The 72,089-nt window shown below is 42.7% G+C and overlaps 1 protein-coding gene across 8 annotated transcripts; it reads right to left on the bottom strand.

Moving 5' to 3' along the window:
• Positions 1 to 25,810: 25,810 nt before the first annotated feature.
• On the bottom strand, positions 25,811 to 70,011 carry phactr4a (phosphatase and actin regulator 4a). 8 transcript variants are annotated; one of them, XM_021560275.3, is made up of 15 exons: positions 69,717 to 70,011; positions 65,304 to 65,423; positions 56,796 to 56,840; positions 39,419 to 39,589; positions 39,198 to 39,278; positions 37,756 to 38,892; positions 36,850 to 37,266; positions 33,269 to 33,860; positions 32,804 to 33,063; positions 32,292 to 32,457; positions 32,116 to 32,171; positions 30,358 to 30,419; positions 30,022 to 30,159; positions 27,604 to 27,680; positions 25,811 to 27,361 (listed from the first exon to the last, which is right to left on the bottom strand). In XM_021560275.3, exons 3-15 carry the CDS (start codon positions 56,806 to 56,808, stop codon positions 27,346 to 27,348), a joined length of 3,186 nt encoding a protein of 1,061 aa, XP_021415950.3. In that variant the 5' UTR covers positions 56,809 to 56,840; positions 65,304 to 65,423; positions 69,717 to 70,011; the 3' UTR covers positions 25,811 to 27,345. The 8 variants fall into 8 exon arrangements, with proteins under 8 accessions (XP_021415950.3, XP_021415952.3, XP_021415954.3 ...); XM_021560277.3 differs by having other exon boundaries at positions 65,308 to 65,423; XM_021560279.3 differs by lacking the exon at positions 69,717 to 70,011 and adding an exon at positions 67,745 to 67,929.
• Between the last annotated feature and the right edge of the window lie 2,078 nt (positions 70,012 to 72,089).

Raw genomic sequence — 72,089 nt, 5'->3', positions numbered from 1 at the left:
AAGGAACATACATAACAGTTGAGGCAAAACATGTTGCTGTCTTTACCTTTGTTATAGCATGTAATCAGGTTCAATGACTTAGTTATAGTGTGTCTCCAAAAGAGAGATAATGCATAACAGTAGACTGAAATCCAGTTTTGTGCTAACATTCCATTCCTTGTACACATCATGTTTGACACAACAAGAACTGGAATGTTATCCCAAACAGAATGGTACCCAGGCTATACAGGAGGTTGGTGGCACCTTAATTGGGGAGGACGGGCTCCTGGTAATGGCTGGAGCGGAGTAGGTGGAATGGTATCAAATACATCAAACACATGTATTTAATACCTGTGTTTGATGCCATTCCATTCGCTCCATTCCAGCCATTATTATGACTGGTACCTACAAACACTATAACTACCTTCTACCAGAAATATAAACAGATAAACATGCAAATATAATCTCATTCTAGCTGTGTGGGTATAACAGGCATTACAATAGATTACGGGACATTGCAGTACATTCTGTTGCTGCTTCTAGAGTGTTTAGGTGCAGAAAATACTGTGGTTGCGTCTCAAAATGGCAACTATTCCCTATAAAAAGCACTACTTTTGACCAGGGACCATCTAGGGATGCAGACTACGCCATGGTGACCACTTCCTGGAGTAACTCAAAAGACATCTTGAACAACCACTTATAATTGTTTTTGCTCTCAACTCTTGTAGGGAGACAACATCTTTCATCTATTCCAGGAACACAAGAGTATACAGCATTTGTCCACTTTCAAATCCCCAAATCTTCTCTGGCCTCAACCACGAAGATCTCTCAGCAAAGAGTTGGAAATAACGATCAAGATATACCACAACAGCAATCGATGGTTGCTATCATTTACAGAAGGACAGATTGCCTGTTGATGTCCTATAACTTTGCCATGGCAGAACGCTTTGCATTAACAGATGGGTCACCTAGATAATGAGGCTATGTGCAAACACATCAGGGACATCTGTCCCTCCTCTTCCCAGCACAGATGGAGCTGAAGGTGATCAACTCATCTCATTGACATCTACTTCCGGATGGGGCTTTAAAACACTAGATCCGAAATGGCATTCTATTCCCTACATAGTGCACTACTTTTGACCACGGGTCTGTTCAAAAGCAGTGCAGTAGGTAATAGGGTGCCATTTCGGATGCAGCCAGAGACACTTAAACATGATTTTCAGTCTGGACCGGGCTGTTTTATGCAGTGTAGGACACATTTTATGACCCATTACATTCACTGACTCAACACTATAAAGGAAAAGGCTGGTGCCGTAATTTAGAACGGACAATATAGTTGAGGGACACACACGCACAGTTGAAGAAACTGAGACCTTGATTGCTCCTAGCTAACAGCCTGGGTTCGGTAATTGAAAGGTGTTGCTTGTGGTCCTTTAGTTTCTAGGGAAAGTACAGCGCATTCGGAAAGTATTCCGGCCCCTTAACTTTTTCTATATTTTGTTACGTTACAGCCTTATCCTGAAATGGATTCAATTGATTTTTTTTATCCCTCATCAATCTACACACAATACCCCATAATGTCAAAGCAAAAACAGGTTGTTAGACATTTTTGCAAAAGTAAGAAATATCACATTTACATAAGTATTCAAACACTTTACTCAGTACTTTGTTGAAGAACCTTTGGCAGCGATTACAGCCCAGAGTCTTCTTGGGTATGATGTTACAAGCTTGGCACACCTGTATTTGGGGAGTTTCACCCATTCTTCTCTGCAGATCCTCTCAAGTGCTGTCAGGTTGGATGGGGAGCATCGCTGCACAGCTATTTTCAGATCTCTCCAGAAATGTTCAAGTCTTGGCTCTGGCTGGTCCACTCAAGGACATTGAGACTTGACCCGAAGCCACTCCTGCGTTGTCTTGGCTGTGTGCTTAGGGTCGTTGTCCTGTTGGAAGGTGAACCTCTACCCCAGTCTGAGGTCCTGAGCGCTCTGGAGCATCTTTCATCAAGGACCTCTCTGTACTTTTCTCCGTTCATCTTTCCCTAGATCCTGACTAGTCTCCCAGTCCCTACCACTGATAGAACATCCCCACAGTATGATGCTGCAACCACCATGCTTCACCGTAGAGATGGTGCCAGGTTTTCTCCAGACATGATGCTTGGCATTCAATCTTGGTTTCATCAGACCAGAGAATCTTGTTTCTCTCGGTCGGAGAGTCCTTTAGGTGCCTTTTGGCAAACTCCAAGCGGGCTGTCATGTGCCTTTTACTGAGAAGTGGCTTCCGTCTGGACACTACCATAAAGGCCTGATTGGTGGAGTGCTGCAGAGATGGTTGTCCTTCTGAAAGGTTCACCCATCTCCACAGAGGAACTCTGGAGCTCTTTCAGAGTGACCATCGGGTTCTTGGTCACCACCCTGACCAAGGCCCTTCTCCCCCAATTGCTCAGTTTGGCCGGACGGCCAGCTCTATGAAGAGTCTTGGTGGTTCCAGACCACTTCTTCCATTTAAGAATGATGGAGGCCACTGTGTTCTTGGGGACCTTCAATGCTGCATACATTTTTTAGTACCCTTGTGCCTCGACACAATCCTATCTCGGAGCTCTACGTACAATTTCTTTGACCTCGTGGCTTGGTTTTTGCTCTGACATGCACTGTCAACTGAGGGACCAAATATAGACAGGTGTGTCCAATCAATTGAATTTACCACAGGTGGAATCCAATCAAGTTGTAGAAACATCTCATAGACATCCCTCAGCTCAAGTTCAAGTCTCATTGCAAAGGGTCTGAGTACTTACAGTTCCAGTCAAAAGTTTGGACACACCTACTTATTCAAGAGTTTTTCTTTATTTGTACTATTTTCTACATTATAGAATAATAGTGAAGACATCAACATTATGAAATAACACATATGGAATCACGTAGTAACCAAAAAGTGTTAAGCAAATCAAAATAGATGTTATATTTGAGATTCTTCAAAGTAGCCACCCTTTGCATTGATGACAGCTTTGTACACTTTTGGCATTCTCTCAACCAGCTTCATGAGGTAGTCACCTGGAATGCTTTTCCATTAACTTCTTATGGCTGCAGGGGCAGTATTGAGTAGCTTGGATGAAAGGTGCCCAGAGGTGCCCAGAGTAAACGGCCTGCTCCTCACTCCCAGTTGCTAATATATGCATATTATTATTAGTATCGCATAGAAAACACTCTGAAGTTTCTAAAACTGTTTGAATGATGTCTGTGAGTATAACAGAACTCACATGGCAGGCAAAAACCTGAGAAGAAATCCAATCAGGAAGTGGGAAATCTGAGGTTGGTCGATTTTCAACCCAGACCCTATTGAACACACAGTGGGATATGGATAAAGTTGCCCTTCCTAGGGCTTCCACTAGATGTCAACCGTCTTTAGAAACTTGAATGAGGCTTCTACTGTGTTGTGAAGACGGATGGGAGCTCTTTGAGTCAGTGGTCTGGCAGAGAGCCAGGTCCTGGTCATGCGCATTTCACATGATAGCGACCTGCGTTCCATGGCTTCTCTACAGACATAGGAATTCTCCGGTTGGAACTTTATTGAAGATTTATGATAACAACATCCTAAAGATTGATTCTATACTTAGTTTGACAAGTTTCTTCAACCTGTAATATAACTTTTTGAAGTTTTTGTCCGACGTTCAGCTGGACCTGCACGAGCGTTTGGATTTGTGTACTAAACACGCTAACAAAAGTAGCTACTTGGACATAAATAATGGACATTATCGAAAAATCAAGCATTTATTTTGGAACTGCGATTCCTGGGAGTGCATTCTGATGAAGATCGTCAAAGGTAAGGGAATATTTATAATGTGATTTCTGATTTCTGTTGACTCCAACATGGCGGATTATTTTATATATTTTCTGAGCGCCGTCTCAGATTATTGCGTGGTTTGCTTTTTCCGTAAAGTTTTTTTGAAATCTGACACAGTGGTTCCATTAAGGAGAGGTATATCTATATTTCCTTGTCTAACAATTGTATTTATCAACATTTATAATGAGTATTTCTGTAAAATGATGTAGCTCTCTGCAATATCACCGGATGTTTTTCGAACTAGTGAACGTAACGCGCCAATGTATACTGAGATTTTTTTATATAAATATGAACTTTATCAAACAAAACATACATGTATTGTGTAACATGAAGTCCTATGAGTGTCATCTGATGAAGTGATTCATTTTATCTCTATTTGTGCTTTTTGTGACTCCTGTCTTTGGCTGGAAAAAATGGCTGAAGTTTGGTGGTGACCTAACATAATCAATTGTGGTGCTTTCGCTGTAAAGCGTATTTGAAATCGGACACTGTGGTGGGATTAACAACAAAATGACCTTTAAAACTGTATATGTTTGAGGAATTGTAATTATGAGATTTCTGTTGTTTTGAATTTGGCACCCTGCACTTTCACTGGCTGTTGTCATATTGATCCCATTAACGGGATTGCAGCCCTAAGACGTTTTTAACAGGTGTGCCTTGATAAAAGTTAATTTGTGGAATTTCTTTCCTTCTTTATGCTTTTGAGCCAATCATCCAATCAGAGCCAATCAAGGTAGGGGTGTCATACAGAATATACCCCTATTTGGTAAAAGACTAAGTCCATATTATGGCAAGAACACCTCAAATAAGCAAAGAGAAATGACAGTCTATCAGTCAATCTATCAGAAGATCAGTCAATCAAAAAATGTTTCTTCAATTGTTGTCGCAAAAACCATCAAGCTCTATGATGAAACTAGCTCTCATGAGGACCGCCACAGGAAAGGAAGACCCAGAGTTACCTCTACTGCAGAGGATAAGTTCATTAGAGCTACCTGCCTCAGAAATTGCAGCCCAAATAAATGCTTCACAGAGTTCAAGTAACAGATACATTTCAACGTCAACTGTTTAGAGGAGACTGTGTGAATTGATTTCTGCAAAGAAACCACTACTAAAGGGCACCAACTAGAAGAAGAGATTTGTTGGACCAAGAGACATTGAGATTTTTGGCTCCAATCGCTGTGTCTTTGTGAGACGCAGAACAGGTGAATGGATGATCTCTGCACGTGTAGTTCCCAACATGAAGCACAGAGGCGGAGGTGTGATAGTGTGGGGGTGCTTTGCTGGTGTCAGTGATTTATTCAGAATTCAAGGCACACTTAACCAGCATGGCTACCACATCATTCTGCAGTGATACGCATCCCATCTGGTTTGCACTTAGTGGGACTATAATTCGTTTTTCAACAGTACAATGACCCAACACACCTCCAGGCTGTGTAAGAGCTATTTAACCAAGAAGGAGAGTGATTGAGTACTGCATCAGATGATCTGGCCTCCACAATCACCCTACCTCAACCCAATTGAAATGGTTTACTATGAGTTGGGCCGCAGAGTGACGGAAAAGCATCCAACAAGCGCTCAGCATATGTGGGAACTGCTAAAAGACTGTTGGGGGGGGGGGGGGTCAATGTAAATAGTCTGGGTGGCCATTTGATTAATTGTTCAGCAGTCTTATGGCTTGGGAGTAGAGGCTGTTAAGGAGCCTTTTGTACCTAGACTTGGAGCTCCGGTACCGCTTGCCATGCGGTAGCAGAGAGAACAGAAAATGGAGTTGACAGAAGGAAGGGCAAATGGCAAAGTGACCTGGCTCTCTGCCTAATAAACACATATTTCTCACTCTATCTCTGGCTTAATTTCAATACCCCCCGCCTTTTTTCCCCAGCCCAAATTGCCCTCAGGACAGAGCAAATCGACAAGCATACTTAAAATCGAGTGGTACCCAGGGTGCCTCTCTCTCTCTCTCTCGCTCTCTCCCCCCCTCCCTCCTCTGGACGGTCAATATTCTGCCTCAGCAATAACTGCCAACAGCAGCTAACACATTGTCATTTAGCCAGAGGAGATAAAGAATGAGAAAGAAATGTGTCTTCCCACAGTCCTCATTATACTGAACAGAAGTTATAGAGAGAGGGCTTCTCCTGTAACATAAGGATTCATATGGCTAATGGATTCTTGTCTGTCATTTATATATTTTAGAGGCCCACTATGTGATATTTAAAGGCATTTATGATTGTTTCTATAAAATGTTTATAATGTACCCACTGATTCTTAAAGACTATCACTTCTAAATGGCCTAGAAGCTTAGTTGAATTAACTGTCTTAATATTTGGGTCTCCCATGGCTGATGTATTCTTGTCAGCCAGTTCTATACTTTCATGGACCAATGCAGTCAAATGTCTGTTTAAAAGTGTGAAAAAAATATATCAGTGTTATTTCCTGATAGACGCTTGTTGAAAATGTTAACTTCACAGGACCTTCTAATCACAGGACCTAAGGTTTTGCATGGGTGGAGTTTTGGTGGTAAATCAACCAATATCAAAGAGAGTTCTAAATCTCTCAATTAGTTTTAAGGTGCCCTCTCCCTCCCCACTCAAACCACTCTCAGACAGTCTTAGCAAAGTTCCTGCTTGAGAAAAAGTTTCTTGCTAAAAAGCTATATTTGCTTCTTTTTGACCATTTAAATGGAAAACAATTGCAATGAAGTACTTAATTGTTCCCCAGACATGATTTGATATTGATATAAAAATTGCTGCATTGGGCCCTTAATAAGCTTGAACCTGTCAGATGTCTGGCGTTGGGCTGTCTAGCCCCGGTGACGTCTCCTGCTAGAGAGACTGTGTGATAGAAGAGGATTGATAATAAGGATTGACAGGCCGAGTGGCATATTGTGTGGTCGAGCCAAAGCATCAATCGATTTATGGGTGCTGAGATAACACTGTGTGTGCTTGCGCTCCGCTGTGACCGAGACAAACATGCACACCATGCCTCCACCTGTTCATGTCAGTCCCGCCAGTCCCCCGCCTCCACAGTCTGTGAGGGATGTCACGCTGTGTCCCAACAGCCGTCTACACACCAAGTCTCCCCATCAACTCACAGAGAAGTCTACACAACAGCACATTTTACGAATCAATGCTTTGTAGAATGTGGTTATTCATGTCTTTCAATGTGAGTTATTTAGCTATGCAAGATGAGCTCAGAAGTGAACATGTTATAGACTGTAAAAGAACACAAAACTGAAAACACAAAGCTCACACAAGAACAGCCCAAAGTATCATACAGAATTATTCATGGCCACCCACAAACCCAGACACCAACCCAAACACCAACCCAGACAAAAAGCAAGGCCAAACCAGTTCTAGTCACGATTCAAACCCACTGGCTGCTTCGTAAACACACTACTATACAAAGAGCTGATGGCCATCTGCATGGCCATTCTCTGAGTAGCAGAAGTTATTGATAACCTTGCTGCATCGTAAATACACTGTACCATACAAAGACCTGATGGACTTCTCTGCATGATAGAGGAAGCAATAAACCTAGAAACGTCTTAACAGTAGCTTTGGTGCCTTCTTTTACATTCCAAGGGTACTGGGTAAAAAAATAGATTTCATCTGATTACAAAAAAACTGTAACTGTGATCAGTTTTATTACTAGCAAAAGTATTGTAATCAGATTACAGATACTTTTGAAAAAGTGGATTATTACTTCTTGGATTACTTTTAAATTCAGAAAGGATGTTTATGAAAAAATACATTGACACCTTTCTGTTTTTCTCAATGACATTCAATTCATCATTGACAAAAAGCACAAGTTTAAATTTGTTCCACCTGAGCAAGTATGACCACAAGTCAGAGACCACTATTATGACACACCAAATGCATTTGATGGGTCATTTTTGTCTTCTATTAATGCCTCTTAAAGGGAAAGTAATCCAAGAGTTACTGAAAGTAATCAGATTACGTTACTGAGTTTGGGTAATCCAAAAGTTACATTACTGATTATAAATTTTGATAACCTTGCTGCATCGTAAATACACTTTACTACACAAAGACCTGATGGACTTCTCAAGTAACTGTAACTGATTACATTTAGAAAGTAACCTGAACGTTTTTTCTTCAGTCAATTTTTCGGGTGGCAATGAAGGCCTCTTTCTCTTACTGCTTGAGTGCTCATAAGTGGTGACTCTTCTCCCTGCTACCGTTTAACTTCAAGTCATCTTAAGCATCTTAAGCTATGTAACAAAATGCACACTATTCCCGATATATTACACTAATTTTGACCAGGCTCTGGTCAAAAGTAGTACGTTATATAGGTAATAGGATACCATCTGGGACGCACTGTTCCCATTCTGAACTAGGGGTTAAAAGAGGGGAAATAAATAGATAATAACATATTGTAATAACGCATTAAGTAATAACCAATTATGCTTTTATCATTGAATGTCCACTTTGTGTAGGCCCAAGTCTGCTACACCTGTAGAAAATTACTCAGATATAAAGGGCTCATCTTGACAGTTTTGTCTGCTCTGATAACATAATCACTGTGGATGATTGAGCTAAATATATGTTAACATATCTGAATGATATGTTAACATATTTCATAGACTCCAGATATAATCATAAACAAACCATCTTCATAGTCCTTGGTTCTCAGAGGTCCTTCCAAAACCAGCAGTGGCCCGTTCTGCATGACGCAGATACATTCCCTCTTAAATAATTAACCGCATATCTCCTTAAATAGCTTTAGCATGATCCATTCCCAATTTCGTTTTCAGCATGAGGTGACAAAATAAAGATTGAATCATGTTTTGAGGACTAAAAATACATAGCTATACACACATTAGATCGGTCTTGTTAAATTATTGATGAAAAGGTGTTAATGGATTGATTGTTGATGTGTGTCAAAGGTCAGGTTAGGTATCAGAAGCCTACTGACGTCACCAAAGCAGTGTCATGATGGACAACAGGAAGAGGGCATATAATCACCTTTAAACCACAAAGAAGATAAGCTATGATATGAGAAAACAAAATTATTAGTATTTCCTCAGAATGGGTCTAAATTCTATTCTGTTGTTTTAATAATATGTTTGAGTTTTATTTATTCATTTGTTTCATTATAAACTCCTAGTGGAATGGATAAGGAACTCAACAAAGCTCTACTAGTTAATTAGCCTTAGACTGCCAAGCAGCATTGAGTTAATTACAGCCACATTCACAGTGGAGGCTGCTAGAGGAGGAGGAGGGTAGCGCTCCTCTGAAGATCCACTTACAAACCAGAAGGGAGAGCCGGTGGACCCAGGGGATTGAGGGAGCTGTCAACAATGAATGTGCCTCAAATGGCACCCTATTCCCTATATAGTGCACTACTTTTGACCATGGCCCAGAGGGAATAGGGGACACACACAATGGCTAAGGAGTGCTAGTTAGCAGGGGCTAGCAGTTAGCAGACACAGGGGGGTTCATGGTAAACATTGCTTTTAAATAGGCTAAAGGGGGGAAATCATAAAAAAGCATTTAGCGTGAAGCTAGAGGAGGCTGATTTGAAGTGGAGGATCGAGGTTAATGGAAAACGGTTCATTAGCCCCCTGTAGTGTCTAACTCTGATCTTAGAACAAGTGTTCACAGAAAAGTCACTAACAAGGAGAAAGTGAATATTTGACCTGAGTTTTTCAAGATGGGAAACAGCTTGAGGAAACAAGAGGGATTTTCTGTTGTCTGTGGTAAAGTTCCAACAGTTAGTTTCTTAACAGAACATAGTTGCTCTACTTACTGCATCGATCCACATGGACATTGAATATTCATGATGATGGCATTTGTCTTCCTCCACAGAGACTATTCAATGTTGTTAGCAGTTGATCTTATTCTTCAATAACACAGACCCCCTCTTATTCAAAGAGAACAAATCATGGTTGTTATGATGGGAAGTAGATGGTAGATGTTTATTATTCCCTGTCCTCAATGTTTTCTCCTCTGAACAAAGAGACAGGATGTAGTTTATACCCCAACCCTAGCCTGTGGTTGACCAATTAGAATTCCTTGCAGTGAAATTGGGCCGATGGCCAAATAACAAGTATCCCGTTTCAGGCTCAGTGTATAAACAATTCGGACCAATGAAAACCCTAGACTGAAATTCATCCCGTGTCCCTAACCCATTCATCTTCAGTTCCCCATTACAGAAAAACAACTATTTCCATTGATCATTAATTCCCTCTTGACCTTTAGTCCTCTGAGTTGTGTATTTATCTTTGAATATTCTTACACTGTTCATGCAACAGCAGCCAGGGACTCAAGAGTAGGAAAGGCTTTGGATTCAGTTTCATCCACGAGACAGACAACTCCCAACGAGCATCCAATCACAACCTCCAACCACAGAACAGTATTATCCTTATTTTATTATACAGTAATAACTCTCCTAGCTGCCCTCTGAGGTTTCAGAGTTGCTATTCATCAGATCCATGGAGAGATTAAGTTGTCTCCTCTCCAGTGGTGAGCTATGGTCTGTCTCTCAGGATTACTACAGAGCAGGAGTTTCAGGTCATTCTCTGACGGCATCAAACACTTGTTGTGTCCCAACAGCATCAAGTCCACTGGCTGCTAACATTGCTGTTGATGCAGTTAATGAAGACATTGTGCAGACATCACGCCTCCCAGAACACCACCGCAGGGGAAGGCTGGAGGACAGTGTTTAGGGAAGAAGAGATGGATATGGAGGGAGAGGACAGGACAGGGGTACATTAATGAAACATCCAGAGAGGAGTCTGAGAAACTAACAGTCCCTTCCTAAGGGGAAGCTCTGGGATTGGGTCACTGATGCAAGACTGTAATTACAATGTGTACCGTAGGTCTAACAAGTTCTGCAGCTCACCCTCGTACACACACTCCCTCTCTCTGGCATTGCTGTCTAATGGTGATCGCTGCACTTGGCCATTGGTGGCTGTGTTTATACCAGCTACAGCTCAGGAGAATAGTCAATGGAAGGTGAGAGAGAGAGACAGAGACAACGAGAGAGCGAGAGAGGGAGATGGAGCACTGTGTGGATGTTTGGCTCAGGGAAAGGGGTGGAAAGATGGAAATGGAGAGGCTGTGTGGAGGTATAGCTCAGAGAGAGAAGGAGAGATGGAAATGGAGAGGCTGTGGTGAGGTATTGCTCAGAGAGAGGAGGGGAGATAGAAATGGAGAGGCTGTGTGGAGGTATAGCTCAGAGAGAGGAGGAGAGATGGAAATGGAGAGGCTGTGTGGAGGTATAGCTCAGAGAGAGGAGGAGAGATGGAAAAGGAGAGGCTGTGTGGAGGTATAGCTCAGAGAGAGGAGGAGGGATGGAAATGGAGAGGCTGTGTGGAGGTATAGCTCAGAGAGAGGAGGAGAGATGGAAAAGGAGAGGCTGTGTGGGTATAGCTCAGAGAGAGGAGGAGGGATGGAAAAGGAGAGGCTGTGTGGAGGTATAGCTCAAGAGAGAGGAGGAGATGTACACACATCCTATCCTCAAAAAAATATACAGTATGTATTATGTTTGTCCGGAAGGAAGCCCCAGCATAGTGATTATCCTACAGTTGCCCCAAAAAGCATTGTAATGCATGCACCAGCAGGAGCCTAGTGAAGGAGGTATTAGAATGGATCCTCTCCTCTACACCTCCAGTCATTAAAATCACATACCAACCCAGGCTTCATCCATGAATCTCAGGCTCAGACTATAGCCCACTTCAGCTCCTCCTATACATCACCGTACTGTATACTGAGTGTACAGAACATTATGAACACCTGCTATTTCCATGACACAGACTGACCAGGTAAATCCACTTGAAAGCTATGATACCTTATTGATGTCACTTTTTAAATCCACTTCAATCAGCATAGATGAAGGGGAGGAGACAGGTTAAAGATGGATTTTTAGGCCTTGAGACAATTGAGACATGGATTGTGTATGTGTGCCATTCAGAGGATGAATGGCAAGACAAAAGTTTTAAGTGCCCTTGAACAAGGTATGGTAGTAGGTGTCAGGCACACCGGTTTGTGTCAAGAACTGCAACCCTGCATTTAATTTTTTTTAATCAAGAATGGTCCACCACCCAAAGGACATCAAGCCAACTTGACACAACTCTGTTAAGCATTGGAGTCAACATGGACCAGCATCCCTTTGGAATGTATCTGACAAATTGAGTTCTGAGGGCTTTCATGGCTTTTTGTGGCTTTGAGTGTGTGTTGAGGGCAAGGCTGACCTGGATACATGGACTTCACAGTCTTACTCTAGGGTTGTATTTAATAAACACTTATTACAGGAAGTTAGAATTGTTGCCTGCTATGTATTCATCAATCTCGGTAGTTGCCTGAGTCTCTGTAGGAAAATACATATGATATCTAGAAACTAAACAATGAATAGACAAAGGGATGATATTGTCTTGTGCACCTGTACCCCCGCAGCAAGATACGGAACTTCTCAGTTTTTTGGGTGGGGTAGAGGCTCTCTAAGCAGACATATGAGCGGTGTTTTGAACACCTGTAGCCCTGCTTCAAGGGAAGGAAGCCTGTAAGCATCTTTCTGATCTCCCATCTCAGAGTCCCACAAGCTGGCAGGTAGCCTAGTGGTTAGAGCGTTGGGCCAGTAACTGAAAGGTTGCTAGCTCGAATCCCTGAGCTGACAAGGTAAAAATCTGTCATTCGATTCCTTGGCTGTTATTGTAAATAAGAATTTGTTCTTAACTGACTTGCCTTCTTTAAATAAAGGTACAATTTAAAAAAAAGCCAAGATCCACCATACATCTTAGGCATTCTATTCCCTGTCTCCATGGTGAGAGAGAGGTCTATTCGTCCCAGCTTCCAGGTTGCTTCTGAAATCTCACTGGGTAAAAACCCTGCAAAGTGAAGTGCATCCGGCAGACTCTTGACACTTAAGAGCCTTGAGATGGAGAAATGACTGTATTGTACAGGAATGTGAACTGTGCAGGGAGAGAAGGAGAAAAGAGATGAGAGAGTAAGAGAGACATATAAGGGCAGATGGAGGGAAAGAGTGTGCAGAAGGAGAAACACTGGGATGTCACTGCAGGGCTGCTATAATACAGTCGGAACATATTGAAGGCCACAATACTATATTCCCCTTAAGTTTGTTATTGCTTTTCTTAATGAAAACATGATGGATGTCCAATCACCAAAGACCTTTAATCAGCTACTAAATGAAGGGAAGGAGACTGTGTGGCTTTAATACAATATGAATGTGACTCGTTCCTACTTCAGACTTACGGGTTGTGTCCTATGATGTATATAAACCCTGGGTTGCTGATGCTATGTATTGGCCATTGAAAGGCTTTGAAGGAGCAGTCCTACATAGGAATGAATGGAATTCTACAGTATTTCAATTATGTTTCAAGGGCAAAATTCCAACTATTTAAGTATACATTTTTTGTATTGGGGACAGTAACATCAGTATTTACTGATGTATTTAAAAAATATATATTTGTTCAACTGCAAGTGCTGGTTCTGTTTTTTGAGGGGGGGGGGTCGAGGTGAGGAGGAGGATTATTTAAGATACTGTTTGAAGAGGTATTACAGACACCTTAATGCGGACTTTGAAATTATATTGTGAGCTAAACATAAAAATTTAATAATACATACAACTATTTTCCTTAAATTATATATTTTTTTTTGAGAACTAATGTTACTGTCCCACCAAAAACAAAAAAATACTTAAGCACATGTAATTTGTGCTTGAAACATTTAATTGAAATAGTGTAGAATTCCACTCATTCCTACGGAATACCACTCTTACTAGGGAGTGCCAATATGTGTCACGTTCTGACCTTTGTTCTTTTGTTAGAAGCTTTAGAGTGTTTTCTATCCAATAATAATTATTATATGCATATATTAGCAATTTTGGATAATTTTTTTTTCAGTTTACTAGGGGTACCCAATTTCTCCAAAGGGGGCGTAAATCTGCCATGCCCTCAAAAGGTTAAATGTATTGGCCACTGGTCGGCAATATTGTAAGTGTCCATGATACTTTAATAAAACTGAACACGACTCAATAGAAAAATAACAAAGTGAATGGAAACGAAAACCGAAACAGTCCTGAATGGTGACACAAACAACAAAACAGGAAACAATCACCCACGAAACACAGGTGGGAAAAGGCTACCTAAGTATGATTCTCAATATGAGTATTCGAACACAGCTCAGGTGTATATCTGCACGTCTAACCCAATATTGATTGCAACTAGATGGTCACTTTACAAGTAAAGTTGTGGAGCTTGCTAAAGCTCTTTAAAAAAAAAATTATTAGTGAAAGAAGTTTACAAAGTTGTACTTGGATTATATTATTCAAATAGTGAAATCCTTTTTAATTCCCATCAATTGTCAGTAGATTTCGTCAGTAGTTGTTGTCAGAAGTTGTGTGGTTGTGGTCAAAAGTTGTGTGGATATAGTCAGTAGTTAGATGTGTGGTCAGAAGTTGTGTGGTTGTGGTCATTTATTGTGTGTTTGTGGTCAGTAGTTGTGGTCAGTAAATGAGTGGTCAGTAGTTGTGGTCAGACGTTGTGTAGTTGTGGTCAGAAGTTGTGTGGTTGTGGTCACTAGATGTGGTAAGCAGTTGTGTGGTTGCAGTCAGAGGTTGTGTGTTTGTGGTCACTAGATGTGGTCAGAAGTTGTGCGGCTGTGGTCACTAGATGTGGTCAGCAGTTGTGTGGTTGTGGTTAGTAGAAGTGGTCAATAGTTGTGTAGTTGTGGTCAGAAATGGTGTGGTTCTGGTCAGTAGTTATGTTTTTGTGGTCACTAGATGTGGAGAGCAATAGTGTAGTTGTGGTCATAAGTTGTGTGATTGTGGTCAGTAGCTGTGTGGTTTTGGTCAATAGATGTGGTCACAAGTTGTGTAGTTGTGTGGTTTAGGTCAGTAGTTGTGGTCAATAGTTGTGTGGTCAGAGGTTGTGGACAGTAGTTGTGGTCACAAGATGTGTGGTTTTGGTCAGTTGTTGTGGTCAGTAGTTGTGTGATCATAATTTGTGTGGTTGTGGTTAGTAGTTGTGTGGTTGTGGTGTGTAGATGTGTGGTTCAGTTGTTTGTGTTGTTGTGGTCAGTAATTGTGGTCACTCTTCACTCTCCTCATAATGTTTGGGCTCTGTGTCTGTGTATCATAGCAACGTCTCCGTTGCAACTCAATGATGACACAGAGAGATGTTAATTTTTATTTATTTATAGTTTTTTTTATTTCACCTTTATTTAACCAGGTAGGCTAGTTGAGAACAAGTTCTCATTTACAACTGCGACCTGGCCAAGAATAAAGCAAAGCAGTTCAACACATACAACAGAGTTACACATGGAATAAACAAACATACAGTCAATAATACAGTAGAAAAAAAATCTACATTCAGTGTGTTCAAATGAGGTAAGATAAGGGAGGTAAGGCAATAAATAGGCCATGGTGGTGTCGTGTCTTTGGCTATGCCGGATTAAGTGATATGACATGCTATTCTATAAAATAATTTCTCCGTAATTAATATTACCTGATTAAGCTAATCATGTAAATGTAATTAACTAGAGAGTCGGGGCACCACAAAATAATATTTATAGAGCTGTTATCCTCCGAATAAACTCTTAAAGACCTAGTAATACTTTACATCAATAGCAGTCAATATTAATCGTCACCTTAATTCAATCTCATCTGAATGTTGTAAATTCTTGGTTCACGAACCCTGGCCAACAAGTTGAATCAGCAATACAAAATTGGGTTTAATTATTTATTTACTAAATACCTAACTAATCACACAGAATTACACATACACATAATTAATCATAACTTGATTACAAATTATGTCATAAAGGAAAACGTCTCTAGCGGGCGGAACAGATATGAGAGCTTGTTACACAAAAGAAAAGAGGCTGGGTTTGAGTGAAAGAGCGGGAATACTGAGGAACAAAGGGCGAAGCTGTGCTATCGTAAATACAGTATCTTATGCATTCTAAATTACTGCCCATTTGGAAAAGGAAAATGCAATAAATATTTACTCTTCAGTAGGTTGGTGGTAGATGGAAGGCCGTGTTAACAAACCGAGTCCTTTGAAGAATGTCTCTGGTGGTCAATTGGATACGTTGTAGTAACGTCGTTGTGTGATAGACGGGATACTCTGTTTGTTCCATCCTAACCATCGTTTGCAGCGGCTGTTGCTAACTCAACGGCTAGGAGGTATCACTTCTGTAGTGAATAAGAGTTCAAAGTTCATACCATTCGCAAGCAAAGCTCACGCTGATGTTGGCTTCGTTCTGTAGTCATTATCTGAACCATTCTGACATCGGACTGTCGTCCTCACATCCTCGGAACAGGAGGTTACATTGTCATCAAGGCTTTATATAGGAAGGGAGAGGAGGGCGTGTTTGAAAAGTTTTATAGCCCATGTCCCTTCACAGGGGCGGGCCACTGATTGAGCCTATCCCTAACCTTATGAAAACCCAAATCTCACATTATAGAAGCTAAAATCACATTTCATCCCATCACGAATAATTTCATATTCAAACATTTACATTTAACAACAATTCCAAGTGAATCCGATAACTCTGATGTGTAGACTTTCCACTGTAGAGTTTATGTCATCTTATCATTGATGAGCATGTCTCAGATGACGACCGAACTGACATCATATTCATTAAATACCACCGCATATGTTCAATTGGTCGGATTACCAGAATATAGTTAATTTCCCCCCACCTTCTGATGTTCCCAGAATCTCCATGTTGTTTGCAAATGTAACATCAGTAGGGTAGAGAGAGGAAAAAGGGGGGAAGATGTATTTATGACTGTCATAAACCTACCCCCAGGCCAACTTCATGACAGTGGTGAAGTAATTACAATATACCAATTAAACACTGGAGTGATTGATGTGCAGAAGATGAATGTGCAAGTAGAGATACTGGGGTGCAAAGGAGCAAGATAAATAAATAAATACAGTATGGGGATGAGGTAGTTGGATGGGCTATATTACAGATGGGCTATGTACAGGTGCAGTGATCTGTGAGCTGCTCTGACAGTTGGTGCTTAAAGCTAGTGAGGGAGATTTGGGTCTCCAGCTTCAGTGATTTTTGCAGTCATTGGCAGCAGAGAACTGGAAGGAAAGGCGGCTAAATGAGGAATTGGCTTTGGGGGTGACTAGTGAGATATCTGCTGGAGCTCGTGCTACGGGTGGGTGCTGCTATGGTGACCAGTGAACTGAGATAAGGCGGGGCTTTATCTAGCAGAGACTTGTAGATGACCTGGAGCCAGTGGGTTTGGCAACGAGTATGAAGCGAGGGCCAGCCAACGAGAGCGTACAGGTCGCAATGGTGGGTAGTATATGGGGCTTTGGTGACAAAACAGATGGCACTGTGATAGACTGCATCCAATTTGTTGAGTAGAGTGTTGGAGGCTATTTTGTAAATGACATTGCCGAAGTCGAGGTACGGAAGGATGGTCAGTTTTACGAAGGTATGTTTGGCGGCATGAGTGAAGGATGCTTAGTTGCGAAATAGGAAGCCTATTCTAGATTTAATTTTGGATTGGAGATGCTTAATGTGAGTCTGGAAGGAGAGTTTACAGTCTAACCAGAAATCTAGGTATTTGTAGTTGTCCACATATTCTAAGTCAGAACCGTCCAGAGTAGTGATGCTGGACGGGCGGGCAGGTGCGGGCAGCGATCATTTGAAGAGCATGCATTTAGTTTTACTTGCATTTAAGAGCAGTTGGAGGCAATGGAAGGAGAGTTGTATGGCATTGAAGCTCGTCTGGAGGTTAGTTAACACAGTGTCCAAAGAAGGACCAGAAGTATACAGAATGGTGTCGTCTCCGTAGAGGTGGATCAGAGACACCAGCAGCAAGAGCGACATCATTGATGTATACAGAGAAGAGAGTCGGCCCGAGAATTGAACCCTGTGGCACCCCCATAGAGACTGCCAGAGGTCCAGACAACAGGCCCCCCGATTTTACACACTGAACTCAATCAGAGAAGTAGTTGGTGAACCAGGCGAGGCAGTCATTTGAGAAACCAAGGCTGATTAGTCTGCCGATAAGAATGTGGTGATTGACAGAGTTGAAAGCCTTGGCCAGGTCGATGAATACAGCTGCATAGTAATGTATCTTATCGATGGCGGTTATGATATCGTTTAGGACCTTGAGCGTGGCTGAGGTGCAGCCATGACCAGCTCTGAAACCACATTACATAGCGGAGAAGGTACGGTGGGATTCGAAATGGTCGGTAATCTGTTTGTTAACTTGTCTTTCGAAGACCTTTGAAAGGCAAGGTAGGATAGATATAGGTCTGTAGCAGTTTGGGTCTAAAGTGTCTCCCCCTTTGAAGAGGGGGATGATCACGGAAGCTTTCCAATCTTTGGAAAGATGATACGAAAGAGAGGTTGAACAGGCTAGTAATAGGGGTTGCAACAATTTCGGCAGATAATTTTAGAAAGAGAGGGTTAATAGACGTCAGCATACCACTTTTTGTCACTCTAAACTCCAACAGACAATTTAGTTTTTATTGGTAGAAGCTATTCCTAATCCGCTCTTTTCCATCAGTGGGGTATAGCCCACCCTTCTCCTCAGAGACAGGCAAACTAGCATTGCTAGGCAACAGTAGCCTTGGCAACACTGCTGCCTTTTGACGAAAGCAAGAGAGATGCAGGCTAAGATAGTTAGTTTGCTCTTTAATATGAACTAAACACTGCACTCTGACCCACAAAACGACTTTGCTAGATTCATGATAGTGTTGTTAGACAAAGCAAGGAAAGTGAACTTCAAAACGTGATGTAGTTTGATAGGAAATTGCAGCTGTTGTTGGTAAATAATTAATCTGATCGCTTCTGACATGATTTACTGCATCTAGAAAGAGAGCAGGCAGCGGGTTCGTAAAACAGCTCTAGTTACAGATGATTTGACAAGCAAATAAGTCAGTGAAGGTTTCATGCCTTTGAATATGTTTCTAACTTGTTGGGTAAGTGGTCAAAATGGAAGCTGTTTGGAAAAAGGTGGAAGAAAAGGTGATAACACAGTAAATAAAACAACTGTACCGCAAGATCTGTAGTATTTTGGTTCCGCGAACAGATATGAATAGAGAAGTAGACGAATATTCCATACACTCTAACTTTGTCTTAACTGGTTGAGAGTAGTGGTCAAAATCGCAAAAATTTTCGGTATGCAGTTACTTAAACAGCTGTAACTTTTTTTCTAGAATATTATCCTTTGTTCAAACGCCAGATGTGAGTAGCAGAGAATTATACAAAGATGTGGACGCTTCTCGTAAAGTGGTCAAAGTAGCTGATTTGTGTCAAAAGTTGCATTATTCCATGTACAGAGAGAATGGCTGTTGGAAGTGATGTTGTCACAATGGAACAATGTTGCCAACTCCTCAGTAAGGAAAGTAGCTATTGGCTGTCTTAAAAGTCGCTAAATGACATCATCACTTAATTTGCCATGTGCATGTAATTGTGATGGATGCTGTAGGAGAGAGGAATAACGTCGTGGGAGAGACAAAAAGTAAGTAAAAAACACCCTAAATCTGTTTCTTCTGTCGATTCGTGTTTTTTTATGTCACAATTCCAACCCTCCTCCTTTATCCGGGCTTGGGACCGGAAAAAGTGACCCAAAAGAGACTGTGCCGGAGCTACTTGTTGTTTTTTGTTTTTTTGTTTTCTTAATTTGGTTTGGTTTTTAACCTTATGGTCCACTTAGGAGCCTACAACAAGTCACAGTAAAACATGAAATTATTTAACCATAACTTTTTTTTGTATACAATCTACATTAACAATCTAAATGGACCAAAAAGAGACAATAGAAAAAACTGCCAATGGCAATGTGAGAAAATTAGGGTAACTAGTTTGGCCCTAATTCAGGTTAAAAAATAAATACATTTACAGACCCCCCCTCCACACACACACAGGTTGTGCTGGCTCACAGAAAGAATGGGTCATCATCATTTTGGTAAAGGCTCGCTATGGCAGGTTCAGCAACTGAGGGAGCTGACTTAAATGAGTAAGCAGCTGATGTGCCAAAAAGCTGCAAGTCTCACCAGACAGCTTCAGTCCATATCGAATGTACAGGATGGAGTTAAGGGTCTGCAAGGACATTCGATTTCTAAGTGTGCTTTTTACCACACTCATCTGGCTGAATACTCTCTCGACTTCAGCATTCAAGTGTGGCAAGGACAACACAGAAACAGCAGCCATGGCAAGTTCTTGAAACTGGTTGATATCAGCTGCATCCCTGAACTTCCAAATCTCACTCCAGAAGCCCAGTGTGTTTTTGTCTCATTCCATTTACTAAGATGGATGGCACGTCATTGCTGGACAATCTTGTCTATCTCTGCAGGGGAGTAGCCAAGGAGCTTGGCTATTTTTTCTATTTATCCAGGGCGCTTATTGTGCTTTAGAGTTTCCTCCACATTGAAAACTGACATGTACTGCAATGCTTCGATGTTGCCCGGCAGTCTCACCCTCAACTCATTAGGGAGGGAGATGGTGAAGGCTACACAATGCTTCGATGTTGTCCGGCAGTCTCACCCTCAACTCATTAGTGAGGGAGATGGTGAAGGCTACACACCACTTTCGAACATTGTTTTCATCCTCAGGCGCAAGGTGGAGCTCAGCTGCCTTTGACTCAAAAAGGTAACCAAGGTACGATTTGCGACTGATGTATCCATCTATTGGCCCTTTGAGTACATCAACATTTGCCAGTGGATTCAGCACCCTGCTGCTCACAGACTTGATCAGGCTAACCAAGCTGTTAAATTATTACATTCATTCAGTTTATGGGTCTAAACATGGCCAATTCCCCCTGAAATAAACAAATATGACATTTCACACTCAAAATCACTGATTTAAACATACTGTATGTAAAGGCTAATGGATAATGGTAAAATGTTCTGTAAACTCTCTTGATCAAGTATATCTATAATCAAACAAAATTTCTATCTACTAAAAAAAAAAAAATGTGCTTATATATATTTAAAAATTCTTGGCCTACAAAATGAGGATAGAGTAAGTGTCACTTTCATACGTTGTATCACTTCACATATACAGTATAATACATCTGAGAGAAGAACTGTATGAGAAAGGATTTCTATCTCATTACTGTAATTTCCAGATCGACAACACAACCATGATCCCTTCCATATATCAGATTTGTCCATAGTTACCAAGCAACTATGTTCCAAAGGCATATTGTTGATAAAAACATTATAATGGAGCAAAATGAACACAAATTCAGATCCATGATCAACATTATCCTGTACAGGAGAATTTACTAAAGTGAACAAATACATAGACCGAAATAGATGGGTAGATAAGTGGGTGTTTTGTGAACAAGTAAGTAGTGGTGTAGTGCCAGTTGGCATTCAGCTCAGCTGAATAACTGTAATTACACGTCAAAACCTTCCATTTACCTGTTGTGCAATAGAATAGATTTGTTACCCAGAATCAAACGTCTGTCACGGGGAACTAAGCCTAAAGTAGTCTACATGACAACAACAATTACATGGTAGAGAGAGATCCATCCACTGTCAGTCCATTGAATAGGGAAAGGTAGGGTCAGTGTTATGGTAGATATTGGGTTGTTAAACTGTCATACTCTCGTAACCCATACTGTCTTAGTAGCTTGGAAAGGTCCACCATTTCCAGGAGCCAAGAAGGTACATTAAATATACCCTTGTTTGTTTTGGTATTTGAAATGGTTAACAAGATTTTGATAATCTGCTTCAGAGGAAACACCATTTAACACTTTTTCAACAGGACCATATTGTTTCCAATGGCAACTTGAATAAGGCAGAACCAGGGAGGGCCCATGGGCTAAATGCTTTGAGATGAAATACAAAACTACACAGGCATATAGATGGATCTCCAATATACATTATAAATAATAGCAATATAGGTTACTGCTGAAGAGCAAGCCACAATTTTATTGTCTTGTGTCTCCCCAGATAAGTACTCTACTATCCATTTTATACACCAGTGAGTGGAGTCTCTGGCGGAGTCCCAAATGATCAAAAGTTGTGATTATATAGGGAATTGGGAGCCATTTGGGACAGAGCCTATCATTTATCTAGTCATCTTTTTAACTCTCTTTTGAAGGAGGGGGTGGGGCATAATAGGTTGCAATCACTATTACAGAGCAATCGCTAGCACCGAATGTCTCAGAACCTGAAGCTGTATGATCACCTCTGGTAGATGTGCTGTAGGATTCCTCCTTTAAGCTCTACAAGGGACTCAATGGAAGTAATATAACAGGAACACAAAGCCTCACCAATCTAACAATTTGGTCTTCTATAAAAACCGGTTTCAATTTAAAGGACATTTTATGTCACATGCGCCAAATACAGCTGTGAAATGCTTACTTCGAGCCCTTCCTAACAATGCAGTAAAAAATACCAAAGGAATTAAATACACAAGAATGAAGCTACAGTGGGGCAAAAAAATATTTAGTCAGCCACCAATTGTGCAAGTTCTCCCACTTAAAAAGATGAGGCCTGTAATTTTCATCATAAGTACACTTCAACTATGACAAAGTGAGGAAAAAAAATCCAGAAAATCACATTGTAGGATTTTTTATGAATTTATTTGCAAGTTATGGTGGAAAATAAGTATTTGGTCACCTACAAACAAGCAAGATTTCTGGCTCTCACAGACCTGTAACTTTTTCGTTAAGAGGCTCCTCTGTCCTCCACTCGTTACCTGTATTAATGGCACCTGTTTGAACTTGTTATCAGTATAAAAGACACCTGTCCACAACCTCAAACAGTCACACTCCAAACTTTACTATGGCCAAGACCAAAGAGATGTCAAAGGACTCGAGAAACAAAATTGTAGACCTGCACCAGGCTGGGAAGACTGAATCTGCAATAGGTAAGCAGCTTGGTTTGAAGAAATCAACTGTGGGAGCAATTATTAGGAAATGGAAGACATACAAGACCACTGAATCTCCCTCGATCTGGGGCTCCACGCAAGATCTCACCCCGTGGGGTCAAAATGATCACAAAAACGGTGAGCAAAAATCCCAGAACCACACGGGGGGACCTAGTGAATGACCTGCAGAGTGCTGGGACCAAAGTAACAAAGCCTACCATCAGTAACACACTACGCCGCCAGGGACTCAAATCCTGCAGTGGCAGACGTGTCCCCCTGCTTAAGCCAGTACATGTCCAGGCCTGTCTGAAGTTTGCTAGAGAGCATTTGGATGATCCAGAAGATTGGGAGAATGTCATATGGTCAGATGAAACCAAAATATAACTTTTTTGTCAAAACTCAACTCGTCATGTTTGGAGGACAAAGAATGCTGAGTTGCATCCAAAGAACACCATACCTACTGTGAAGCATGGGGGTGGAAACATCATGCTTTGGGGCTGTTTTGCTTTAAAGGGACCAGGACGACTGATCCGTGTAAAGGAAATAATGAATGGGGCCATGTATCGTGAGATTTTGAGTGAAAACCTTTCAGCATGACAATGATCCCAAACACACCACCCGGGCAACGAAGGAGTGGCTTCGAAAGAAGCATTTCAAGGTCCTGGAGTGGCCTAGCCAGTCTCCAGATCTCAACCCCATAGAAAATCTTTGGAGGGAGTTGAAAGTCCGTGTTGCCCAGCAACAGCCCCAAAACATCACTGCTCTAGAGGAGATCTGCATGGAGGAATGGGCCAAAATACCAGCAACAGTATGTGAAAACCTTGTGAAGACTTACAGAAAACGTATTGAGAAACTTTTGTTATTGACCAAATACTTATTTTCCACCATAATATGCAAATAAATTCATTAAAAATCCTACGATGTGATTTTCTGGATTTTTTTACTCATTTTGTCTGTCATAGTTGAAGTGTACCTATGATGAAAATTACAGGCCTCTCATCTTTTTAAGTGGGAGAACTTGCACAATTGGTGGCTGACTAAATACTTTTTTGCCCCACTGTATATACAGGGAATACCAGATCAATGTGCAGAGGTACGAGGTACTTGAGGTAGACATGTACATGGAAGCAGGGTAAAGTGACTAGGCATCAGGATAGACAAAACTAAAACAAAGAACAGAGTAACAGCAGCAAATGATGAGTGAATGTGTATATGTATGCTTGTGTGGGTTGTGTGTCAGTGGAGAGTGTGTGAACAGCGCCTTCAGAAAGTATTCATACCTCTTGACTTATTCCACATTTTGTTGTTACAGCTTGGATTCAAAATGGATGAAATGTATTTTTCTTACCCATCTACACACAATACCCCATAATGACAAAGGGAAAACGTGTTTTTAGAAATTTTGGCAAATGTATGGAAACTGAACTATATCTCACACCCTTATTCCATACTTTGTAGAACCACATTTGGCAGCGATTACAGCTTTCAGTCATCTTGGGTATGTCTATATCATCTTTGCACATCTGGTTTTAGGGACTTTCTCCCATTCTTCCTAGCAGATTTTTTTTCCAGCTTTGTTAAGCTAGATGGGAGCGGCAGAGAACAGCAATTTAATTTAGTTCAGATTTGAAATTGGATTCAATTCTGGGCTTTGGCTGGGTCACTCAAGGACATTCACATTTGTGTTCTGAAGCCATTCCAGCATTGCTTTGGCTGAATGCTTGGGGTCGTTGTCCTGTTGGAATGTAAATCTTTGCCCTAGTCTGTCATTTGCACTCTGAAGCGGGTTCTCAAGGATTTGCCTGTATTTGGCTCTATTTAAAGCATCCTCATAGCGTGATGCTGCCACAACCATGCTTCACGGTAGGAATGGTGTTAGACGGGTGATGAGCTGTGCCTGGTTTTCTCCAGAGCCACATACGATTCCCAACATGGCAGCTTCTTGTCATTGTTGCTAGAGATCTGACCTTTCTGAAATCATAACACCACCCATCCTTCTGCCTCATCGATGCGCGGGCATCGTTTGTGACATTGTCAGCCAACCCGTCTAAAGCGTGCATAGAGTCTGTGCAAAATAGGGTCGAGGTAACCATTTAATGAGCTATTTAGCAGTCTTTTATGGCTTGGGGGTAGAAGCTATTTTGTAATTTAGCAGACAGTCTTATCCAGAGTGACTTACAAGTAGTGAGTGCATTCATTTTTATTTTTTTCCTTCCCCTGATGGTTCGAGAGCCAATGCTACGGTACCGTTTGCCAGACAGTAGCAGAGTCAACAGTCTATGGCTTGGGAGGCTGAAGTCTACGGCAATTTTCTGGGCCTTCCTCTGACACCGCCTGATAGAGGTCCTGGAGGGCAGGGAGCTCGGCCCCAGTGATGTACTGGGCTGTTCGCACCACCCTCTGTAGTGCTTTGCGGTCGAGGGCTGTGCATTTGCCATACCAAGCAGTTATGCAGCCAGTCATGATACTCTCGATGATGCAGCGGTTCTTAATGACGTCGGTATCGGTAAGGACCCACTGACGGCTATTGCGGGTGGAACACATTGTCCACAATTGATAGTGTAAAGACTCAATGAAATAAAATAAAAAATGGAACAAAAAACAGAATACATCAAAGATGAAAGGCAATAAAGAAAGAGTGGAAGACTATTAGATATTAGTTCACTTTGCTAAACAAAAAAAGGCATAATAATATTCTTGGGCCAATTGGCTTAGAAGAACTAACATGAGGTAGAATGGGCACATTTAATATGTATTTCTATTACGCGACTCCATGATTAGCAATTCAAAGGCTGAAGAGAGGAGCGAATAGGACCCGATTTAACTTGGGGCTCGATGTGCAGTATGATATAACATGTCTGATCGAGGAAGGCTGTTTATCCCACGAACCAGCGGTCGAAGAAGATACACAAGAATACTCTATTGCCATAGTTAGGGTACACGGTAGACTACACTTCTCATCTACATGTATGGCGATAGGAAAGACTCATAATAGTTTCAAGGCTATTGTTGACCCAAAAAAACACACACAAATGCCCTGTATTTTCCACCCAGAATAGAAGTTGCAAGTAGCAGACAAACTATACAGTTTGTGTAATACTGCCCTCACATGGAGTACTTTTTAAAAGGCAAATGGTTGGGAAAATTACAAGTTGACAACATTCTTCATGATAAACCATTTATTTTAATTTGAGTGCAAGTTGACCATTCATTTATACAATAGGTTTGCAAATAATTTTAAAGATCTCTTCATAAAAAACATCTGCAAAATAAGGGGACGCTTTTTCTGTACCAATGTCTGTAACATTATTAGAAAATAGCACTGTTGTAATACTTTAATTACATTTAAAAGACATTTTTGTTAACATTAGGAAGACATGCAGTATTTAATATAAAGTAAAATCTACAGGATAAGTTTATACAGCTGAGGCCAACCATTGGCCTACATACAAAGTAACATAATAAAAACAAAATGTTTAAGTAAAAATATATCCATGTTCCTACTGCAGGCCTTCAACACCATCCGTGAAATAATTATAGTGCATGTAAGCTTTGTTAGTTAGGTCTTATTCAATTATTCTAATGTTTCAAATTGTACAAATTACATTTTTTTTACTTTAAATTCCCATTTTAACAATACGGTGCCTTATTACTATGCCTGAAAAAACAATTCGTTAGCTTGTATTATTGGCTGTCAGAAAATGTACAGAATACAGTAAAAATGCACATCATTGTGTATGGGGAGAATGGAGCTGTTGAATAAGATCTAGGTCTATGTAAAACAGCTAGTAAGCTGACTAGTTGAGGCTACATTTGAGTTTCCTTTAACTAAACCCGTCACTGATATATGTAGGCTACATATAGCCATTTCACATTTCCTCTGTACAGTTTTCATACCCCTCCATGTATTGTCCCAACAGCGATAAGGCTAGTACCAGTGGGTACACACACACACACGTTGGAGGGTTTCACCAGTGTCATGTAGTCTAACAAAGTTCAGTATCTCATTTACTTGGACATTAAATCATTAGTACCACCGTGTACGAATGTCAACCATCATCATGATCAACAATCAATATGTACACAATTCTTTCCTCTTCTCAAATAAAAATATGGCAAAGTGTTGAGGGAAGTCTAAAAAGCAGGTGCAGAAGGCCTCTTGGGAATATTCTTACCTTAGGTAGTGACAGAGAATGTAGATGTGATGAACAAAACAGGACATTCTCTGTCAATCTCTGTCCCTTTTGTCATGCCTATCGTAAGTCACAGTGTTGGCACAGCGAAGTAACAAAATGTCCTCTGAAATAGGCCTAAACCACCACCTCTGTTGTTCTCCTCCTGCTCCCCCATGGGTCATCTTGTCAGGAAGCTCAACGCTGCAGTACAGTAGTACCAGTAGCCCCATGGTTTGAGGGCTTGGACCGATGGGACTCACCTCTAGTCCGTGGCTTCAACAATGACTGGATAGACCAAGGGACCACATGCACAAATTCATAGTCCATGGTCACAGATAGGCCATGGTTTCAGATACAGCCATCAATACTGTGCCTTCCGGGAGAGGAACAGGCTTGTTCCAGGACAAGGGAATGTGGTAATTGCAGTCACCAGGGGGTCTGTGCGTTCCATATTGGAGTCCTGCAAACCCCCGGCTCCGTATTGCATTCAACTTCTTCTTTTGCAGCCAGGCCAGGGAGCACAGCTAAGGCCGATGGAATCTGAGGAGTGAGGATGGAGGAAAGTCATGATGCACACTGGCTAGGAAGATATAGGATTGCAACTTACAACATTCAACAACAGTTGAGGTTTAGAGAAATCCTGGTTAGTTTAGAGTTCCAGGCCTGGATATAAGTAAATCAAATATTAATCATGAAGTTGGAAGAAATGTTGAAGCGTTCAGCTAAATCTGAGGAGTCATTTTGAATAATTTATAGATATTGGTGTTGTATAGGACACTAACCTGGTATAGATCCTGCTCTCTTCATGAACCTCCATCTCAGAGCTCTTGAACTCATTAAGTTCCTTGCGGATGGCAGCCTAGATAGAAAATAATAGAGGGGGAAGATGCATCACATAACACCGGAGTCACTATACTGGCAGGAACAACCTAGAGCAGTTCTACTTTGTAATTCTGTACAGTACAGACAAATAGATCAAACGATTAGTGCCTAGACTTCAGGCTTTTTTCAATGAGAATCAATTGACAAGCAAGCCAGTGTCTGCTCTTCTCTCCAGCTGAGTCAGACAAACTCCGGCAAAAAAATAAAATGTCTCTTTCAGGACCCTGTCTTTCAAATATAATTTGTAAAAATCCAAACAACTTCACATATCTTCATTGTAAAGCGTTTAAACACCGTTTCCCATGCTTATTCAATGAACCATAAACAGTTAATGAATATGCACCTGTGGAACGGTCATTAAGACACTAACAGCTTACAGACGGTAGGGTCCCTGCTCATGCCCAGGGTCCCTGCTCATCTGCATGAACATTCCTTAGGCATGCTGCAAGGAGGCATGAGGACTGTAGATGTGGCCAGGGCAATAAATTGCAATGTCCGTACTGTGAGAAGCCTAAGACAGCGCTACAGGGAGACAGGACAGACAGCTGAACATCCTCGCAGTGGCAGACCACGTGTAACAACACCTGCCAAGGATCGGTACATCCGAACATCACACCTGCGGGACAGGTACAGGATGGCAACAACAACTGCCTGAGTTACACCAGGAACACACAATCCCTCCATCAGTGCTCCGACTGTCCGCAACAGGCTGAGAGAGGCTGGACTGGGGGCTTGTAGGCCTGTTGTAAGACAGGTCCTCACCAGACATCAACGACAACAATGTCACCTATGGGCACAAACCCACCGTCGCTGGACCAGACAGGACTGGCAAAATGTGCTCTTCAACGACGAGTCGCGGTTTTGTCTCACCAGGGGTGATGGTCAGATTCGCGTTTATCGTCGAAGTAATGAGCGTTACACTGAGCTCTGTACTCTGGACCGGGATCGATTCGGAGGTGGAGGGTCCATCATGGTCTGGGGCGGTGTGTCACAGCATCATCGGACTGAGCTTGTTGTCATTGCAGGCAATCTCAACGCTGTGCGTTACAGGGAAGACATCCTCCTCCCTCATGTGGTATCCTTCCCGAAGTCTCATCCTGACATGACCCTCCAGCATGACAATGCCACCAGCCATACTGCTTGTTCTGTGCGTGATTTGTCAGTGTTCAGCCATGGCCAGCGAAGAGCCCAGATCTCAATCTCATTGAGTCTGGGACCTGTTGGATCGGAGGGTGAGGGCCAGGGCTAATTCCCCCCAGAAATCTCACAGCAAGAACTGCCAAATCTGGTGCAGTCCATGCGGAGGAGATGCACTGCAGTAGTTAATGCAGCTGGTGGCCACACCAGATACTGACTGTTACTTTTGATTTTGACCCCCCCCCTTTGTTTAGGGACACATTATTCCATTACTATTAGTCACATGTCTGTGGAACTTATTCAGTTTGTCTCAGTTGTTGAATCTTATGTTCATACAAATATTTACACATGTTAAGTTTGCTGAAAATAAACACAGTTGACAGTAGGAGGACCTTTCTTTTTTTGCGATGGCACACGTATCCAAATCCTGCCTCATATCCAAATCCTGGCACCTCAGAACTTCCATCCAATCATAAATATGAACTTCAATAGTTTAACTTGCCAATAAAAGTTCTGCAAATAAAAAAAAATTAAACCGCAAATGTCAGTTCTCATCTAAGAAATGGTGACGGATTTTAAACCTCAATAGCAAAAAGTATGCTATAATTTCTGTTTCAACCTCTTCTCCTAGCTTCACTGGACCAGGTAATATCCTGGGGACAACTCAGCACAGCCATTAAGAAGCGATTATATTGCATTCTTGGGATTTTTGTTTGACACAGTATGTGTCTGGAATTCAAAACCCTGCTGAAATGATAAAAGATCTCTCAGTATGAAGAGGTTTAAACCTCAGAAGACTTCCTGGTATAAATAAAGGTACAAAGGTTTAAAAGTGTTATTACTATGACTCTCTATTACAGTTGAGGAGCACACTTACCATTTTTTACAACCTTATATTCATCATCTCCAGGACCACCTCAACATATGAAAATAGCTATGTTTATGTTTTGTAGTAAAAAAAGATGACATCTACCAATTAGTAGACAATTAGGCAATTTGTAGTTAATGCATACTCATAGTTGGTCAAAATCACATGATGCACACTGATGATGTCATTGGAAACATCCATCTTTTTTCACAAAACATATAAACGCGCCATTGTCACATGATGTTGGGATGGTGCTAGAGATGATTAATATGAAGCTGAACATTTTTGAAAATGCCCTTTAACTGAGTCTCACCTTATCAGAGGGCGTGAGCTTGGTCCAGGGTTTGTCTGCACGGCGGTCGTAGTCTTGAGTTGTGGTACACTCTACGTACTCATGGAAACGCAGGATCTTCCTGGCCTGAAGCTCTGCTATGGTGGGCCTCTGGGACAGCTGCAGGGTAGAAAGAAAACACACTGACTGTCTGGAACTAAAATGCTAAGTTAACACTTTATGGTGATTAGTTACATTTGAGTGTTTTATTTGTATATCTGTGTATGATTGTTTTGTCACCGGAGTGTGTGTATATATGCAGGATAATGTACTGTATCTTTGTGTATTTTCATTCTGCAGTGTGTGTGTCAGGCGAACCTTTCTCGTTAGTCTGCGTTTGATCTCGCTCCTCTCTGCCCTGATATCAGCTTCGTTCCTGGCTACAATAAGACAAGACATTCCATCAGAGGCCAGACAGACATACAGACAGAAACACCGCAGTCGGTTAGAGGACAGACAAACAACGCAGTCGGTTAGAGGACAAACAAACAACGCAGTCAGTTAGAGGACAGACAAACAACGCAGTCAGTTAGAGGACAGACAAACAACGCAGTCGGTTAGAGGACAGACAAACAACGCAGTCGGTTAGAGGACAGACAAACAACGCAGTCGGTTAGAGGACAGACAAACAACGCAGTCGGTTAGAGGACAGACAAACAACGCAGTCGGTTAGAGGACAGACAAACAACGCAGTCGGTTAGAGGACAGACAAACAACGCAGTCGGTTAGAGGACAGACAAACAACGCAGTCGGTTAGAGGACAGACAAACAACGCAGTCGGTTAGAGGACAGACAAACAACGCAGTCGGTTAGAGGACAGACAAACAACGCAGTCGGTTAGAGGACAGACAAACAACGCAGTCGGTTAGAGGACAGACAAACAACGCAGTCGGTTAGAGGACAGACAAACAACGCAGTCGGTTAGAGGACAGACAAACAACGCAGTCGGTTAGAGGACAGATAGACACCGCAGTCGGTTAGAGGACAGACAGACACCGCAGTCGGTTAGAGGACAGACAAACACCGCAGTCGGTCAGAGGCAGGCAGGCAGTCGGTCAGAGGCGGGCAGGCAGTCGGTCAGAGGCGGGCAGGCAGGCAGTCGGTCAGAGGACAGACAGAAACACTGCAGTTGGTTAGAGGGCAGACAGACAGACAGAAACACCGCAGTCGGTCAGAGGCGGGCAGGCAGGCAGTCGGTCAGAGGCGGGCAGGCAGTCGGTCAGAGGCGAGCAGGCAGGCAGTCGGTCAGAGGCGGGCAGGCAGGCAGTCGGTCAGAGGCGGGCAGGCAGGCAGTCGGTCAGAGGCGGGCAGGCAGGCAGTCGGTCAGAGACATACAGAGAGAGACAGAGACAGACAGCACCCATATTCACTAAGCGGCTCAGAATAGGAGTGCTGATCTAGAATCTGTTTTTCCTTTTAGGTCATAATGAATATGATTATATGGTCAGGGGGGACCTGATCCTAGACAAGCACTCAGGGCCCTGAGCTTCTCCTGGCGTCTACACAGCACAGGAGTTGTTTTAAATCAGTCTTTCCCCTCTCGGGGACAAGGACGTCCTTTGTCTAAGACGAACTCTGCACATTGTGTAGTCCTTTTACAAAGCTTTTAAGTAGCGCTTTCAGAGTAGTCTGAGGACAACCATAAGACATGTGAAAACATTCCATTTTGGATACCTGAGCAGAAATATGTTTTCGAAAATATAATCTCAACTTCTTAAAAAGTGTTGGCACTAACGTTTTGGTCCCAATGCTAAACTCAAGAACAAACAAGTGCAATGGTCAAATTACACAGTGAAGCAAGCCATATCTTTTCTTGAATGGAAGTACTTTTACAGACCACTAGAGGGTAGACTGATGTATGGCAGATGTCTACAACACATTGACATCTCACACTGTATTAGATACAGTTTTGGTTACTAGTAAAACCAGAGAGATGCTTGTCTATTTAGATGTAACAGACATTAAAGCATCTGAGGAGGGGAAATGAATGAAGCATGAAGTTGATATTGACTGGAAACATTATAATAAAACCTGACATAAAAATGCAGACAAAAAATATGATAGCGAGAGAGTTACCTGGAAGGATGTTTCTCTGCTCCAACTCCTCTGCTGTGGGTCTCTGACTCAACCTCCTGATTAAAGAAACACACAACACACGCCTGTTGATGATAGGGGAGCGCACACGCACACGTTCAGGATAGGGGAACACCCCTCCCCCCTCCCAACACACACCCGTCTCTGGATGTAGTTACCTGTTGAGCGTAGTACCGATCTTGTTCCTGAGTGCCTCCCACTGCTCTCTGCTCTGCCAGCCGACTCCGTCCTGTCCTTCTCCTCCCTCCTGCTCCTCTCTCTCCTGCTGTCTCTCCAGCTTCAGGGCCAGGGTGTCCTTCCTCGTCACACGGCTCGCCAAGGCACCTGGGTGGTGCAGACAAAAACAGACACAGTTTAACTTGGGGCTCTGCATCACATTAGACTACTCATTTGCAAGAGGTAAAATGCATACAATGAAGGAAGAAAATCAAAAGACAGGCTCAAATTGAATTTCCCTTATTGATGTTCACTAATAATGAAAGTGTCTTCCTAATAGTATTGTACTTTTTTTACTTCTGAGATTGAAATCAACACCAGACCCATGTGATATCATCAACAGACTTCAGATCTACAATAAACACCAGACCCATGTGATATCATCAACAGACTTCAGATCTACAATAAACACCAGACCCATGTGATATCATCAACAGACTTTAGATCTACTTACTTGGTGGATCTTCGTCCTCGTCTTCATCGTCATCTCTGTAGAGGATGGGTCCGTCAGAGTCCGACTCCTCATCTTCATCCTCCTCACTGCTGTCTCCGTGCCCCCGGCCCTCTGGGATCACACTGACCGTGGGTTCCCCCATCAGACCCCTTCTGCTCCTGGGCTCCAGCTCAGGCTGCCTGGGGGGCTGGGAGGGCAGCATCCGCCTGGGGTGAAGCTTCTCCAACTCCTCCTCCATGTTGAAGTCATCATCCTCAGGTCTGGAGAGAGGGATCGAAAGAAAGAGGGACAAATGTCAACAATTGTCTGACTCTGTTGAATAGTGTGTGATCGTGTGTTTGAAGTATGTCTATAATTTTTCTGTTATGATCGGAGCCACATTTTTAGCTCAATATTGTTCCAGTTGATATTGTGGTTAATAGACATGCTGTGACATTATGGAAGCATGATAAGTTCAGCACTCACAGTCTGAGCAGTTCTATGGTGACGGGTAGAGAGCGTCGGACTCCAGCCTCAGTGAGGAACTCTGGAGGGGACTCAAACAGCATGGAGTGGGCTCTCTGGGATCCGTCTGGGTTAGCCTGGGCCGGGCTGGGGGAGCACAGGGCCCGCTGGATCAGGATGTGCAAGGGGATGGCTGGGACTGAGGCTGGGGGGTGGTTGGGTGGCTCTGTGGTGGGGCTGGGAGGATCCTTCTGATGGATAGGGAGGGGGACGGAGACAGAGTTGGGGAGAGGTAGGTGGGGGTGGGAGCTAGGAGTTGACATGGGTATATGGGACAGAGGTCGTGGTACAGGGTCAGAGGTGGGTAGTTGGAAGCCTACTGCCTTAAGGGTGTCCCGATTGGCATCTTGGTCAGCGCTGGGGGGTACAGAGACAGTAGGTATGGGGACTGGAACAGGGGCAGAACTAGATGGGAAGGAGGTCTCTGCCTCAAGGGACGGGTCGTCGGAGAGGCTCTTGGTGACGGGGGTCATCCTCTTGGGCGGAGTGGGTGGAGAGCGCCTGGTGGGGGCAGGAAACACAATGACACCACTGCCAGCCTGAGAGAGCTCCGCTATGGAACAAAAAAACAAACAGAATGAATACTGGTCATTTACAAGGACAGAACTGACAGAGGTCAGAGGGAGAGAGGGCATCAAAGCATCACATTCACACTTAAGCAAACTGGTTAAAAGGATTATGACGAGTTGTTTAGTTTCATGAAGGCACAATGCATTTTTAATCTGTGGATGGATGGGATATATTTTTTAAATCATGATGATATCAAATCTATTAGCAGCATGGCCCATATCTTATCCTATGCTTCAGATGAAAATCATTCCGTGCAGTATCAAAACCGGAATTTGAAAACAACCTGAAAAGCATTTTATTAGTCTTAATCCATTATTTTTAAGCATCTCCTGGCTTCCACACACAGCCTACAAACCACTGATGCGGACCTTTGGAACATCTACATTTTAAGTCTAATAAATCCATGTATTATAGCCTATACCTTCACAATAAATCCATTACTTATTTTAGACAGGTCTGAAGATGCATATGAAGAAAATGTAGTCCATTTCATAAGAACAGAATAGCATACCGAGTTGTCCTTATGTTAGGCCCTGATCTGGCTATGCCATATGGCTGTGGACTACACTAGTTCATTTAGCAGACAAGATTTGCTTAGAATTCTATGGCATTATTTTATAGTATGAAGAATACAACTGAACAAAGCTGAATAAAATAATGGATATGTGCGGACATGTGCTGAGCGGTTAACAACGAAGTAGGTACTCCTATATGGTTAATTCAGAGTTAATAATGTACCTTTAGTTGTTCTACAAACATTGGGCTACATGTTTTGATGTTTAATACATTGTAAGGCTGCATGATGCGACTAATGATGATTTGAAAAAAAGTAACTTGAAAGACATGAGCTCTGCTTTGTTTTTTGCGCAGACTGTTCACACTTCATCAGTCTCTCATTCACAATTCGAGAAGCACCTGATAATGCTTTGAATTTCCCGCCGGCATCCCCTGTGTGTGGAAATAATGTACCCTAAAAAGAATCCATGCCTTTTGCAGCCCTTCTCCCTGAGTGCTGCCTGCTTCACACTATAAGCGCAGCAATGCACACGGCAGTAGGCTAGAAGCGCCAATGTTCCATTAGTGGGAAAACACCTTTATCAAAAGTGACCACAAATGCAGTTATGCATGCAATGCTTTTATGATAAAGGTGCATTTTTAAAATGGTGAAAATGATCTTCCCCAAACTTGAAACTCGTGCGCTGCTTATGTATGCCAGTTAGGCTCCACACCGGTTGGAAAGCGGGTTCATGTGCTTCATTTTAAGGAGCTATTTGGTAATTTTAGCTGTGATGCAAACCTTATCAAAACATATTGGCCTAGTGGTGGTGCTAGGCTACATGAGGTGTGGACTAGGACTCGAAAAAGTTGAAATAAGAAAAAAGGCATTGTTTCTTGCCTTAAGCTGGGCATCGTTCACAAGTGATAATATATAATTCACAAGTGATAGGCTAATATTGTCACCCATCAGACTATTCTTGATTTAATCTCGTCTTTACATATACTAAATAACATATTTGTGAAATCCGTTTTGATTTAGAATGGACCATTGTCATGCACCTGTTTTAAAACAGGGGCAGGTGAAAAAAATACATGTAATCTCTGCACTTAAATAGGTCATGGAGGACGCTTTTCCTGTAGTTCACTTTAATGCCAACCAGGTAGGCTATACTCCTGCTAATATTAAGCAATGTGCTTAATATTAGGAAAGTTGAGAAATACAGTAGGTCTAGCCTATAGAAATCTAATGGGATCCTCCTCTTTTTAATAGAGGCCATCACCGTTTGATAGCCTATAGAAATGTTGCACAACATGAGCTCATGGGCTCTCATGAAGTGTTTGATTAGATTTTCATTGATGCCAGAGTGATTAGAGGGATAATAGAGTGCTGAGTACCTGGCCGTTAGCAAGTTTGGTAAGCTACTAATTACCGGTCACCACAACAGCCCTAGTCACAACAACTGTTACTATACAGACTGTTGGAATGGGCTCCAGACCTAGGGCAGCAGATATGGAAAACTGAGGCAGCCAAATCAGAGCCCTGGATGCTCTGGAGTTGCTCCAGGCCTGTTGGAAGAGCGCCAGCACAGCATTGTGTGTGTGTGTGTGTGTGTGTGTGTGTGTGTGTGTGTGTGTGTGTGAGAGCCGAGCTTGAATAACCCTGGTAAAGAAAAGCCCTTGCCTGCCCCTCTCTTTGGAGACTGTCTCACTGTACACAAACTGCAGACTAGGGCCTTTTTTTGTTTGGACATAAGTCTGTCCTCCGCCCTCTCTCCTCTGTGACCGGAAAACCGATGAGTGGTCGAGGAACGTGTCAATTCGTTAGTAGGCAAATGGAAGATGGTCCTCCCCTCCACAATAGCCTTGTTTTGGCGAAGAAGCACAAGTATATTCTACTCAAGTCATTTACGGAAGAGTTTTAAACTCTGCCACATACCATTGTTTTCTCAAAGGAGAAAATGATGCAAACGTTTAAAAATGATATGCTACTTATCGTTTTATCTATAAAAATGTCTTGCTAAACTAACAATTTGTTTTTATTACTTTATACATTTATTTTGGGATCCATCCCTATAAAAGTAATTTGCCTGATGTGAGTGGAGGACAGTCGCATTTTCTTCCACATTCCCTCTCCTCGATTAACTTGGACTTTTTTCAAAAGGATGTGAGAGAGGATGCAGGAGTTAAGCAAATCCAATTGAGAAAAGTCCTAAGTACTGCATAGAACACCCTGTGTTTCAGTACACATCGAGACCAACCACTATACTGCAGGAGGACATATTCTGTTGAAACAGGACACTTAGAAACACCAGAGTCATTGATCTGGGTTCAAAAAGGTCAAACGTAATTGTAACACTTTACTTGAGGGGTACCGGACTTACCTCATCCATAAACCTACGTAAAACAATGATAACCAGTAACATTATGGAGTGAAACAGCAGTACAAACAGGGAGCAGAAGCAGGGTAAACTCACCAAGCAGAGCGAGGTTGCTGTTGCGGTTGGTGGGTTTGGGTGGGGGTACAGGTGGCTGCTTGGCATGGGGGGGTACAGGGGGAGGGGTGGCCGACTCTCCCGGGGTGAAGGATGGGGGTACATGGCTGAACCGCGCAGGGGGGACGGGGCTGGGAGGAGGGTCATCACTGATGACCAGGGAAACAGTCCTGGGTGGCTTGGCCACCGCTATTGCAGAGGAGGTGGAGGAAGTAGAGGAGGAGGAGGAAGGTGGGGTGGAGGTCCGGCCAGGCTCCGTGGAGGAGGTGGTGGTGGGTTGGCCCTTGGGAGGGAGCGTGGCCTGTTTGGCAGGAGGCTGAGCTCTCCGGGAGGAAGAGGAGTTAAAGGCGGAGTCAGGGTCTGGGGTGAGGCCTGGGGCGAAGCGGACACCAGTGGACTCTACAGACAAAACACGGAGACCGACAGAGACAAAACACGGAGACAGACCGGATGTCAGAAGGATAATAAGTGTTTCTATTCCACCTGGTCCTTCGGGCTCAAAGTGCAGCCTCAAACACACACTGTTACGGTACAGTGCTGAGCACATAGAACACAGAGCTGAGATAAGCTGCAACTCAACGTTAGACAATAAGCAGCTTTTTAATAGATTAACTAACTAAAAGACGGATACTGGTCAAGTCCTCACACCTTTCACAGAGGTGAGAACAAGGAGATTTACAAGTTACCATATATACACACACAACACAGTAGATTTGAAAGAATCTCCTAGACACTCAACTAGCAGACATTGCCCTTGCAAAGTGCCCAATAAACTGCTTTAAAATGCTTTTTTCCACTAATAATTGTTGAACTTCTCCAACACCTGAAGAGCAACATTCAGATGTACAAGTGAGAGGATTTACTTACACATCCCAGGCAGTTTCTTACCTGCTCTTCCGCGGGTCTCCCCTCGTTTGGTCTCCTCAGATGTCATGTACCTGGGCAGGGTGCTTCCACAGTAAGTCTCGGAGGCAGGGCGGACCCTGCTACCACGGTCCTCTGAGGAGGTCTTCTGGAAACTGGGCCTCAGCTCCATCTCAGAGTGGGGTCTGACCACCGGACGACTCCCTTCTACAGGTCTCAAGATAGTCTCTGGTTTCCCAGCCCTAGGACTCCTTCTCCTATCCTTCTCCTCCCCATCGTCCCTGCGATCACGAGCATCTCTCCTTTCACAATCGATTCTCTTGTCATCCCTCCTCTCTCGATCATCTCTCTTCTCGTCTCTTTTCTCTTTTCCCTCTCTCCGGTCATCTTTTTCTCCTTTCCCATCTCTCTTCTCCTCCTCTCGATAATCTCTGTCCCTCTTTTCCCTGTCATCTCTCCTGTCTCTCTTTTCCTTGTCTTTATCATCCCTCCGTTCGCCTCCCTCCCGGTCTCTCTCCTCCCTCTGATCCTTTCTTTCTCTCTCATCACAAGGATCTCTCCTCTCTTTCCTTTCCTCTTTCAAATCTCGCCTCTCTCGCCTCTCCTCTTTCCCATCTCGCCTCTCCTCTTTCCCATCTCGCCTCTCCTCTTTCCCATCTCGCCTCTCCTCTTTCCCATCTCGCCTCTCCTCTTTCCCATCTCGCCTCTCCTCTTTCCCATCTCGCCTCTCCTCTCGCTTGTCCTCTTTCCCATCTCGCCTCTCCTCTCGCTTGTCCTCTTTCCCCTCTCTCCGGTGCTTCCCGTCCTCCGGAGCAGGTCCTCTCGGTAGTGACCCTCCTTTCCTCTCCGACACGTCAGAGGGCAGTCTGCTCCGTCTCTCCAGATCTATGGCCGATAGCCTGGCGTGCGAGTCAACGTCCAGTGGGGCTCGGTTGGAGCGAGAGGCATCGGAGGGCACCCTGATCCTGCTCCGGGGGTCGTCTGAAGGGACAGTGCCCCGCCGGGGGTCCACTCCCTGGGGCAGCCAAGTGGGATTGAGCCCTGGGCCTGGCTCCCCCCGCGACCCCCTCACCCCCGTCTCTGACACCCGGTCAACGTCCATGGATACTGGCTGGCCATTCTTCACCCCCGGAACTTTGGAGTGGTTCACATCGTTGCTCTCTGTCACACAGAAACACATACGGATAAGGAATTTGAGGTCAGCAAAGATATGCTCTACATCAATATTCTCTAAAATTGTTACCCTACTATAGTTTTGTTTCTCGTTCATAAAATATAGGCCACTAGTATCTCTGTAGGTCCTTTATCTATCAGGGCCCGTATGCACAAAGCATCTCAGAGTTGGAGTGCAGAGCTAGGATCTTTCCATATAATCATATTCATTATGATCTAAAAGGCTAAACCGGTCCTAAATCAGCACTCCTTACTCGGAGGGGCTTTGTGGATACGGGCATTGGTCTGCATACCATTCTCTGGAAGTTCTTTCAGCACTCCCCTGTCAATCAGCTCCTGACGAGGTCTCCTTACCGAGATCTTCCTCTCCAACACTGAAAGTAAACAAATGTTTAATTTTCCCATAACAGAGGTGGCTTGATGAGTAACATTGTCTGAGACCATGAAGACTTGAGCTGACTTAAGATAACAGGTCCTTACAGTTGTACAATCCATATTTCTAAAGGGTAGGTACCTATTGAGGTTTCCAGAAACGTCTCACTGCTCTTCTTCTTCCTCCACTTCCAGGGCTTGAACATATTGCCGAAGCTGGAGAACTTGCCCTTGCGTTTGGAGGGAGGGGTTTCGCCTGATGAGTTCCCCCCCTCGCTCCCTGTCGTACTATGCTGCAAGTCCACCTCATCATCTAGAGAGGGAGGGAGAGAGGGAGGGGAATGGCATGATGCTTATTACAAGATATAAGATGAAGGCAAGGGGGATAGAAAATAATAGGCCTACTGCTGCCCTATTCGTAAAAAGGGATTGATTTTCCACTATAGACTGGGCCCTAACTAACTCTACAGTATGTCTTCAACAGTAACGTTACAGTATGAACTAGGCCTGAGCTGGTTGTTGCTACATTCCACTGTCATGTTAAAGTACAGTCGTGGACAAAAGTTTTCAGAATGACACAAATATTAATTTCTACAAAGTTTTCTGCTTCAGTGTTTAGATATTTTTGTCCGATGTTACTATGGAATACTGAAGTATAATTACAAAGGCTTTTATTGACAATTACATGAAGTTGATGCAAAGAGTCAATATTTGCAGTGTTGACCCTTCTTTTTCAAGACCTCTGCAATCCGCCCTGGCATGCTGTCAATTAACTTCTGAGCCACACTGATGGCAGCCCATTCTTGCACAATCAATGCTTGGAGTTTGTCGGAATTTGTGGGTTTTTGTTTGTCCACCTGCCTCTTGAGGATTGACCACAAGTTCAATGTGATTAAGGTCAGGGGAGTTTCCTGGCCATGAACCCAAAATATCAATGTTTTGTTCCTCGAGCCACTGTTATCACTTTTGCCTTATGGCAAGGTGCTCCATCATGCTGGATAAGGCATTGTTCGTCACCAAACTGTTCCTGGATGGTTGGGAGAAGTTGCTCTCGGAGGACGTGTTGGTACCATTCTTTATTCATGGCTGTGTTCTTAGGCAAAATTGTGAGTGAGCCCACTCCCTTGGCTGAGAAGCAACCCCACACATGAATGGTCTCAGGATGCTTTACTGTTGGCATGACACAGGAGTGATGGTAGCGCTCACCTTGTCTTCTCCGGACAAGCTTTTTTCCGGATGCCCCAAACAAATCGGAAAGGGGATTCAGAGAAAATGACTTTACCCCAGTCCTCAGCAGTCCAATCCCTGTACCTATTGTAGAATATCAGTCTGTCCCTGATGTTTTTCCTGGAGAGAAGTGGCTTCTTTGCTGCCCTTCTTGACACAAGGCCATCCTCCATTAGTCTTCGCCTCACTGTGCGTGCAGATGCACACCTGCCCGCTGCCATTCCTGAGCAAGCTCTGTACTGGTGGTGCCCCGATCCCGCAGCGGAATCAACTTTAGGCGACGGTCTTGGCGCTTGCTGGACTTTCTTGGGCGCCCTGAAGCCTTCTTCACAACAATTGAACAGCTCTCTGTTAAATTGTTCTTGATCCGATAAATGGTTGATTTAGGTGCAATCTTACTGGCAGCAATATCCTTGCCTGTGAAGACCTTTTTGTGCAAAGCAATGATGACGGCAGGTGTTTCCTTGCAGGTAACCATGGTTGACATAAGAATAACAATGATTCCAAGCACCACCCTCCTTTTGAAGCTTCCAGTCTGTTATTCGAACTCAATCAGCATGACAGAGTGATCTCCAACCTTGTCCTCATCAACACTCACACCTGTGTTAACGAGAGAATCACTGACATGTCAGCTGGTCCTTTTGTGGCAGGGCTGAAATGCAGTGGAAATGTTTTTGGGGGATTCAGTTCATTTGCATGGCAAAGAGGGACTTTGCAATTAATTGCAATTCATCTGATCACTCTTCATAACATTCTGGAGTATATGCAAATTGCCATCATACAAACTGAGGCAGCAGACTTTGAAAATTAATATTTATGTAATTCTCAAAACTTTTTGCCACGACTGTACAGAGTGTTACACTAGACCACAATACAGACTTAGCCAGGCTTAAAGCTGAAGGCTGCTCTGAATTCCACTCTTATTGGCTGCCGAGTTTCTAACATTGAACTGAGACTTCTCCCCACCAGCATGGAAAGAGAGTGGGATGGTTTCAATACGGTTTCAATACACTTCCTGTCAAGAGTACAAACATAATTACTACAGAAACTGCAGACAGAGAGCAGAATAAACAAACAAGCAACACATTGGAGAGGATAAGGTTAGTCTCCCAGAAATCATGACTCATAACTGGTCTCCAGCTGATGTCACATGTTGCTGTAAACCATGCAATAGAGCAAGGAAGACGTATTATGGGCGTGAAATATCCACACATTCTTAGGTGATAAGTCAACCACACGTACACACACACTTGCTGCACAAGAGGACGGTGCGTAGGACATACAGCATGTTGACGGTTGACTGACTGAGTCACTCCCTAAGGAACAAACCAGGAAGCGTTGAATAGCATGAGATCTATATAAAAACACCAGACATATGTTACAGTCATCGGCCTTATATTGATGAGGTCACAACAGTCCAGTCTATGGGGGACAGTGGCAATTTGCATCCTCAATTTCATTCATTCATCCCCCATCATTCTGACGCTTACCAGAAAACACCCTGGCATGAGAAACAGGGATGAAAGGTAAGCGGAGAGAAACAGATCGAATTCACTTGATTGATAATTTTACAGAGACAGACAGACACAGGTATATCATGCCCTTAAATAGTAAATGAATGCTAAAAACAGCATACCAGTGCAATTCACTGAGGGCAAGGGTGTTTGTTAAACAAATAGATAATGTTATAAAAGACTAGTAGAGAGAGGGAGAGAGAGGAAAGAGCAAGCGGGAGAGCAAAACAGCAAAAAGAGAGGGGTCGGAGACGAGACATGGGAAGTCGTGCGAAACGGGGCCAGGATTCATAAGGGGAAAAATTAGAGTGTTGATATCCCTGTGGTAGGCAGGCACCAGTTCCACAGAAAACAGTTTGAGAGTGAGTGAGACAAGCCAGTCAGTGCCAGCAAAAACAAAACAATTAGAGAATCCCACCAGAACTTTGAGGTCAGTTGTTTTGTCTGTAGCATCTAGCCTGAAGATTACGACAGACCTAATGCCAATATTCATCTGAGAATATGCATCTAGTATGCGTAATATATACTGTAAATACTGTAGTTCCACATCCAGGCCACATGGTAATTGTGCTGGTCTGGAAACAGTGAACACTAAGAGATGCAGTTCCCAGCAATACTGTTGTTCTTCTCAAGGTTAGTCTAAGCTAAATGTAGCAGCAGCAAAGCTCAGGATATTACATTTAATTTGGGTACAGACAGTTCCATACAGGAACAACTGAAGAATCATACTTTATCATGGTCACCAGAACTATCAATACCAACTGAACTTCAAATCACCAGCAATCACTATGCCAAGTTACCATAAGTGTTAGCTTAGCTACACTGTATAGTACATTAACTCATTTCGGATTAAGTCTAAGCCTTAGTTTACGTTGCTGTGAATGATTCATCTCATTCAAAATGAGTGTTCCTTTTTAAGTCCCTTTAAATGCATAACCATGTTGTCAGATGCATGTATCTCTTTGAGATAAACAAGTCTGTTTGTCCGTTTAGTTCCTATATGGGTCTCGTGTGATCCCCAGTTGACCAAGAGGTCCTAACCTGAACTGTATGGCACTGCAGTGATGTGGGGGACAGGGAGGGGTGGTGGGCGTTGAACCTTCCCTCTGTCAAACACATTAGCCTCACAGCTGTTCCTAGACAGAGACACTAATTGGTGCTGGAAGGGGCTCTGTCTGTGTGGGGCGAGGAATCCTTGTGTTACAATAGAACGCGACAACGTGAGAAGAGAAAGCAGGTATCAGAGTTGGGGAATAAAAGGTGACGGCACAGTCAAACAACCCTGGACTGACTGACGGGAACCACTGCTCCACAGAGACTGACAGGCCACTGCTCCACAGAGACTGACAGAACACTGCTCCACAGACTGACAGGCCATCAAAGAAACAGTTTGACATCCATCTACAGGCTGAGCACTGTCTTACTGGCATGCAGGCTACACATTTTACAACACACCAATAGTACACAAACACACACGTCTTGTGTGAACAGAAATCTGTGACAATATTGTGAATGTACCCATTGTTTCGTGGTGAACATAACAAGCAGAGAGAAACAGAGAGAGCTGCTAGAGAAGCCTTGGTTTGCTCTTACTCAACCAGCAGTCATATTGAATGGTCCATTAGGTAAATGACCCATAACAATGACATGACACGCACTGAGTCAACATAGTTTCTGACAACTGCATTGAGTAGTGTAGCCATGAAGTTCGAATGACATTCTATTGCTATGAGCATAGCACGGTGGTGGTATACCATATATGCATGGAGTGGAAGCATGCACAGGAGAGTACTGTAGTAAAGAAATACAATTATACTTACAGTGCATACAGAAAGAATTCAGACTCCTTCACTTTTTCCAGTTTGTTACGTTACAGCCTTATTCTAAAATTGATTAAATATTTTTTCCCCCCTCAATCGACACACAATACCCCATAATGACAAAGCAAAAACAGGTTAAGAATAAAACAAAATATTACATTTACATAAAAAGTCAGACCCCTTTACTCAGTACTTTGTTGAAGCACCTTTGGCAGCGATTACAAGGACATTGAGACTTGTTCCGAAGCCACTCCTGTCGTTGTGTTGGCTGTGTGCTTAGGGTTGTTGTCCTGTTGGAAGGTGAACCTTCACCCCAGTCTGAGGTCCTGAGTGCTCTGGAGCAGGTTTTCATCAAGGATCTCTCTGTACTTTGCATCTTTCCTTCGACTCTGACTAGTCTCCCAGTCCCTGTTACTGAAAAACATCCCCACAGCATGTTGCTGCCACCACCATGCTTTACCGTAGGGATGGTGCCAGGTTTCCTCCAGTTGTGACGCTTGGCATTCAGGCCAAAGTGTTCAATCTTGGTTTCATCAGACCAGAGAAACTTGTTTAGGTGCCTTTTGACAAACTCCAAGCGGGCTGTTATGTGCCTTTTACTGAGGAGTGGCTTCCGTCTGACCACTCTACCATAAAGGCCTGATTGGTGGAGTGCTGCAGAGATGGGAGAACCTTCTAGAAGGACAACCATCTCCACAGAGGAACTCTGGAGCTCTGTCAGTGTGACCATTGGGTTCTTGGTCACCTCCATGACCAAGGCCCTTCTCCCCCGCTTGCTCAGTTTGACTGGGCGGCCAGCTCTAGGAAGAGCCTTGGTGGTTCCAAACTTCTTCCATTTAAGAATGATGGAGGCCACCGTGTTCTTGGGGGACCTTCAATGCTGCATACATTTTTTGGTACCCTTCCCCAGATCTGTGCCTCGACACAATTCTGTCTCGGAGCTCTACGGACAATTCCTTCAACCTCATGGCTTGGTTTTACTCAAAGCAAAGGGTCCGAATACTTATGAAAATGTATCTGTTCTATTATACATTTGCACAAATTTCTAAAAACCTGTTTTCGCTTTGACATTATTTTATTATTTTTAGAATAAGGTTGTAACATAAAATTTGGAAAAAAGGAAGGGGTCTGAATACTTTCCGAATGTACTGCATGTGCTCCACTGTATTTGCCACCATGTGTTACAAGTTTATTGTATGTAATAACTACATTACCAAGTCAGTCTAAAGTATGCAATTCCAACTAATACTAGGCCTACACTACATTAACATTCCCCAACGGGCTACAATATAAAACCCAGTTGTTCAGAAACAAATAGCTAAACCAAGGCATGCCATTTGTTTAGTTATTAAAGAGTTGAAAGTACAGTGCACAACAAAACACTGCTAACCCATTAAAGTCCACAACATGACACAGAAAACACTGACTGACCAGACCGTGTCATGTGGTTCACATTTTTACTAAGCAAATAAACCTACAGGGGCTAAGTTAGACGGATTAGAAACTCACAATACAAGCCCAATAAACTTGAGCACAAGAAGCAGGATAATATGGAGATGACTTTGTCCACAGAAAGTAGCATGCTGCTTTATTCCAACACGTCTAAGACAATCTCAGAAGAGCCACCACCCCCACCTAAACTCAGCATGGTAGAGAGACAATTAGGCCTAAATCGAACTGTAATGTGTTCTTCTCAGTGACTAGAACTCACAATCCAAGCCTAATAAACTACACTGAGCCACCACACCATCAAGAGACCCCTCCCTGCACACAGTTTACTATGGAGCAGTCAAGTTGTCCAAATTCAACAGTTATGTGTTCCGCCCTCTGACACAGTCACAGCGGCAAAAACAGGTTTCTGTGTTTGTCTCTGTATATTAGAGAGGAACGATGGGGGCTTTAGGCTAGGCAAACGGTACAGCACCATAATTAATGATGGAATCCTGAGAAACAGACAACGGCAGATTTATTTTAACTAGACAAGTCAGTTAAGAACAAATTCTTATTTACAATGACTGCCTCCACCGGCCAAACCCGGACGAAGTGGGCCAATTGGCAGTCTCATAGGGTGGCGTACAATTACGGCCGGTTGTGATACAGCCTGGTGCCTTGCACTCCCAGCACCACTTAACAAAAAAATCCCATGTTCCGTCGTAAAAACAGGGGGGGAGAGAGGAGTTTAGACAACAGTGTGGGTCGGTGAGGTCGGTGTATTACACAATCACCACATTCCATCAGCATACATTCCCTCACCTGTCTGTGCCTGCCCATCTCCGCCTCCTCTCTCTCGGTCTCGCTTTCCAAAACAAAAACCCCTGCAACACATATCTTCCATATCCACCTACCCTTTCTGTTCCATGCTAGCACAAACAGTTCTCTACAAAACATTTGACAACAAACTCCTCTTCCATAGGCAGCAATACAAAAGCAGGTTCTTCCATGCTAAAACAAACAAATAGCGCTTTCCTGAGTAGGCTACTTCAAACTCCTCCTCCAAAAACAAATACAAAAGCTCATGTCCTCAAGTTCTGTACAGGTTCCTGTTCTGTCCTTGGACTCACCAGTGTTGTGTTGAGCAGGTTGCGGTTGGTGTTGCCGGGGCACTGTCTCCACGTCGCTGGCACTCTGTCCCATGCTACCCCACGCCCTTGTCCCCTCTGACCCACCGGCCCCCAGCTCTCCAGGTGTCCACGGTAGGGAGGAGGGATACAGAGGAAAAATAGATCCCCTGCTAAGATCCTCGCCAACAAACCCAACCGCCTTAATGCTCCTGTAACCCAAGACCCTCCTACTCCCTCGGGTCACGTTGTTCCCTTCCTTCCTCCGTCTATTTCACTGTGTGTTTCGGTCTCGCTCACACACTCAAACAATTTGCAAAGTCCCTCGTCTGTGTAGCTGACTTCATAAATAAGGTACACCAGTTAAGGCAGTTGCATACCGGCAGACTCCGAAGCCTGTCATTCCTCATGGCAAAGTTCACAGGAGGCAAAACAGTATTTGAGAGAATTCAAATGGTATTTGATCCCAGTTCTCCTGAGGAGAAGTGGTTGGTAACTGGAGGGGAGGTCTCTCCCTCTCTCTGTAACATGAGAAGTGGTGGAAGGTGAGACGAGTCTAGGTGGAGCTCTGCACCAGTCAGAGGATGTGATGTCACTCAGGTGTCGTGTTGCACACCCGAAGTCAACCATATAGCTGATAATGTGCATGTGTTGTTGTACAGAAGGCCAGCTGAATGTTAGAGCTGTTGCTGACAGCTTAATTGAAACACTTTTCTTATTTTATGGATGGATTAGTTTGGATGGACAGCTTGAGGAGAGAACTGTTGAGGAGAGAAGACACTAGCATAACAGCTCACCTAAGATGCCTCAACACAATGCTAAATAAACACCACAATATCTCAGTGCATGCTAAATTCTAAACCGAAGCACATATTTCCTCAATAGGTGTTTCTGCTTTTTAAAACTGTCCATTCTTTCACAGTGGGACTATTGGGGGAAGTGAACTGACAGAGGAGCAGGAGATTTCAATGAATGCTTAATGTGTTAGTCAGAAATCCCTGTGAGCATGGAGAACAGCAAATCTTCCTTCAGTCCTGTTGTACTGAACTGTATTAGCAGTGAGTGGTGTGGTTACATGTAATCAGTCTGTTTAGAGTGAAAGGGAGAGAGGAGAAATAGCTAAGGAGATAAGGTTAGTTAGAGGGATGGAGGTAAGAAGAAGGTGTGTCAGAGCGGGCTGTGCACTAGACTAGGGATGCAACCCCTTCAAGTCTGCAAACGCATTCCATTTACTGACAATCAACAGCAGACTTGACAATTGCCAGACCAGTCAGCGTTGCCTGGTCGATTGCGAAGCAAATATGTGAATAGCTAGGCCTATAGCCTAACAAACTAGCGATGATTTTGAATCGCTCCTGGAAAATAAATCTTGCAGAGATGAATAAATGCCTACACTCAAACTCAGTCTGTGGCAAAACATAACAGATTAGCCCACCTAAAAATGTGATAAACTGCTATGAAACACAGTAACCCCTGCTGGAAGATATATGTTTTCTCTAAGTAATACCAATAGCAACGTGCAGAAAGTCCATCTCATACTATGGTTGGGAGCATGAAGGAATCAACAGTTGCTTCTTCCCTTAGTCTTAAGCAATTATAGCTAGGCTAAGTGAATTAGTAGCCTAATTAACCTACGCAGTCACAGAACTGCATTTACTCAACCATTAAAGACTAGCCTACAATAAAAAGACAACTAAACTCACATAGCCTGAGTTGAACTGTGTGAATAAAATGGTACGTGCTAACAGACGTGGCTGTGGCTTGCTATATGAAGCAAGCAGACAGGTAACGAAGCATTCAGTTACTGTTTGATTGAACGTTACATTTGCATTGATGTCAGAGTGATGAGAGGGACAAGAGAGTGCTCAGTACCAGGCAGTTAGCAAGTTTGGTAGACTACTAATGACCATCAGCAGCATCAGAGCTTGGACAAGCCTAGTTACCGTGACAAAACCGTCAAGTGGAGTTCGACTGCGTTCGTGACTCGTGACTGCAGTTGTGGCTGTAAAACGGTCACTGTAACAGCCCTAGGTCTGATGGTCGGAGACAAGCGTGCCGGTTCCGGTATCTCAGAAACGGACCGCCCTCCTGGGCTTTTCAAGCATGAGTGTCTAGGGCTACTGAGAATGGTGCGACAAACAAAAAACATCCAGTCCTGTGGGCGCATACATCTTCTTGAGGAGAGGTCGAAAGAAAAATAATCCCGGTTCCTGTTGCGTCATGCTGATGGCAGAGTCAGGATTTTGCGTAAACAGCATGAGTCCAGGGCCCCATCCTGCCTAGTGTCAATGGTACAGACTGGTGGCAGGGGTATTATAGTGTGGGGAATGTTTTCCTGGCATACGTTAGGTCCCTTGATACCAATTGAGCAACGTTTCCATACCCCAAAGAATTCAGGATGTTCTGGAGGCAAAGGGGGGTCTGACCCAATACTAGATTGGTGTACCTAACAAACTGGCCACAGTGTAGTAATAACCATTTGGCAGACACTTTTATCCAAAGTGACTTAGAGGCATGCGAGCATATTTCTTTTTACTTTTATTTTTTTTTACTTATTGGTGGTGCTGGGAATTGAACCTACAAGTGACATGCTCTACTAACTGAGCTACACCATAAATCAATGAATGATTGACAGACTAGTTGTCTGTGGGAATGTGCAGCTTGTTTGTTGACACTGTAAAGCACCTCAATGGCACAGGCAACTATGATGAAGTCAATGAGTTGACACGGAACATATAACACGTGCCTAAACCGTTCAATTACAGGTAGAACAATTCTTGGCTCGATAACTTACTTCACACAAGTTCAAACCTCTGTCAATGTTTCAAACAGTAGCTATTTTTACATGTGTAACCCATAAAAGTAGCCAACTATTCTGAATGAAGTTGTCAGTGTGTGAATGTCCACAGTGAATTACCTTAACTTAAAATAAAGATTGAATGTGTGTGTGTGCGCGTGCGTGCGTCTTCTCAAATCTGACACGACTCCTTTCAAAACCTTTGCCTCTGTTGAGCTATAGCGCACACCACTGTAGCCCTCTCTAGAGGTGGAACAAGGCAACGACACAAAAGAGCTCTTTCAAGGGGAAATGACAGGCAGGAATGTTAGGAATGCAAGGCTATAGGTGATCTTTTTGATAAAAAGGTCCTAATCAGGCCCGCTACCCTGGGAACCATCCCTGGCTGTCAGCTGGTCTCTATAGGAAACCATACCAGCCTTGACTAATATCAAAGGAAACAGATTCTGTGAAAATGAATAGGTAGATTTGGTTTCTCCTCGTCACATCTACTATGAAAAAAACAAACAGTTAAACTGAATAAAAACAGGCTACTGCATGACTCAATTCATCAGTATTGTGGAATTTGTGTTGTGTTATCAAGTCACACACAGGAGTCAAGGGCAAATATGGTATTCTTATAGCTTACAGTTGAAGTCGGAAGTTTGCATACACCTTAGCCAAATACATTTAAACTCAGTTTCACAATTCCTGACATTTAATCCTAGTAAAATTCCCTGTTTTAAGTCATTTAGATCACCACTTTATTTTAAGAATGTGAAATGTCAGAATAATAGTAGAGATAATTATTTATTTCAGCTTTTATTTCACATCATCACATTCCCAGTGGGTAAGAAGTTTGGATACACTCAATTAGTATTTGGTAGCATTGCCTTCAAGTTGTTTAACTTGGGTCAAATGTTTCAGGGAGCCTTTCACAAGCTTCCCACAATAAGTTGGGTGAATTTTGGCCCATTCCTTCTGACAGAGCTGGTGTAACGGAGTCAGGTTTGTAGGCCTCCTTGCTCGCACACAATTTTTCAGTTTTGCCCACAAAATGTTCTAGAGGATTGTCGTCAGGGCTTTGTGAAGGCCAATCCGATACCTTGACTTTGTTGTCCTTAAGCCATTTTGCCACAACTTTGGAAGTATGCTTGGAGTCATTGTTCATTTGGAAGACCTATTTGCGACCAAGCTTTAACTTCCTGACTGATGTCTTGAGATGTTGTTTCAGTATATCCACATCATTTTCTTTCCCCATGATGCCATCTATTTTATGAAGTGCACCAGTCCCTCCTGAAGCAAAGCACCCCCACAACATGATGCTCCCACCCCTTTGGCTGGCAAGCCTCCCCCTTTTTCCTCCAAACATAACAATGGTCATTATGGCCAAACAGTTCTATTTTTGTTTCATCAGACCAGAGGACATTTCTCCAAAAAGTACGATATTCATCCCCATGTGCAGTTGCAAACCATAGTCTGGCTTTTTTAAATGGCTGTTTTGAAACAGTGGCTTCTTCCTTGCTGAGCGGCCTTTCAGGTTATGTTGATATAGGACCTGTTTTACTGTGGATATAGATACTTTTGTACCCGTTTCCTCCAGCATCTTCACAAGGTCCTTTGCTGTTGTTCTGGGATTGACATGCACTTTTCGCACTGAAGTAGGTTAATCTCTAAGAGACAGAAAGCGTCTTGTTCCTGAGCGGTATGACGGCTGCATGCTCCCATGGTGTTAATACCTGCGTGCTATTCTTCGTACAAATGAACGTGGTATCTTCAGGCATTTGGAAATTGTTCCCAATGATGAACCAGAATTGTGAAGGTCTACAATTCTTTTTCTGAGGTCTTGGCTGATTTCTTTAGATTTTCCCATGATGTCAAGCAAAGAGGCACTGAGTTTGAAGGTAGACCTTGAAATACATCCATAGGTACACCTCCAATTGACTCAAATTATGTCAATTAGAAGCTTCTAAAGCCATGACAATTTTCTGGAACTTTCCAAGCTGTTTAAAAGGCAAAGTCAACTTAGTGTATGTAAACTTCGGACCTACTGGATTTGTGATACAGTGAATGATAAATGAAATAATCTGTCTAAACAATTGTTGGAAAATTTACTTGCGTTATGTACAAAGTAGATGTCCTAACCGACTTGCCAAAACTATAGTTTGTTAACTACTTAAACTTACTCATAAAAACAGCAGCTCTTTGCTGTATTCATTGCGTCTCTCTAGACATGGTTTTTAAAAAAGTGTTGAAAATCTCACATTAATCAACTTTGCGTTGGAGGCTTCTTACGGTCTATGGCACGAGGAAACTTTGCAGACAGTGATCTGAGCCATCTGATTGGCCAGCGGTAGACCTACAGGTGCACTTAATTTGCGGTCTGGATCGCGATGACCGGTTGGTGACGACTGCTATAGGCCTAATGTATGTTGGTCAACCAGGCCCTAACATGTCCAAGGGCCTCATTTATAAAACGTTCCGTAGGCACAAAGGAAGGCGTACGCCACTGTAAGCAAACTTTGGCATTTATTTGTAAAAACTAACTTGACATGAGAATGTGCGATCCTCCACGGACACTTTGACCCATACGTACACACAAAAAAAACCTGGAGAAATTAGAAACTGCGACTGATGGCAGGAGGATGAAACTCGAGAAATGCTTAGAAATGTATACCATTGTGTAAAAAATTGAAATATTACATCTCACATATTATATATGAAGAGTTCCCTGGAGTGCACACAAAAACATTTAGGATCATTAATAAAAAGAGATTGTTTTTTGCAAAATAACCCCTCAAATAACTTGTACAGTACAGCTTAATTGGGAATCATATTTAATTGGATCTGTAATTATTAAACAAGAGTTGCATGTTATGAAATGTATTCTCAAATAATAAGGTGAACAGTAGGACAAATTACATTTAAACTGATACCGTTTTCGATGCCTCAGTCAGGCAGATACATGTTATCACATGTTCGTTGCGCAGAACTGTCAATGTGATAATGGCCCTGTCATTGTCAGTTACAATCAGGGTAATTACCACACCTGAAGGTGTTATGCAATTGGGTAGCTTTGACAATCAAATGGGTGGGTATAAAAAGACATGCAATTACAATGCATAATGATGCACAATGGCTGCTTTGGCACTGTTGGAAGATTTGCCAAATGGAAGAATTTGGAGAGAGCAAATTTTCAGAGACCAGCAAGATTTACTGGCCAATGATGAGTGACTTTCTCTTGGATCTCTGTGCTGTAGTGGGCCCAGCTTTACAGAGAAGCACCCGCAGATACCAAGCCATGCCTGTCCTACTTCAAGTCCCGACAACCCTCGGATTTCTGGCAACCGGCACTTTTCAAAGGGAATTGGCTGACTGGCTGAGAGATCCCTGACCTACCTTTAGTCATGTTATGCCAGACGTGTTAGGAGGTATAATTGGATTGACACACTTCTAGATAAAAGTTTCCTTACGGTGTGTGAACAGGCAAATAAAAAAAGTGCAATTTGCAACAATGTTCATTTTCCCAAATGTATAAGGTCACGGAGTGAAAATGAATTCGCTTTCATTAAATCGAAAGCATTTGCATTCTATTAATGTCTACATCAAATGTGATGCGGACATGGTACTGACTAATGTAGTGGCTCGGTGGCCTGGGACAACCCATGACTCATTGATATGGAGAAACAGCAGTGTTGGGCGCAGACTTGAGGCCGGAGCTGTGCGTGATGGCTGGCTTCTAGTTACGGATGAGTAATGTAGAAATTCTAAATCAATTGTACATTTTTCTACTGCAGTGCCTAACCCATTCACTAAATCTTGCAGGCGACAGTGGCTATCCCCTCAAGCGGTGGCTGCACACCCCTTTCTCCAACCCACAGAGCGCAGAGGAACTACAATGTGCACCATTGCCAGGTACGTGCTGCTGTGGAGCGCACCATCGGGCTTCTGAAGGGCAGATGGAACTGCCTCGACGACTCCGGCGGAAATCTTTTATACAAGTCTGAATAGGTCTGCGACATTGTGGGGCCTGTGTGCTGTGATATACATAAATGTGGCACAGCTAAGGAACGTGGCTTTACCCCCTGACGCTGTTGGTTGTGTTGGCCCCGACCACTATCCCCAGGCGTTTGAACCAAACGCAGCTGCTGTAAGCCAGCGTGTGGAAGTGATGCATCGCTTGTAAAAACACAAGGTATGCAAACAAATAACATTTTTTGGGGTAATTATTTCAATGTACAGCTTATATCACACAAAATATTTATTATTTCCTTCAACTCCTTGGCAGTCTTGTTAATAGCGTCGATGGTGTCTCTTTGCGTTTGCAGGACTGCATCTGTGTGGACACGGACACTGGAGGGTTGTGACGCACAAGGTGCAGTGGAGGCTGGGCGCACTCAGCTCCAGCACCACTGACCCCGTTGGTACAGGCAGCGACCAAAAACAATAGAAAATGTCAATTGTTTCTGTAAATAAATGTTTACAACAACTTGAATGCATTTGGTTTACTCTTTTCAAAACGAGGGAATACTAATTACATACCTGAATTGTCTGTCACCCTCCACCTACAGTGGGGAGAACAAGTATTTGATAACCTGCAAAATCGGCAGTGTTTCATACTTACAAAGCATGTAGAGGTCTGTAATTTTTATCATAGGTACACTTCAACTGTGAGAGACAGAATCTAAAACAAAAATCCAGAAAATCACATTGTATGATTTAAGTAATTCATTTGCATTTTATTGCATGACATAAGTATTTGATCACCTACCAACCAGTAAGAATTCCGGCTCTCACAGACCTGTTAGTTTTTCTTTAATAAGCCCTCCTGTTCTCCACTCATTACCTGTATTAACTGCACCTGTTTGAACTCATTACCTGTATAAAAGACACCTGTCCACACACTCAAAGACTCCAACCTCTCCACAATGGCCAAGACCAGAGAGCTGTGTAAGGACATCAGGGGTAAAATTGTAGACCTGCACAAGGCTGGGATGGGCTACAGGACAATAGGCAAGTAGCTTGGTGAGAAGGCAGCAACTGTTGGCGCAATTATTAGAAAATGAAAGTAGTTCAAGATGGTCAATCACCCTCAGTCTGGGGCTCCATGCAAGATCTCACCTCGTGGGGCATCAATGATCATGAGGAAGGTGAACTACACGGCAGGACCTGGTCAATGACCTGAAGAGAGCTGGGACCACAGTCTCAAAGAAAACCATTAGCAACACACTACGGCGTCATGGATTAAAATCCTGCAGCGGACGCAAGGTCCCCCTGCTCAAGCCAGAGCATGTCCAGGCCGGTCTGAAGTTTGCCAATGACCATCTGGATGATCCAGAGGAGGAATGGGAGAAGGTTATGTGGTCTGATGAGACAAAAAAAAAAAAAAAAAAAAAAAAAAAGAGCTTTTTGGTCTAGACTCCACTCGCCGTGTTTGGAGGAAGAAGGATGAGTACAACCCCAAGAACACCATCCCAACCGTGAAGCATGAAGGTGGAAACATCATTCTTCAGAGATGGTTTTCTGCAAAGGGGACAGGACGACTGCACTGTATTGGATGGGGCCATGTATCGCGAGATCTTGGCCAACAACCTCCTTCCCTCAGTAAGATCATTGAAGATGGGTCATGGCTGGGTCTTCCAGCATGACAACGACCCGAAACACACAGCCAGGGCAACTAAGGAGTGGCTCCGTAAGAAGCATCTCAAGGTCCTGGAGTGGCCTAGCCAGTCTCCAGACCTGAACCCAATAGAAAATCTTTGTAGGGAGCTGAAAGTCCGTATTGCCCAGCGACAGACCCGAAACCTGAAGGATCTGGAGAAGGTCTGTATGGAGGAGTGGGCCAAAATCCCTGCTGCAGTGTGTGCAAACCTGGTCAAGAACTACAGGAAACGTATGATCTCTGTAATTGCAAACAAAGGTTTCTGTACCAAATATTAAGTTCTGCTTTTCTGATGCATCAAATACTTGTCTGCAATAAAATGCAAATTAATTACTTAAAAATCATACAATGTGATTTTCTGGATTTTTGTTTTAGATTCCGTCTCTCACAGTTGAAGTGTACCTATGATACAAATTACAGACTTCTACATGCTTTGTAAGTAGGGAAACCTGCAAAATCGGCAGTGTATCAAATACTTGTTCTCCCCACTGTACGTCACTCCTCCACTCAGGAGGGATTCCCCAATAACACCGGCAAGTTGCTCATCAAGGGCGTTGAGCTCCGGTGTCCCCTTTCCCCGGCCCGTGGCACAAACACTTTGTCTAAGGCTGTGCCTTTTGGCCTCCACTTTTATGCCGGACCACTTTTTCATTTCTGAGAGGGTCCGACCTTCTGAGCAGCAGCATTCACAGCATCTGCCACAAGCACCTTTTTGGCATTTGTAATGCCCACACTGTGTCCACCAAACACTTTTATTTTCTTGCTTCAACCTCCAATACAAGAACTTCCATTCTTTTCTTTTTTTTGCCTTTGTCGGGATTTGCCGTCATGCACTCAGTATGGATGAATATTAATTAGTGGCGTTTCACTGGCTATTTTTAGGACACTATGGCCGTTAAAAAGGGCGGGACAAGGTGCTCCAAATTTCGAGTTGATCGTGATTTATGAAGGGAAACCGGCGTGGGACATGCGTGCGCACTGTTATAAATCAGAATATTTTTGTCCGTACACTTCCATTTGACGTGAATCCTCTGCACAGTTTAAGAAATGAGAACCCAGACCAGCCCCCACATCTTTCACTGCCTGGCTTAGGAAGGCCACACACACATGGTAACCATCACATGATGTGGATCAGCTTCCAGTACAAACAGGTCACACCTCTCATTCAATTATCATATTCAGTCTTTCAGATAAAACCACCTTACAAATAACTGACATTGTTCAACAGTTTCAGAAAGTAAAATACAAAAAACATTCATCAGAACAAACAAAACCACCAACAGAAACAGCATTTTACTCACATCTATACTCCGATTGTACAACCATTTGAACCTTTCATAGATCAATTAACAGAACAGATTGGTCTGCGACAAGAACAGGCAGCAACTAACGAGTCTAGACCAGATACTATGTCCTCTTCCATGGACTCACACGGAGGTCCTTCTGCGGTTGAAACAAGAGACTAGAGCCACGGCTGTGTGGGGCTGGTAGAGAAAAACAGCTGTTTCCTAACCTTTACAGGTGTGTCCTCTGCGTGGGGAAAGACCCAATCAAATAGCTCTGTTGAAACAGTCAGGGGCTATGTGTCGCGTTGAGCCCACCCCATAATGGATAGGACTGCCGAGTATCACCAGCGCAGCCACTTTATACTATTAGTGTTGACTCACCACTGTCGGCTTTCCTGATACCATGTCTGATAGTAATCTCCAAAGCACAACACTGTCGCATGTGAGACTTATCAGAACTAGCTAGGCTAGAACAGTCTTCTGTGGGTTTTCAGATGTTTTGACTTAGCTTTTGCCCTAAGACCACCACTTACAAAATCAAATTTTTCTAGACAAGGCCTAAGCCATTTTCACAAAAGGGCATGCATGACATGTTAGAAATGAAGCCATTTTCATAAAAGGAGTAGGCTATGATAGAATAGGATACAGGCCTACATAGAAATCATACTTTTCTTACCCCGATTTGCCATCACAGAGTCCAAAGCACAGCAGACAACAGCTCCTGAGTCAGACAAAACAAGGGACGAAACTGAGCAAATGAGAAAGTAGAATTAACAACAGATTAAAATAGGCACCATCAGACACAAACAAATGCAATGACTGTGTGTGTGTGTGTGTGTGTGTGTGTGTGTGTGTGTGAATGGAGACGATCATCGGATGTCCTTATCCCTCATATAAGAGTGTTGGTTAAAAAGAGTAATTCACACCATATTAGATCATCTTTCCAGCAGGCCTAGCATTGTCTTTAAGAGGGGGATAGGAGCCACAGAGTAGTAAAATGGTGCTTTCCTCTCATCTCCCCAACAGATTAAGACAAGCCTCAATCAGGAAGAAGCAGTTTAGTTACAGTAAAATGAATAGCTCTAGCCCCATATTCAAAATGGTTTATCAGAGTCTCTACCACATGGAGCTTAGAAATCAGTCTCTCGCCTTCCCTGGCAGTCCCAAGTTATGAACATGGCCCTTAATCCTCTGGCTGCTAACTACCTGTGGTGTTCACTGCGTTAATGGACCCTCACCAGACAGGAAAAAAATGTATGTTGAGCTTTCCACTTTAGACACAGAAACACATGCCATGTTTACTCATACACACGATTCATTTAGGACTCTGGGCACATGGGACAGCAGCAAGTTGTTTTTAAAACAAACATACCAAACCATAACATAACATACATACAACCTGCAGTGAAGCTGCTCAACATTTACATTCAGTCATCTAGCAGACTTCCAACAGCCAGGCCAACAACCATCCAAGATTCCCCCACAATTCCCCGAGAGCTGCCCATCAACCAGACACCCTCTCCCTCCATTCACCACCCCCAAACAAATAGATTTAGTGTTACAGGCCACAATATCTTTAAGACTCAGACTGATGATTTACACAGTCCCAAAGAGCAGGTGGAAGTGAAGGGGGAGGCCATGTGAAAGAGACCCAGGAGGTGATGGAGAAATTAACCAATGTCAGTGTGAATGTCTGTCTGGATTTTAAAACCCAGCCAAAAGCCGTCAGGGGCTGACTTGTCTATTGCCCAGTCTTTTTGATGTGCTCCAAGCAAGCTTTTAGGGAACAGATTCAAGCAGGGTTGCATCACAGGTCCTAAATGTTTGTTAGCCAATTACAACCACAGTACCAGCTGCACAGCTTCCGCTTATTAAACAGAAACAAGCTTCCTGCCATCCAGGACCTCTATACCAGGCAGTGTCAGAGGAAGGCCCTAAAAAAATTGTCAAAGTCGCCAGCCATCCTAGTCATAGACTGTTCTCTCTGCTACCGCACAGAAAGCGGTACCGTAGCACCAAGTCTAGGTCCAAGAGGCTTCTAAACAGCTTCTACCCCCGAGCCATAAGACTCCTGAACAACGAATCAAAATGGCTACCCAGACTATTTGCATCCCCCCCCCCCCCCCCACGTTTTTACACCGCTGCAACTCTTACCATCTATGCATAGTCACTTTAATAACTCTACCTACATGTACATATTACCTCAACTAATGCCCCCACACATTGACTCTGTACCGGTACCCCCGTGTGTGTGTGTGAGTGATAGATATATATATATATATATATATCTATATTCGTTTTGCCATAGTTATTTTACTGCTGCTCTTTAATTATTTGTTACTTTATTTCTTATGTTTTTTAACTGCATTGTTGGTTAGTAAGCATTTCACTGTAAGGTCTACACCCGTTTTATTCAGCACATGTGACTAATACAATTTTATTTGGACATGTGGAGGCGATATCACCTAGGGTTTCTTTATTACATGACAAACAATGTATAAACAAAGCACCAGTTAATTATGTTACTCTCTATTCTGGACAATGGGACAGGCCAAGTGTAGCCGGTGACTTATTTCATTAAATGGAAGCCTACGTCTGTATATGGCCCGCAGGAACAATCACCTTTTCAAGTGATCAGATACCTTTCCTGTAATCACAGTTTAGGACAGCTTAACAGGGTATACAGGGAGGCTCAGAGCAGCTCTTTGAACTGAGAGAGAAACAGTCAGTGGGATTGTTTGTTCATTGAAGCAGATGCAACTAGACCCAGGGCTGGATCAGGACCTGACAAAGTTGATTACCAGAAAGGGCCAATCCCATGAAGATCACTACAGAATTGAACAGTCAATGCAGCAACACAGAATGATGTGGTCACCCAGCTTGTGAGGAGTAGGTGTGGTCCTGGAATATCATAGCAGGAAATGGGTAGGGCGGTGAGTGGTAGGTACAGCACTTTGGAATGTAATAGTCCCTGAACAAAGTCTCCTGACCAAAATAAAAAGAATCCCTCCCTGCTTCCCACGTGACTAACCTGAGCAGAAACAAGGTAGGGTTGCGTTCAGCTATTCAAAACGTTGCGGAATGGCCAGATAGAAACACAGTGCCTGCCGGTAAGTATTCACACCCCGGGACTTTTTTACATTTGTTGTGTTACAAAGTGGGATTAAAATGGATTTAGTCTTTAAATATATATTTTTTATAATGTACACAAAATACTCAAACAAAATTTGAACATTTGTATAAATAATAATAATAATAAAAAACAATAGTATTTCTTGATTAGATAGGTAACCCCGAGTCAATACAATTTAGAATTACATTTGGAGCTGTCCACACCTGGATTGTGAAACCTTTGTCCATTATTCTTCAAGCGCTGTCAAATTGGTTGTTAATCATTGCAAGACTGGGGCTCCCGAGTGGCGCAGTGGTCAAAGACACTGCATCTCAGTGCTTGAGGCGTCACTACAGATACCCTGGTTCGTATTCAGGCTTTTTCCACAATCGGCCGTGATTAGGAGTCCCATAGGGCGGCGCACAATTGGCCCAGCGTCGTCCGAGTTTGGCCGGTGAAGGCTCTCATTGCAAATAAGAATTTGTTCTTAACTGACTTGCCTAGTTAAATAAAATAAAAAGTGAAAGACAACCATTCTCAGGTCTTGTCAGATTTAGACAAAAAAAAGCAAACAAGGCGACTCAGGAACATTCCCCGTCTTATTGGTAAGCAACCCCAGTGTAGATTTGGCCTTGTGTTTTAGGTTATTGTCTGATAAAAGGTGAATTAATCTCAGTGTCTCGTGGAAAGCAGACTGAACCAGGTTCTGCTCTAGGATTTTGGTGGTTCTTAGGTCAATTGCGTTTATTTTTTATCCTGAAAAACTCCCCAGTTAACACTTGAACTGCCGTAGGCCACATTATGATTTTAATTATCAGCCCACAAAAAAGCTATGACCTGCTCCTTCCCTGACTTTTCCTTAAAAAGGTTGGTATTTTACACTGCTCAGAATTGAAAATCACACACTGAAAAGTATGAGCCCTTGTACCTGTTTTTTCTCACACCTATTACTAACTTAAAAATCAGCCAACACAATGTGCTGTAGGACTTAATGCAGTCTCTCGCTCTTCACTGAATGAATCACGAATGGATAATAGTGCACCTTACTTCACAACTGCATTTAAATTAGGCCTAACTGAATAAGGAGGGTAAAGAGGTTGATTTCATTTAGAAACAATGAGTTTGTGTTATGCCTATTAAAATCAGCAGTAAATCTTTTGACCGCATGCCTTGCAGGTTGATACCATTCTCTTATGATTTAATTTGTAAAAAGAAGCTGTTATGGGACTGTTTTATTTACTATAACTCTATTACTAATCAAATGTATTGGAATGGAAACAAAAACATGCTACATATTGCAGTAGGCCTTTAGAATAATGCAAAACATATACTTGACTATCTAGCAAAGCAAACGATGCCAATCCACTAAATGAATGGCAAATGGGCGATAATTGTGTAAGTTACTTCACAATAGAATTTAAATTAGGACTGTAGTAGTGTGATGATGATGAGCTGCCTATTTATCAGCGTTGGCGCTCATTTTAATAATGTGATGGCACACCTTGCAGGTTGACACCATTCTCTGATGTTTTACATTGTAAAAAGAAGCTGTTAGAGGAATGTTTTATTTACTGTAACTATTACTAATTTAATGTAAGGGAAATGAAAACATGCCATGTGTTGCAGAAGGCCTTTAAAATAATACAAAACATCCTTGACTCTAGCCAAGTTGATGAGGGGGGAACAAAATGATGCCAGTCAACCTGCACATTGAAACTACACCAAAACTAATTTCACACATAGACGGCCTCCTGGGTGGCGCAGTGGTTAAGGGCGCTGTACTGCAGCGCCAGCTGTGCCATCAGAGTCCCTGGTTCGCGCCCAGGCTCTGTCGTAACTGGCCGCGACCGGGAGGTCCGTGGGGCGACGCACAATTGGCCTAGCGTCGTCCGGGTTAGGGAGGTATTGGTCGGTAGGGATCTCCTTGTCTCATCGCGCACCAGCGACTCCTGTGGCGGGCTGGGCGCAGTGCGCCAAGGTTGCCAAGGATGCACATTGGTGTGGCTGGCTTCCGGGTTGGATGCGCGCTGTGATAAGAAGCAGTACGGCTGGTTGGGTTGTGTATCGGAGGACGCATGACATTCAGCCTTCGTCTCTCCCGAGCCCGTACGGGAGTTGTAGCAATGAGACAAGATAGTACAACAACATTTGGATACCTTGAAATTGGGGAGAAAAGGGGGTAAAATTCAAAAAATAAATAAAAAGAGTTAACCTTGTTAACAAGGTTAAAGCGACATTGCCCTGGCTACTATAAAGCAAAAACTAGTAACATAATAATCGTAAAATGAAAATATGCTATTCTGTCATCAATGAATGGGAACCAGATAGAAACTGATAATGGTGCCGCCAGTGTCGAAACCAAGGCTTTTCATATCTGGGGAAAGATGAGACAACTGTCCGAGACTGTGGCTTTGAGACTCGGGGAGCCTTACATGGGCAAAGGCAGAAATGTGACCACGGACAACTTCACATCAATTTCCATGGCAGAAAAGTTGATTGCATAGAACTCGGAACAGTGAATAAACAAAAGCCCCCCTCTGCACAAAACATACCAGCGAGGTGTACTCCACATCAGTGATGGAGACTCACAGTGAGCTCACTCACAGTGTACAGATATTAAATAAGAGTGTTCCTCATCACCGTGCCTCCCACTGGATCTGGCACGTGACAATTACAAGCATTCCCATAACATAATGCAGCCACAACTATGCTTGAAATTATGGAGAGTGTTGCATTTGCCCCAAACATAACACTTTGTGTTCAGAACAAAAAGTGAATAGCTTTGCCACATTCTTTGCAGTATTACTTTAGTGCCTTGTTGCAAACAGGATGCATGTTTTGGAATACTTGCATTCTGTACAGGCTTCTTTCTTTTCACTCTGAATGAAGTTAGTATTGTGGAGTAACTGCAATGTTGTTGATCCTTCCTCAGTTTTCTTCTATCACAGCCATTCAACTCTAACTGTTTTAAAGTCACCATTTGCCTCATGGTGAAATCACTGAGCGGTTTCCTTCCTCTTCGGCAACTGAGTCAGGAAGGACACCTGTCTCTTTGTAATGACTGGGTGTATTGAGACACCATCCAAAGTGTAATTAATAACTTCACCATGCTGAAAGGGATATTCAATGTCAGATTTTTTCTTTTCCCCATCTACCAATAGGTGCTCTTCTTTGAGAGGCATTGGGAAACCCTCCCTGGTCTTTGTGGTTGAATCTGTTTGAAATTCACTGCTTGACTGAGGGACCTTACAGATAATTGTGTGGGGTACAGAGATGAGGTAGTCATTCAAAAATCATGTTAAACACTATTATTGAACAGAGAGTCCATGCAACTTATGTGACTTTGCACATTTTTACTCCAGGAACTTTAGGCTTGCCATAACAAAGGGGTTGAAAAATCTAGAAAAACATAATCCCACTGACATTATTGTGACAAATAATCTCAATTGAATACATTTTTAATTCAGAACGTAAGAACAACATTTTGAAAAAGTCAAGAGGTGTGAACTTTCTGAAGGCACTGCACATCATGTAGAACAAAGAAGCCCTCTGAAATGTAGAATAAGGACTCGTCTGCTCTATTTATGACATTTCTATCTGCAACGTTCATCAACATGTGCCTAGTGAACATGGGTCCAAATCTCAAACAGGAAGTCAAATCTTTGACCTACATAGTGGTTCCTCCTTTAAAAGTTGCAGCGTACTGCGGCGCAGCTTGCATGATGCCGCAGAATTCTATGCCACATTATTTAAGTGTGAACCACTGGTACCATTAATGCTAGTTAGTGCTAGTTTGACCACCAGAGGGCATCTTTGAGAAGCATTTGGTAGCCTGCAATAATAGCTGTATAAGAGATTGCGGGCACGCGGGAGACTGGGGTTCAAATCCGACAGGGAGGAAGGAGTAGGCAGTCCTCGTAAATAAGATTTTGTTTTTAACTGATTCCATATGTGTTATTTCATAGTTGTGATGTCTTCACTATTATTCTACAATGTAGAAAACAGTAAAAACGAAGAAAAACCCTGAAATGAGTAGCTGTATCCAAACTTTTGACTGGTACTTGCTTAATTAATATTAGGTTGTTTCTCTTCTAAAGAAAACAAAAACCCTCTGGGTTTCCATTAGGATGGAACGTAAAATATGGCGCTGTACAACGTGACGGTCGGGAGTACAGTACTGGTCTATTTAGCTAAAGAATCCAGTGTCCTGTAGGCACGCTGGAGACCGGGGTTCAATTCCCCGACGGGGAGGAAGGAGTAAGCTGTTCTTGTAAATAAGAATTTACCATCCACTCCGGAGCCCCATCCACAAAGTATCAAAATACAGAGAGGTGTTGGTAAAGGTATATTGTCCTGCTAATATGGGCTATTATAATACTGTACATGCTGTCCAGGTCAGGATAACCAAAACATTTCTTTATTAAAAGACTATCAGAAAGAATGTTGGTACTTATTTATTTTGATCTAAAGCCATGAATGAGTGAGCCACTCAGCTTTATATAGGTGCCAGCTTTATGACTGTCATCAACTTGATAATATATAAAGATATGAGGTTATTTAGTTTTCAAAAACACAAAAGAGAGCAATTGTAATCTGAATAAAGGCAAAAATATTTGCAAAGGCAAAAACATGTATTTCTGTTTTAGCGGGAGAGAAATGCTGGGCCAATTGTGCACCACCCATAAAGGCCAAAATATAGCCCTGCTAATAGCCATAATGGTACGTACAACGTAACCGTGTGTTTGAAAAGTATTTTTCAGTAAGCAACAATTTGCTTACCTTCATTAGAAAACTTTATTCCAATATTTCTGTAATTCAGTGATTGTAATTCATTATGGAGCCATAACTAAATAAACATCAGCATTTTGAAAGAGTACTTTTATTATTTTACTAACGAAAGCATAAAGATGTCATTATTAATTACATTGTTTTAGTTTAAACCTGCAGACTGGCACTAAGAACAGAACAGCGGGAACGTTTCCCTAGTCAGCGCCATTATTAGTGCAATGCCCCTAAAGTGTTGTCAGTGTGGCGGTCCACCCCCTTCCCCCTTCCTGCTTCCCCATGGGCTCGGTCGGTCTTCTATGCGTGGCTCTGCAGCCCATCCTGTGCCCCCTGCCCTCGCGCCTTGAACCGTACGCACTTTCAGTGGATACAGCTGGAGAACTTCAAGGCAGTCCCATTGTGTGCCACTCAGGAGCCATGACCAATATATATTGTCCTGCTAATAACAGGGTAACCCTGTTATAATATATCTGTGAGAATATCAAATGGGATTTTATTTAATTCTAAATTAATAATAATAATCACTTTGTTGAAAAAATAAATAATTGGAAATGATTTTGTTTTCAAATAATGTAAAATGAGCGAGAAAGAGGCCATTCTTGAACATGGGACGAGACATTGTTACTAATTTGTAAATAAAGCCAGTTTGTAATTTAGAATAATTTTTTTTAGAGGGAGAAAAACCTACAGTCATCTCATGGGTCTCCCAGTCGAGGCCGCCATGGGTATTGAACCAACATCTGTAGCAACACAGCTTGCACTGCTATGCAGTGTCTTAGACCATTGTGCCACTCAGGTGCTGTACAACGTGACCAGACGGGAGTGGCATACAGTATGAGCAAAACAATCCTAAGAAAATAAAATATTAAAAACCCTAGGACCCAAAAGCACAATCAGTGTCTAACTCCCTCGCGCTGGTCTGGAGTAATGAAGTGGTGACGCAGGGTACCGTAGTAAACCACAAATTACCTCCAAGTTCCATGGCGTAAGCTCGCAACTTTTATCTACAGATGCACAGTATGTAAAGTAGAAAAGCCTCTGTGATACCGCTACGCATGATCGACTGGGTTTCCTTTTGAGGATATCCGACCATAGTGTGCACACACCTTCCACAAGTCGGGTTGGCTTATATACCCCCTCGTGTCAAAGTGAGGAAAATCAATGAAGCGGGGGTGTTAAAGGAGGAACCACTGTATCAATCAGAAGGTAACAGCCCTGGCAAGGTGGCCAGTGAGCACGACTTGGACTAAGTAGAGCCCGTTCTGGGCCAACAGCTAGGTTACTTACTCACTTCAGAAGACCATGGGCCTCGTAACTTCCCCAGTCAGTAGTAGTGTCTGGGATTCCTGTGATTAGAGCCAAGTAGTGTCTGGGATTCCTGACTTCTGTGAAGGACTTGAATTATTTCTATATAAAAGAGAAAAACAAAGTCAGTGAAGGTCAAACAAAATAACATACTCGTCATTGAAAACAGCCTGACAGACTGGAGGTGTGACTACTACTGCAGATTTGTATAGCACTGTACTAGAGAGTGCTGACAACACTGAAGCCCTCTGGGGCCGATAAAACGCATACAGATCAATATCTCTACCAAGGAGAAGGTCAGGGACGGTCACTAGGGAGTAATACATCCAGACACATCATGACAACTTCACCTTGACAACATGAAAAACACAGCACTTTAACTGATGAACCTAAACACTAACGTAGCTGCTGCACGTTGGAGATGTAAATAACCATTAGAACAGTCAGGACATAGGCTAGGCCGTCCTGTTTCAGCTGCAGCAATCTCACGCATGGTCAGCTATGCTCTGTCTAACCGGTTTGGCAATGTCCCTGCAGTGAGTAGACACTGACACAGAAACAGACACACGTGATGTCATTCCCCACGGCAGTAGCAGTGTACGTCTGTGCGCCACTTAAATTAGCCTAACTAATCCCCACTGCTAGGGCATTAGGCTCAGGCACCTGTGGAACTAGACAGAGCTTGCCAAGTAACTGCCTGGTTATTATGCTTGCTTATATTGAATGGCATAATCAGTAGACTATTTTCTTATAGGCCTACATATATATATAGCCAATGCCTTTGACCTTCACATGGATGCCCGAGTAAAGCCAATGTGAGGTTGCCCACAAATTGTTCACTAGAGAGAAAGATCTGTGCTTCACTCAGTTCCATACTCAAAATTCCAAGCTGTGCATTAGGGCCTAGCTCATAGACTACTTCAACTCCCATGCAGATCTGGAGAGGTAGACTAGGCTAGCTTTTAAAAAGCAACAAATGACCTGTTATGAGCAGGCAGGAAAAGCAAACAAAATGTTCACCTGGCTGCTGCTGCTTTGTGTGGCCAATCTGAGAGTAAACTAGAGGTTAGACTAGGCCTCCATTATGCACAATAGGTTCTGGCCTGAACACTTGAACAAGTAACAGATAGTCTCACACACACCTCAGTCTAGCACCATTTAACTTCAAATGGTGAGCAGAGCAGGTAATGACCCATCTCTCTGTGCTTATTGGTATGTTTAGGTGATTGTTTGACTGTTTTAGAGTCCTATTGCCTATTCTGCATCAGGAAACCAGAACCTGACACAAAAAGGAATGAAGTGACAGGTGAAGGAAGCCAGATTTTCAGGTTTGGTAAGGTGATGCAGCCATGAGATTTTGGGTACTTTCATCAAAATGAAAGTGCGTGTGTGACCGTGTGGGTGCTCCTTCGACTGTGCCAATTACATACACACATTGCCTACATGGGCGACATGTAGCCTATCAGTTAGAGCATGGGCCAGTAATTGAAAGGTTGCTAGTTCAAATCCCTGAGCCATTAAGGTGAAAGAAATCGGCAAATGTGTCCTTGAACAAGGCACCTAACCCTAATTGCGTCAGGATTGCCATTGATAATGCCAGACCCTGGCCATGACCCTACTATCGGAGGGTGTCTCAGGGGGAGTTACGATAAGCAAAAAACACATTTACAATTCACACGTGTATAATACACACTTGTACATGTGAGATCTAACAAATATAAGCACCTACCTAATTTTTGATGTTTTACTTATTAGGCTACAGATTAGTAATGCCACCTGTACCTGGCATTTGAAAAGTAACTTCTCAAACTGAACTGATGCCACAAAACACCTAAAAATGCATTCATAAATTTACTTCTGGTGCTAAATCAGCTGCTCTCCATTTTCATTGTGAAATAGCGTTCATAAATATTGTAGAGAGCAACAACCAGTGCAGCTTATTCTGAACTCCCTGACATCTTATTAAAGGCTTGTTCCTAGAGCAGAGCATAATGCTGCGAGCCTGGGAAGAGCTTGGAAGACCTGGGTGGGTACAATCGCCCATTGTGTTGGGTTCATTCTGCAGCATTGGCCATGTCCACACACAGGAGGGGAGGGGGGGGTTGTTATAATTTATTCATATAGCCAACTGACAGCAGAATAGTAACCATTAAAAGTCTGAAACAATTAACCACACATCATTAACTTTTGATTGGAAACAAATAGGCCCTAATTAACTACATGTAGGCCTATTAATCAGGTAGCATGGATGTGACTGTGCTGAATTGGAAAGTGAAGAAATCTATAATTTTCTGTTCAGAAAAATTACATTACAACCTCCTCACTAAAAGCATGGACTTGAACCCAGACTACAGATATCCATCACCTTTTGCAGTGAAGTGTTAAAGCAGCCTATATAAAACAAAGTGAAACAATAGCCTTACCTTTAAAACGACTGACTAGCATACAATTGAGTATCTCGATCTGATAAAACAATCCCTTTCTATCATCTTCTCTCTAGAAGAACCGGACGACTCAGACAAACCCCCAGGTATCCTATTCTACAGAGCTTTTTACCACCTCCAGTCAGTACTGAAGGTACTTGACACTTGTTGGAACAAGCAGAAATGGCTGTAAAGGAATTCCTGAGAGGTATTTGCTCCTCTACTCTCTAAATGAGTGGAAACTAAAACGCCCAGCAACATGGCAGTCAACTAATCTTATGTTTTACATGGTTACACAAGCAGTCTTTTTCAATTCAAATCCCAACCGTAATGAAACCAGAAAGATCAAACTGAATGAGGCACAGGGTATTTAAACTGGAGAAACTAATAATGCTGAAAGAGACTTCCGATTATTTGTAACAGTGAAACTAAATTGTAGTTCATCTAGATGGGGCTTGTGAAAAAGAGCTTACCTCAAAGGGTTATTACTGTTTGCTTAGTTTGCAACGAGCCATTGTTTACAGCCTGGCATCCTTGATCAACCAAACCTAAACTACTGTTTCACCAAAATAAAGTTTTCCATCAACAGAGGCATTTCCAATAGCTCTAGGAACAATACTTACGATTTGGCATGTTGAATGTGTCCTTCGCTATCAAACAAGCATTTAAAATAAGTTTTATTTAGAGTCTCCCATTTTCAACCTGTGGGCTGCCATTGTAGTCCATTCTAGACCACGCGAGAGTAAGCTACCATGAAATCACACTACAAGAGACCCTGGATAAAAACGGGTTTTAAACACTTCTTTGATAGCGAAAGACACATTCAACCTGACATTTATATTTTAGTCATTTAGCAGACACTCTTATCCATAGCGACTTACAGCTAGTGTTTTTTCATCTTAAAATAGCTAGGTGGGACAACCACATATCAATCATAGTTACTTTATTGAGTTAAAATGTACTTACTATCAGCAAAGTGAAGTGTGAGCGTTTGTTCACGAAATAGTAGGGGGGTGAATCGTAAGTATTGTTCCAAGAGATATTAGATATGCCTCGACATGAAACGTTATTTTGGTGAAAACTAATAGTTTAAGTTTGGTTGATCAAGGACCCCAGAAATGAGCCATCTGTAAACAATGGCTCCATCTGTTTTTTTGCTGACATGATACACAATGTCCTGAAAACATTCCAACTGATGACTGTCGTAGACAAAATAGACCTTGCCCATTTAAAACAGCTTCTGTTGGCACGTGTGTGTGTGTTAAACTGCTTTTATGCCTATGATGGCATACAGATGGAAATATAGTGTGAATTGTGGTAAAAGTCAAGTCTAATCGGCCTTCAATAACCTATACGATATTGTTGTTTTGGCACTTGGCATTTCAGGTGGGCAAACCAGAGCAGGGCACTGACGGTCTATCATCAAGCAGAAATAACTAATGCGCTAACTAACCTACCATCAACTTAGTATTTGTTCGGCAAAATGTTGGCTGTGCCATTAAACGTTATAGTGGCACAAAATAATCGGCAAACGAGTTATGTTATGGAAAATGGGGTTGTGCATTACACCCGACTTTACCTGGCTGGATAGCCAGCAAGCTAGTTGCACTAATTTATCATATAGTTACTGTAGCTGGTTAGCTATAAGAACATTTAGTCAGACAGAATAAAGATTGACCTTACCTATAACGTCAATGAAAAGGCTAGCTAGCATGTTGATACACAAAAAGTATGTGATATGATACACTACTATAGTAAAAGTACTGGAACTTACTAGTAAAATAGCTGACGTAAGCAAGCAACAGGTGGCTATAGTAGTTCAGAGTTCCGGCTAATGTCTGAATGACTAGCTAGCTATTCACTAACCAGTTAACTACTTTCCTGGCCTAACAATGAACACAATAATGCATGTTCTCAGTGAGACAGTTATGTATCTTGAAAAATAAGATATAATAGCTAGCTATGCACTTACCTTTGAAATATTGCTCCAAAAGCTGAGTCGCTCGACTTAAATCCCCGTGTTAACTACAACGCCGGAACTAGTTAAAATATCCAGCTAATTTAGCTACCTAAAGTGCCAAAACTCAAGCAACAACTAATATCAGATTACTATAGTGTATACATTTTCATTTGTACATACACTGCTTAGATAGATATTAACTTACGTAGTAGCTAGCTACCAATTTGAAAACTGTGCCCAGAAATCGCTGTTGAAAGTGGACAGATTAGTGAGTCTGCACAGGCGCACTGAAGATGTAAAATGAGGCGCTCCACCTTTGCAGTGACCTGTAGGTTATTCGTTTTTTTTTTTTTTGCGGTCTACTATTGTAGATAGATGTGCTTTCCAAACATTGAGAATCAAAAGAAAGAATGCAATGGAAACAAACATACATCGAGGGTAGAATTGTTTAGCTAAGCTCGTACAAACAATGCGGCCACTCCGAGGATGGAATGGTAATGAAATGTCACGTAACGTTTGACACAACAAAATGTTTGTTTGACTGTCTGAGGTGCATTGTTAGTGTTCGCTGGACCACGGAAAATAATATCCCTTCCCATCTCCAAATGACTGGAGTTTATTTCAAAATCATAGATGACTGACTGTATGATGTTAGGCCTATCCTAACAAGCGATTGATGGGGGTGAGGGCCACAAAAAATATTAACTCATCATGAGAGGGTGCAGTTGCTCGTGGGTCTGCCCACATTCATTGTGCCCTTGAGCAAAGGCACTTAAACCCCCCATGCCTCTCCAAAATCCTATGTATATATGTGTCTTTCGGAGGGGGTAGGGTTAAAAGCGGAAGTAACATTTCGGTTGGACCTTGTGTGCAATTGATCAATAAAGTTATCTTAATGTGATATGATTGCATTGTCAAAGCTAAAATGCTTGTTCTTCAGCTGTCAAAAATGTGAGTACTCTGATCTCTGCTGGTCATTTTTTGAAATTGCAGGGTAAAGATAAGGCCACACTTTACTTGGGCTGCCACCTACTGGATTATTTAGAAATACCAGCACGATCTGACAGGGAAACGAGGGAGAGCGGGAAGGACAGTCCTGCTCAAAAGTAGTGCACTATATAGGGACTAGGGTGCCGTTTGGGAAAGATCCCATTGCACAGCGAGAGTGTAAAGACCTTTGTGCTATTTCACAAAAAGGCTTGGCTATTTTATTGTACAGGAACACATTTATTTTATTATACATCAACTGGGGTGGCAGGTTGGCCTAGTGGTTAGAGTGTTGGACTATTAACTGGAAGGTTGCAAGTTCAAATCCCAGAGTTCTGTCATTCTGCCCCTGAAGGGGGACAGCTGAAGAACAAGCATTTTAGCTTTGAATTTGTTCTTAACTGACTTGCCTAGTAAAATAAATCTGATGTGTTTTATCTAATCTCCAATAAAATAAGGGGTGTGCATGGCCATGTGTTGTGTGAATGATGGCACTGTCCTGCTTTGCTTCCTCTACTGGCTCCTGAGTGGAGCAGTGGTCTAAGGTACTGCATCTAAGTGCAAGAGACATCACTGCAGTCCCTGGTTTCAATCCATGCTGTGTCACATCAGACTGTGATTGGAAGTCCCGTAGGGTGGCTCACAATTGGTCCAGGTTTGGCTGGGGTACGCTGTCATCATAAATAAGAATTTGTTCTTAAAAGGATTAGACACTTTTTTTCAATTTCGCCTAAAATGACATACCCAAATCTAACTCAGGACTTGAAGCAAGGATATGCATATTCTTGATACCATTTGAAAGAAAACACTTTGAAGTTTGTGGAAATGTTAAATTAATGTAGGAGAATATAACACAATAGATCTGGTAAAAGATAATCCAATCTAAAAAAACATGCAGTTTTTTTTGTACCATCATCTTTCAAATGCAAAAGAAAGGCCATAATGTATTATTCCAACCCGGGCACAATTTAGCTTTTGGCCACTAGATGGCAGCAGTGTGTGCCCGTTTTAGACTGATTCAATGAATCATTGCATCTCTGTTCAAAATGTTGTATCAAGACTGCCCAAATGTGCCTAATAGGTTTATTCATAGATTTTCAAATTCATTATTGTGCACCCTCCTCAAACAATAGCATGGTACTCTTTCACTATAATAGCTACTGTAAATTGGACAGTGCAGTTAGATTAACAAGAATTTAAGCTTTCTGCCCACATCAGATATGTCTATGTCCTGGGAAATATTTGTTGTTACTTACAACCTCATGCTAATCACATTAGCCTACATTAGCTCAACCATCCCGCGGGGGGGACGCCGATCCCGTAGAGGTTTTAACTGACTCGCCTAGTTAAATAAAGTTTAAATTAAACAGAAACACTAGGCTCAAATCAATAGTCCTC

Source organism: Oncorhynchus mykiss, chromosome 30 (genome assembly GCF_057628025.1).
Source record: "Oncorhynchus mykiss isolate SJ-2025 chromosome 30, ASM5762802v1, whole genome shotgun sequence".
Classification (NCBI taxonomy): domain Eukaryota; kingdom Metazoa; phylum Chordata; class Actinopteri; order Salmoniformes; family Salmonidae; genus Oncorhynchus; species Oncorhynchus mykiss.
The sequence above is the reverse complement of the archived record's forward strand: the minus strand, read 5'-3'. Positions and strand labels throughout refer to the sequence as shown.

Coding starts and splice junctions, on each gene's coding strand:
- phactr4a (XM_036970947.2), bottom strand. CDS start 46,172: ATGGAAGATATGTGTTGCAGGGGTTTTTGTTTTGGAAAGCGAGACCGA. Junction 30,420..32,115: donor GCAGAGAAACATCCTTCCAG/GTAACTCTCTCG, acceptor GTCTTATTGTAG/CCAGGAACGAAGCTGATATC. Junction 27,681..30,021: donor AGCTCACGCCCTCTGATAAG/GTGAGACTCAGT, acceptor TTTTCTATCTAG/GCTGCCATCCGCAAGGAACT.